At 38.9% G+C, this 72,089-nt stretch overlaps 3 non-coding genes across 3 annotated transcripts; all 3 read left to right on the top strand.

Annotated features, from left to right (window-relative positions):
- Positions 1 to 24,690: 24,690 nt before the first annotated feature.
- Positions 24,691 to 24,854, top strand: LOC128650546 (U1 spliceosomal RNA). Its single transcript, XR_008400840.1, has one exon. It is a non-coding gene; the product is annotated as a U1 spliceosomal RNA (small nuclear RNA).
- Positions 24,855 to 31,836: 6,982 nt separating this feature from the next.
- On the top strand, positions 31,837 to 31,999 carry LOC128650524 (U1 spliceosomal RNA). Its single transcript, XR_008400820.1, has one exon. It is a non-coding gene; the product is annotated as a U1 spliceosomal RNA (small nuclear RNA).
- A 22,459-nt stretch (positions 32,000 to 54,458) lies between these two features.
- On the top strand, positions 54,459 to 54,622 carry LOC128650505 (U1 spliceosomal RNA). Its single transcript, XR_008400802.1, has one exon. It is a non-coding gene; the product is annotated as a U1 spliceosomal RNA (small nuclear RNA).
- The last annotated feature ends 17,467 nt before the right edge of the window (positions 54,623 to 72,089 follow it).

The following is a 72,089-nucleotide window of genomic DNA, read 5'->3' as shown; positions in this document are numbered from 1 at the left end:
CTTATGCATGTGCTTGTCAAATAGCCAACTACCAGTCATGGGAGTCCAAGTTTTATTTATTTACAGATTATATTGATATATATTAGAATCTGCTAAAAAAAAAATATATATTTAATAGAAAATAAATAAATATTCCATGAAGTCATCAGATGCCAATCTGAAATGACAAATAATAAAAATGGAACAAAGTTAATACACACGTTGTAAAATATTCATAAAATACATTTAAAATCATATGGTGTCTATGCTCTAACTTTGATCAACATTTTTTAAAGATAATCATTACATTCATTTTAAATTAATGAAATACATACACCATTATATTGTTGATTAAAAATAATATTTAAATTTCAAAAATTAAATTTATACATAATAATGTATATCACATGTAAACAATATATGTATGCTGAACATAAATGTAATATTTCATGTCCATTCAAATACCTCTATATCAACTATAATATGTATTCCTTTTTCTGATTGTGATCCCTAAATATCTAATTAAGAACTAAATATGACTAATGTATGTAAGCTACTAATATTCTACAGTCTTCACTAGCATGCATTGGTACACCAACCTGGACAATGCATGGTCTTTGAAAGTCAATTCAGGGGTAAACAGTTGATCTTCAATAGGTGTCTTATTCATCAGTTCATTAAATAGAGGACTGGGAAATACCATCTAAAAAAGTAAAATCATCTAAGTGTCTGATTGTGATCCCTAAATATCTAATTAAGAACTAAATATGACTAATGTATGTAAGCTACTAATATTCTACAGTCTTCACTAGCATGCATTGGTACACCAACCTGGACAATGCATGGTCTTTGAAAGTCAATTCAGGGGTAAACAGTTGATCTTAAATAGGTGTCTTATTCATCAGTTCATTAAATAGAGGACTGGGAAATACCATCTAAAAAAGTAAAATCATCTAAGTGTCTGATTGTGATCCCTAAATATCTAATTAAGAACTAAATATGACTAATGTATGTAAGCTACTAATATTCTACAGTCTTCACTAGCATGCATTGGTACACCAACCTGGACAATGCATGGTCTTTGAAAGTCAATTCAGGGGTAAACAGTTGATCTTCAATAGGTGTCTTATTCATCAGTTCATTAAATAGAGGACTGGGAAATACCATCTAAAAAAGTAAAATCATCTAAGTGTCTGATTGTGATCCCTAAATATCTAATTAAGAACTAAATATGACTAATGTATGTAAGCTACTAATATTCTACAGTCTTCACTAGCATGCATTGGTACACCAACCTGGACAATGCATGGTCTTTGAAAGTCAATTCAGGGGTAAACAGTTGATCTTCAATAGGTGTCTTATTCATCAGTTCATTAAATAGAGGACTGGGAAATACCATCTAAAAAAGTAAAATCATCTAAGTGTCTGATTGTGATCCCTAAATATCTAATTAAGAACTAAATATGACTAATGTATGTAAGCTACTAATATTCTACAGTCTTCACTAGCATGCATTGGTACACCAACCTGGACAATGCATGGTCTTTGAATGTCAATTCAGGGGTAAACAGTTGATCTTCAATAGGTGTCTTATTCATCAGTTCATTAAATAGAGGACTGGGAAATACCATCTAAAAAAGTAAAATCATCTAAGTGTCTGATTGTGATCCCTAAATATCTAATTAAGAACTAAATATGACTAATGTATGTAAGCTACTAATATTCTACAGTCTTCACTAGCATGCATTGGTACACCAACCTGGACAATGCATGGTCTTTGAATGTCAATTCAGGGGTAAACAGTTGATCTTCAATAGGTGTCTTATTCATCAGTTCATTAAATAGAGGACTGGGAAATACCATCTACAAAATAGAAAATCATCTAAGTGTCTCCAATAGGATGTCTCCACAGCCTTATTCTATCAAATAGTTTGCACTTACCATGTGAACATGTCTTTGTATGGTTTTCAAGGTCAGCAGAATTTAAATATGCCAGACATGATCCCATTGGTATACTTCAATTTCAATCTTGGCTTTTTCCCCACTGTCAGTCTTGGAAATCTTCACTGTCAGGCTTCAAATTGTTCCCTTTCAGTCTTTATATTAAGTCATCTCCCTAATGTAAGAAATTATATATAAAGATTTCATACAAGTGTGTGAATCAGTTCTGTACCCCTCTCCCACCCCCCATTTCATAATAAATATCTATCACTAGCTTACTAAGCCTGTGTATGAACCTGTGTTATTTTCTATCAAGTGTGAAGATGAGTCATATTGAGCAGAACAAACCTCTGTGTGACATTGAACCATAGTCATTCTAGAGTATCCCTTTCTGATTATGTACATAAGTAATGTGTAAACAAAGTTATATTTTTAAAAATTTATGCCATATTATGTATTTGTGTACAAATCATGCCAGCAACAGTCCATACATTTCTACTTACCATCTGATGTCCTCTATAAAAACCAGGTGGCAAAGACTCGCTATAGGACCCAATGCCCAGAGCATCACCTATATTATGAGAAATAAATATTATTATAACATTTTATCAATACTAACATGTTTGCACAATTCTCTACTTGTCATTTCCCTAGAGTTCACATCTATTGAAAATACTCCAGTGTAACTTCTATTATTTACCGTCTAAAGTGACGGTTGATGACGTCTGCTCTGACATCAAGTCCCTCGTCCTGGAATTCCCCCTCTAGAACAGGATCATCCTCCTCATCTCTGAGGAGGTCTCTGTCCACCGGGACGGCCTGCAGCATCCCAGCCCGCTGTGCAATATTATGCAGGACGCTACAGGCTACAACGATCTTAGCCACCTTCTTTGGGTTGTACTGGAGTGCTCCTCCAGAACGGTCCAGGCACCTGAATCTCATCTTCAGGAGCCCGAACATCCTTTCAACCACCGCCCTGGTTCTCTTATGAGCCCTATTGTAGCGCTCCTCAGACACATCAGTTGGGCTACGCAAGGGGGTAATGAGCCAAGGCCGGCTCATGTACCCAGAATCACCTATAAATTTAGAACAGAACATAATTCAAACAGAATACTTAAACTAGTATATTGTTGTATAAATATATTTTTTAAAAACCATAATCCATATTAAAAGTTGTCAGAAACATAAAAAAAAAACCAACAAATTATATATAAATCTGTATCTAGCCATTTCATCGAAGACATGCTACATATGCGTATTTCTCCTAAACCAAACCTTGTGTAAAATGCTAACTACATGTTTACATTGCATTCTCTATATGAACACTTAAGGTAAGACATGCTACATATCTGCATTTCAATAAAACTAGACATTAGCAGAAATAGACAATGACAGGGTTAAATTGAATGAGATAATATCTTGCCATTTCATCTAAGACATGCTACATATGCGTATTTCTCCTAAACCAAACCTTGTGTAAAATGCTAACTACATGTTTACATTGCATTCTCTATATGAACACTTAAGGTAAGACATGCTACATATCTGCATTTCAATAAAAATAGACATTAGCAGAAAAATACAATGACAGGGTTAAATTGCATGAGATAATATCTTGCCATTTCATCTAAGACATGCTACATATGCGTATTTCTCCTAAACCAAACCTTGTGTAAAATGCTAACTACATGTTTACATTGCATTCTCTATATGAACACTTAAGGTAAGACATGCTACATATCTGCTTTTCAATAAAAATAGACATTAGCAGAAAAATACAATGACAGGGTTAAATTGCATGAGATAATATCTTGCCATTTCATCTAAGACATGCTACATATGCGTATTTCTCCTAAACCAAACCTTGTGTAAAATGCTAACTACATGTTTACATTGCATTCTCTATATGAACACTTAAGGTAAGACATGCTACATATCTGCATTTCAATAAAAATAGACATTAGCAGAAAAAGACAATGACAGGGTTAAATTGCATGAGATAATATCTTGCCATTTCATCTAAGACATGCTACATATGCGTATTTCTCCTAAAACAAACCTTGTGTAAAATGCTAACTACATGTTTACATTGCATTCTCTATCTGAACACTTAAGGTAAGACATGCTACATATCTGCATTTCAATAAAAATAGACATTAGCGTCGGTAAATAACAAATGGTTAAATTTAATCCTATAGCTGAACATGACGCTAACAGTTAAAAAATACAGGGGCAATTGTCAAAATAATTAACCATGTTGTGCACAAATACTCACCAACGAGATAACCAGGGGGCATTTGTCTTTCCTCAAACTGTCTCCACAGGGACGACAGAGAGAGGATGCGGGCATCATGACAAGCACCTCCAAAATTCGCATACACATGCATAATCCTCATCCGTGCGTCACAAACATACTGCACGTTGAGGCTATGAAAATGTTTGCGATTTCTGAAGGGCAAGTCATCAATTGGAGCACGCAGCGCAATGTGGGTACAATCAATGGCTCCCAAGACATTGGGCAATTGAGCAATATCAAAGAATTCCCGCTTCAGGCGCCTCCAATCACCATCATTCTGTGGGAATCCTATGTATTGCTTACTGATACGTACCATGGCGTTCAGAAAGTTATCAAACACCCCAGAGAATGTACCTTGAGCCAGGCCATGCATGTACAGTTCTCCGGATTGAAAACTCCCGGAGGCCAGGACGTATAGACAGCTTAGCATCTTACTCATGGGGGGAACAGCAGTCCTTATTTGTATACGTGGCTCCAAATGAGGTTTAAGAAGCTCGTAAAGGCCAATGAGCTGTTCGCGATCGAGCCGATACTTATCAAAAACCTCAAAGTCACTCATGTTTTCCAAGGTGGGTCTCACCCTGTAGACACGAGGACCTCGAACCAGACGACCCCTTCGTCTCGGTCTGAGCCGCCGAGGCTGCCTGATTCGACCAACAGCTAGTTCGCCAATAGCACCACCAGCAGCGTCTACCATGTCATCGTCATCCATCTTTCAAAACAGCGTAACAAGGTAAGCACTTGATCTGATGTGGATCACAAGTGATGCATTGGCCATGTTGTTTGGGGGATTTATAGTACAATTAGTCCAATGGTAGTGAGTTTGTAATGATTGCTGATTGTATTCACCTGTTTGTATGTGAGCGGCGCGAATGCTTTCACAGTGGGCGTTTATTTGTTGTTTGCTGAAATGTTAGTTTCAAACAATGATTCTCAATGTGAAAGTGTCAAATATCACACATACAGTGCATGTTTGTAATGTTTGATCATATGCGTAATCAATATTTCTTAAACGCGATCTTATAGTAACAAGCACACGTCCAGGCTAACATGAATGAAAGTGCATAGTTGTGTATAATGTGCATCGAATGTGATCGATCAATGTTGCTGCAATATTGTTTGTAAACGATAAAGGAACATCTGCCATCTGTAGGATTGTATATATAAGTTATTGCCGAGCTGTCAATATTGTATGCGTCCCTTTAAAATCGCAATAATAATTCAGAACTTCCCGTCTGCCATCTGTAGTATTATATATATAAGTGATTGCCGAGCTGTCAATATTGTACGCGTCCCTTTAAAATCGCAATAATAATTCCGAACTTCCCGTCTGCCATCTGTAGTATTGTATATATAAGTGATTGCCGAGCTGTAAAATATTGTACGCGTCCCTTTCAAATCGCAATAATAATTCCGAAATTCCCGTCTGCCATCTGTAGTATTGTATATATAAGTGATTGCCGAGCTGTCAATATTGTATGCGTCCCTTTCAAATCGCACTAATACTGAATAACTTCCGGCTGTCATCTGTAGTATTGTATATATAAGTGATTGCCGAGATGTGAATATTGTACGCGTCCCATTCAAATCGCACTAATACTGAATAACTTCCGGCTGTCATCTGTAGTATTGTATATATAAGTGATTGCCGAGATGTGAATATTGTACGCGTCCCTTTAAAATCGCAATAATAATTCCGAACTTCCCGTCTGTCATCTGTAGTATTATATATATAAGTGATTGCCGAGCTGTCAATATTGTATGCGTCCCTTTAAAATCGCAATAATAATTCCGAACTTCCCGTCTGCCATCTGTAGTATTGTATATATAAGTGATTGCCGAGCTGTCAATATTGTATGCGTCCCTTTCAAATCGCACTAATACTGAATAACTTCCGGCTGTCATCTGTAGTATTGTATATATAAGTGATTGCCGAGATGTGAATATTGTACGCGTCCCATTCAAATCGCACTAATACTGAATAACTTCCGGCTGTCATCTGTAGTATTGTATATATAAGTGATTGCCGAGATGTCAATATTGTACGCGTCCCTTTAAAATCGCAATAATAATTCCGAACTTCCCGTCTGTCATCTGTAGTATTATATATATAAGTGATTGCCGAGCTGTCAATATTGTATGCGTCCCTTTAAAATCGCAATAATAATTCCGAACTTCCCGTCTGCCATCTGTAGTATTGTATATATAAGTGATTGCCGAGCTGTAAAATATTGTACGAGTCCCTTTCAAATCGCACTAATACTGAATAACTTCCGGCTGTCATCTGTAGTATTATATATATAAGTGATTTTCGATCTGACGATATTGTATGCGTCCCATAAAAATTGCACGAATACTGAATAACTTCCGGCTGTCATCTGTAGTATTATATATATAATTGATGTGCGATCTGACAATATTTCTGAATTGTCCCATTGAAATCTCCATAATAATGCTGTTCAAAAGTGTGTTTTACGTATATGTTGTATTGTAGTATTGAGTGTTAAAGTTCCTAAAGGGGCGGTACAGTGGTGAATCTGTGATGTGTATGGTTGAATCTTCTAATGACGTCATGATATTATTAACCTGCCTATGTAGTTGTGAAATCCTCATTGTGTTGTTGTATTGTGCTACATTGTTATTGTGTGCTGAATAAAATCTAAATGTGTGCTTTGTGGTTGCGTGATGGGTGATGCGTGTTATGTACATGTACGTATATATTGTGATTGTGTCCCACATATGCTGACTTCTATATAGCGGTCTGGCATTGTTGTTCCTTCCCATAAAGTGACATCTGTAATCTGGTGTAATGATGTTCTTGTTGTACGTAATTCCTAATGGTTTCTGGTGATGGAATCATGATGTTAAAAGTACAGTAAAATCCATATGTTGTGTTTTGTGATTCCTCGAGAGAATGTAATGTGTTTTTCCCCCATCATTTGAATGCACATGTATGATTGAATGTTAAAAGTAATGTATGTGCATCCATGAGTGATCATGTGTTAAGCCTATGTAGATATGCAGTTGCTGCAAGCATATGAGTTGAATAACAGAAATGCAATAATAAAGGTAAATGAGAGATGTTTCCCATTGTGTAGTGTTTGTGAATCCAGAAATGTGTATTGAATTTTATTTTAATTGTAAATGTAATTTTATTGAAATAATAATGTGTTACTAGTGATGGGGATTTGTAGTTGATGTAATCTAAAAGTGTTAAAAATATTTATGGTGTGGTGAATATTTAATATTAAAAAACATAAATCCACCATAGGGAAATAGTCATTTCTTGATCTATTTATCATAGCTGGGTCTAACGCATAAAAGCATGTATTTTCTAGCGCTGGTATTTGGAGTTTTTCAGTCTACGCTATTTGCGTGCGTTAGGGAAATGAGGGTTTCGCGTGCACGAGCACGTCTTCCCAATAGAAGTCAATGGAGGCTCCAAAGATTTCTATATTTTTTTTTCTAAGACTGGTTTTCCTCGTAAAGTGAGTGACGTCATGAGCTTGTGTGAAAAAGTAACTAAATCGTGTTATTTTTGTAATAAATAAATATTTTGTGTATGTAATGTGGTGTATATTGTTTGTATGCATCGATGAGTGTATGTTTGTGATAATGTTATTCGTTAGATGTAGGTATATGAGGGTCTTTTCCCGTATGTCCATGTAAGTCAATGGGAAAATGGATTTGTGTGGATTTTTTTCAAACACCCGAGATCTCGCAACTTTAATCCTTTGTATTTTAAAGAAAAAATAAAAATTCCGAAAAATAAAGATAGTGTTGTGTTTGTATGAGTGTAAGTGTACTTTGTGTAATATTTGTTTTGTGATTCGTGGATGTTTTTTTGTGCGGTATATGTTTACTACTGGGTCTGAGGTGGCGGTAGAAAGTTGAGCGTTAGGTGTATTTTGAGTCGCGGTAAATAAACTCTAAATACCGGAGTGCGTAAAAAACCCGCGTTAGGAGCCTCTAACGCTGGTTTTGACGGCTAACGCCAAACTCTAAATCTAGCCGTCTAAATCTAGCCGTTACTTAGAAGCTCTCAGTTTAGCTCTGTTGAAAAGGTAGCTGGAAAGCCCACTGCAAGTGGGAAATAAGACACTCCCCCCCTCCCCCTTCTTTTCCATATGAAAAGACCCTTTACACAAACAGGAGCAAGCTGGAGTAGGTATCTGATGGTATTCTCATAAAACTTTGGGGCTTGGTTAGGAGTCTGAAAATCAGAGCAATGTTATTTAAAAATAAGCAAAATTATACATTTTTTTTAAAAACAAACAGGGGCGTATTACCGCCTAGGCAGACAAGGCACGTGCCTAGGGCGGCAACTTGGGAGGGTGCGGCACATTTTGGAGCCTCAATAGCTCCTTCAAGAAGACAACCCTGGAAGTATTCTGCCCAGTGGAGTGGCGTAAGTTCTAGCAGTGGTGGATCGAGGGGAAGGACAAACAAAGCCACATACATATATCTGCTGGATAAAAACGCTGCTATTAAAAAATAAATTAAAACCAACTTTTTTATTACATTTGTCTGCTAGTGCTCTATCTAGATTTGAGGCATAATCCGGGAGCCAGCAATTGCCCCTCCCCTATAACAGCATTGCCATAATATGATGAGGGGCTGCCTCTATCTTTACTTATAGAGAGGTGCTATAGTCACAGGCACCATTTCTCCTAGATGCAGCAGCACTCCACAGCCCTCAATAAAAATATAACTATCTTCTGGCTCTAGTCCCAACCGGTATAAAAATCGGATAGAGCACCGGCAGTCAAATGTGTCTAAGTTGAGAGAAACGTCCAAAAGTTGGTCTGAATTCGTTATATAATATTAATTATTTTTAAGCGTTTCCCCCCCCTTAAATTCTGTGCTAAAGAGCCACCATGCTCAGGTCTCTTAGCTGACAGTGGCTATCGCTTGGCACTGGCAGTTTGTGACACCTTACTCTGTCGCCATATCCATGGTTACCTGTTGTGGTCACTTCAGTTCTGTGCTAATATAAGGTACCGTAAAATATAACTTAACATGTCTGACATCCTGAGCGCATTATTGTTACCATGTACTTATAAAAGATGTAATGTTTGTGGAAATTTATGTTACTGATGTTTGAAATATACATGCAATATACCAATGATTGTCATATTTATCAAACATTTCAGAACATGCAGAAACTTTGTGGAACCAGCATAACAAATCTGCAACAAAAGTGTTCATTTATTTCTTTGTTTAAAACTGTTCCATTATTGTGTAAAATAGTAAAATAAGAGAAAAGAAAACACTTTTCCTGGTGTGTGTGTATATATATATATTTAAATATATATGTTATTCCCTGAACAAAAAAAATATATTATGGCTAAAAACTAGGGCAGCACAAAATCTAAATATGCCACTGATATATATATATATATATATATATATATACACAAACACATTTTACTTAAAGGGCCATAATACCCAAATGTTGAAACACTTGAAAGTGAGCAGCATAGCTGTAAAAAGCTGACTAGAAAATATCACCTGAACATCCCATTGTAAAGGACTTCTAAGCAGCAAATCAGTATGTCTGTCCCGGAACAGCAGAAGGAGCGAGCATTCGTGCACACTCATCTTATTTCCCTATTCAGTGTAAGGAAATTTACTATGAAATCTCATGAGAATTAAAGGGATATGAAACCTCATTTTTTTCTTTCATGATTCAGATAGAGCAGGAAATTTTAAGCAACTTTTTAATTTACCCCTATTAGCAATTTTTCTCTGTTCGCTTGGTATGCTTTGTTGAATGAGCAGCAATGCACTTCTGGTTACTGACTGTCATTCAATCTGTATATATATATGCATCCACCAATCAGCAACTAGAACCTAGGTTCTTTGCTACTCCTGATCTTTTATAGATAAACCTTTCAGCAAAGGATAACAAGAGAAGAAAGCAAATTAAATAATAGAAGTAAATTGGAAAGTTGTTTAAAATTGTATTCTCTATCAGAATCATGAGATAATTTTTTGGGGTTTCATGTCCCTTTAAGTGAAATTTCATAAGATCACAGTAAAAATGTTCATGACCTCAGCACTGCTGATGCTGATTGGCTGCTGTTCATTTCTTTATTTTTTTTTTTACCTACAGCTGGGCTGCACCTGAGTGTAACTTTTTACACAGAACTTGCTGAGCTGAGGAAATTGTGAGGTAAAACATCTTCCTTTTTTATATAGAGATTCTCAGGTGATATTTTCCTGTCAGCTTTTTACAGTTATACTGCATCAGTTTCAAGGGATTTAGCATATGAGTATTATGTCCCTTTAAGACAATTATTTTTCTTCAGTACTTTTCCATTGTATTCTGGTTGTTCTGACTCCTACGATTTCTCTGCATAATTTGTGGTCTTGTTTTTCCACAGATTACTACTGTAAAATGAATAAATAGTGTCAGGATGTTTATCACCTTTTCTATACAGCTGTACTCCCCCTCTTATAAAAAGTAAAGTATTACAGATACAGGGATCTTTCAAGGTGTTACACATTACTGACAGGATGTTGTTCTTTTACAGTGTTTAGCATCTTAGACTTGGGCTGTAGACAAGATATTACTTGTGAAGTGCCTGATAGCGAATGCTAAAGTGCTGAACTTGATGATATGATGGCAGTGATGATGTGGGGACAGTCGGCCCCTTCCCTATGTCCTGCGCTTTGTGGGGCCAGCACTGTAGTTCTATCATGCTGCTACAGACTGCAGCTAATGCAATGTCAAGCTGGTGCACAATACAACCACACCCTTATCATTTACTTTATTGTGCTTCAGCACGAAGCTCACTGTTACATTATTCAGTCTCCTTTCCATGTGGTTTCCTCAAAGCCAGTCCCTAAAAGAATAGCTGAAGAGCATTATGACTGACTTCTCCCGAGTCCTCCACACTCAAATGAGACGGGGGCGGAGCTTGTGCCTGGTTAGTGTCCTGACAGAGTTGTGGTCTGAAGCAGATCTGCTGAGTGGAGCCTAAGGGTAAGAACACTGGTTTTGTTTATTCTTTTACCCCTCAAATCTGCTTAAGTGCTGGTGATGTCATTTGTAAACATATTTACTGAATATGAAAAGTCATTTTTAAACTAAAGTTCCTTGACTGAGTTATATGCAGGAAATAGAAGTAAAGTCCGTGTTTGTATCTGGTTTATGTTATATAAAACTTCACTAGGAGCATTTTTATCACAATAAATGTGCTGTGTTTTGTGTTGTGTCTTTCAAAATCAGTGAGAGTAAATGCAGCTTGAGATGATAATGCACAAATAAAGTAATATTATTATAACACTTCTGCTTTTATTTTAATGCCCTGTGCATATGTTTCATGAACATACTTGGCTGACTATTTCTTGTCAAATGTTGTGATTACTTTTTACAATTACTGTAAAGCTTGCAAAAAGCAAAACATTGTCACATAACATTTATATGATTTTATCCCACTGAGTTGTTTACTTGTTAATCCTAAATTAGTCAAACCAGTGCCCCCCCAGGTTTTTTTTAGTGGGTGCACCAACCTGCTGATGTTACTGACCATCCAGCTAGCATTAGTTTATAGGAAACATTTTCAATGTTTGTTGCTCAAATTTAAGTTAAATCATGCAATTAATAATTGCATTGGATAGCTTAAAGGGACAGTCAACACCAGATTTTTTGTTATTTAAAAATATAGATAATACCTTTACTACCTATTCTCCAGCTTTGCACAACCAACATTGATATATTAAAGGGACAGTATACACCAATTTTCATGTAACTGCATGTAATAGACACTACTATAAAGAAGAATAAGCACAGATACTGATATAAAAACCAAGTTTAAAACCTTTTAAAAACTTACTTAGAAGCTCCCAGTTTAGCACTGTTAATGAGATTAGACTGGGACACCCACTGAAAGGGGCTGATAGCAGAACCGCCCCCTCTCCTGCTTATGAAAAGACCCATTACACAAACAGAATCAGTCTGAAGGCAGTATACATCAGTATACCTCTATAACTTTGGGGCTTGGTTAGGAGTATAAAAATCAGCACAATGTTATTTAAAAATAAGCAAAACTATACATTTTTACATAAAACATACCCAGGGCTACATAAATGGATCATCTACAAAACATTTATGCAAAGAAAAATCTAGTGTATAATGTCCCTTTAATGACAGATTTTTTTTTTTTTAAAGATTGCAAATTATTACACTGCCCCCCTCGGCTACTTCATATAATGCCACCTGGCTGGCAACATTTCATTTATCTAGATAGTAAGTTCCCACTGGAATAGGGCCCTCAATTCCCCCTGTATTTGTCTGTAAAATGTTGTCTTTTATTTTATTGTTTCTCCGTTGTACTTTTATCCTTGTACCCATGGGCAGCGCTGCGGAATCTGTTGGTGCTATATAAAGAATAATAATACTAATTTCATTTGGAGAACACTGCATACTATGGTAGACAAATGTGACGCTATGCATGATCATGAATATCTAAATGAAAATTAAAGGCATAGTCTATGGTGATCATACAGTTAGGTTAGTCCTATAAATTTTCATTCAACAGAGTAAAACACTATCATTTTATAAATTACACTTTTTATGGTTAAATTAAAATGAACAATTAACACCTTAAAGGGACATTATACACTCATTTTTTTCTTTGCATACATGTTTTGTAGATTATCTATTTATATAGCCCATAAAGTTTTTATTTTTTTAAAGGAATACCCCACCCCTGATATTGTTCTATATGCTTATGGCTGGTGATCGTTGTTAATACAGTGGTCAGTGGATAACCACCTGAGCATGTGAACCCTTCTTTGAAAGAACAGCCTTGTCTATTTAAAAAGAGGTGTCACTTTACTTATGGTAGTGCATGTTTTGGGGTACAAGGGTCCCTTGTATAGCTCAGATGATTGTAAAAGGCACCAAGTATACAGGAGATTGCTATTTCTATGGCAGCACCTTCTATTTAAAGGTAAATGAGACCACTCATTTTATTATGGGCAATCTTCTCTTTCATGTGAGGGGTATTAGGTGTATGTGTATTGTATGCTGTCTTTAGGGGATAAGGGCACTTTTATTGCCACTTTCCCCTATACAGTAAATACATTAGGTTGGTGATTTGCATAAAAATGGCAATAACCTACTAATAAGACCCCATACTGGAAAGATAGGCTCCCCTCTTTTAAACTGGGGTCTTATACACCTTTGTGCTTTAGTGGGGAATGGGGCCTCTAAAAGTGCCCCCCCCCCCTCAAACACAGAACAGCTGTCTGCCATGGTGATCACCTGAAAGTTAGAGGGGGGTGAGGGGAGTAGGGTGACCACATATCCAAACTGCCATTCAGGGACGCCCCCCCCCCCAAAAAAAAAGGTCACCACTTTAGACAGGTTTACACAATGTGTACCTAATAATTATCTTAAATGATATACTTGTTTATCGTCATTTGCTATTGATGTAATAATTTATTTTATTTTATTTTAATAATACATTTTTTTTAACACTCTAATCATTCTACAACCACTGAAACAAAAGGAAGCAATGTTAGTGTTAACAAAAATATACATCATTTGATCAGATATTTACTGTCAAATTGTATTTTCTGCTTTTATTTAAGATGTATTTTGTTACAACAAAATATATAGCAAAACATTATAGGATTTGATCATTAGAGTCTAATGATCAAATCCTATAATGTTTTGCTATATATTGACTCCAATCATTGCAGTATAATTATGATTAATATTTGTTACAACATATGAGATAACTGCAATAAAACAAAGGCTGCTAAGTAAACACCTTCCTAAAAACCAAATCGTAAACGTTTAATTTGTTTTGACAAAATACATCTTAAATAAAAGCAGAAAATACAATTTGACAGTAAATATCCGATCAAATGATGTATATTTTTGTTAACACTAACATTGCTTCCTTTTGTTTCAGCGGTTGTAGAATGATGCAATATAGTAAACTATTTACCACAATTAATAATGAAAGTAATTGAATAAATAAAAGAAAGTAATAATTAGAATGTTATTTGTAAACCTAAAAAAAATCAGAATTGCAGATTTAGATAATAAACATCGTTACCAGAGTACAGGTTAATTTTATTTATATATACAGGGAGTGCAGAATTATTAGGCAAATGAGTATTTTGACCACATCATCCTCTTTATGCATGTTGTCTTACTCCAAGCTGTATAGGCTCGAAAGCCTACTACCAATTAAGCATATTAGGTGATGTGCATCTCTGTAATGAGAAGGGGTGTGGTCTAATGACATCAACACCCTATATCAGGTGTGCATAATTATTAGGCAACTTCCTTTCCTTTGGCAAAATGGGTCAAAAGAAGGACTTGACAGGCTCAGAAAAGTCAAAAATAGTGAGATATCTTGCAGAGGGATGCAGCACTCTTAAAATTGCAAAGCTTCTGAAGCGTGATCATCGAACAATCAAGCGTTTCATTCAAAATAGTCAACAGGGTCGCAAGAAGCGTGTGGAAAAACCAAGGCGCAAAATAACTGCCCATGAACTGAGAAAAGTCAAGCGTGCAGCTGCCAAGATGCCACTTGCCACCAGTTTGGCCATATTTCAGAGCTGCAACATCACTGGAGTGCCCAAAAGCACAAGGTGTGCAATACTCAGAGACATGGCCAAGGTAAGAAAGGCTGAAAGACGACCACCACTGAACAAGACACACAAGCTGAAACGTCAAGACTGGGCCAAGAAATATCTCAAGACTGATTTTTCTAAGGTTTTATGGACTGATGAAATGAGAGTGAGTCTTGATGGGCCAGATGGATGGGCCCGTGGCTGGATTGGTAAAGGGCAGAGAGCTCCAGTCCGACTCAGACGCCAGCAAGGTGGAGGTGGAGTACTGATTTGGGCTGGTATCATCAAAGATGAGCTTGTGGGGCCTTTTCGGGTTGAGGATGGAGTCAAGCTCAATTCCCAGTCCTACTGCCAGTTTCTGGAAGACACCTTCTTCAAGCAGTGGTACAGGAAGAAGTCTGCATCCTTCAAGAAAAACATGATTTTCATGCAGGACAATGCTCCATCACACGCGTCCAAGTACTCCACAGCGTGGCTGGCAAGAAAGGGTATAAAAGAAGAAAATCTAATGACATGGCCTCCTTGTTCACCTGATCTGAACCCCATTGAGAACCTGTGGTCCATCATCAAATGTGAGATTTACAAGGAGGGAAAACAGTACACCTCTCTGAACAGTGTCTGGGAGGCTGTGGTTGCTGCTGCACGCAGTGTTGATGGTGAACAGATCAAAACACTGACAGAATCCATGGATGGCAGGCTTTTGAGTGTCCTTGCAAAGAAAGGTGGCTATATTGGTCACTGATTTGTTTTTGTTTTGTTTTTGAATGTCAGAAATGTATATTTGTGAATGTTGAGATGTTATTTTGGTTTCACTGGTAAAAATAAATAATTGAAATGGGTATATATATTTGTTTTTTGTTAAGTTGCCTAATAATTATGCACAGTAATAGTCACCTGCACACACAGATATCCCCCTAAAATAGCTATAACTAAAAACAAACTAAAAACTACTTCCAAAACTATTCAGCTTTGATATTAATTAGTTTTTTGGGTTCATTGAGAACATGGTTGTTGTTCAATAATAAAATTAATCCTCAAAAATACAACTTGCCTAATAATTCTGCACTCCCTGTGTATATAAATCAGTACAGAAGAAGGGCACTCTCAGGATTTGTAGAAAGCAGAATATTTTCTTTATTCTTAGAACATTAATACATGGTCGACGTTTCGGCCCTCAGTTGGGCCTTCATCAGGACAAGTATAATCTGAAAGACAAACAAGTGGACATATACTAGAAACATAAAACGATAGGAACAACACACAACATGACACAGACTACCTATATCACCATCACCAAAAAATAAAAACAGACTACACAGTCTGAAAAGGGAATCTCCCAACCTTCAACAAAGGATACCCAAAGAACAAACCAAGAATATATAAGGCAAAAATGCAAAGGCAAATAATATGATGTAATAGAGATAACAACAATAATAGCAACTGAAAGCTGTAAAGACAGTACTGACTGAGACCATGCAGCTTTCAACAAAGGATATCAAAGAACAAACTGAGGGCAAATACAGCAAACAAACAAAATCTCGGTATGTATACCTGATCAATGTGGCATATATAGCACATAAGCCCAAAGCTGTAAAATTAGCAACTAAACAAAACAATTGCAGACAGCAACAATTGTTGGTTCATTATTTTATCTACACCCTGTCCACTTTTGCCTAGGCCTTGCCTGGTTTCTATTTCACGTTGCTGTCTGCAATTGTTTTGTTTAGTTGCTAATTTAACAGCTTTGGGCTTATGTGCTATATATGCCACATTGATCAGGTATACATACCGAGATTTTGTTTGTTTAGGTTTGGCATTTCCCTTACTTTGATGTACCTATGCCATCGATGTTATTGATGTGTTCTCTTTTTCAGTATATTATTTCTTTTTTACATTTCTGCTGTATATGCCCTCAGTTTGTTCTTTGATATCCTTTGTTGAAAGCTGCAGGGTCTCAGTCAGTACTGTCTTTACAGCTTTCAGTTGCTATTATTGTTGTTATCTCTATTACATCATATTATTTGCCTTTGCATTTTTGCCTTATATATTCTTGGTTTGTTCTTTGGGTATCCTTTGTTGAAGGTTGGGAGATTCCCTTTTCAGACTGTGTAGTCTGTTTTTATTTTTTGGTGATGGTGATATAGGTAGTCTGTGTCATGTTGTGTGTTGTTCCTATCGTTTTATGTTTCTAGTATATGTCCACTTGTTTGTCTTTCAGATTATACTTGTCCTGATGAAGGCCCAACTGAGGGCCGAAACGTCGACCATGTATTAATGTTCTAAGAATAAAGAAAATATTCTGCTTTCTACAAATCCTGAGAGTGCCCTTCTTCTGTACTGATTTCTATAATTATTCCTCATAAGGATTGCACCCAGGTCGTGACTGCTCCACCTGGTTGGAGTGCTGGGCTACAAGCTATTTGACTTTTTGAGATATATATATATATATATATATATATATATATATATATATATATATATATATATATATAAGTATCCACAAAGGTGCACTCACTGTGACTCAAGGCATCCGCCGGGGTGCTGCGTAGAAAACATATGGCAATATCAATCAACCCCAGAAGGCAGAGAAAACGCTTCACTCTCCGGTCTTGTCAAGACCGGAGAGTGAAGCGTTTTCTCTGCCTTCTGGGGTTGATTGATATTGATATATATATATATATATATATATATATATACACACACGCAACATAAACATAGTTACATTCACACTGGCGAAAGCCCCGAATGGCGATAAATGTCTCTGACAGTCTGACTGCACTGCACGCTCCCCTGCTGCTCTTCGTCGGCTTGGCTCCAGTCCAACTGTAAGGCACAGCAACAGCACTCCACCGGTCTCGACTCCACTAACGTCCACGGGCCAGGTCCAGTCCACGCAGCGATCGCATTATATAGTAGAGGCTAGAACTAAACTAGAGGGGGTGGCGGGTGGGCCGGGGGAATCGTGCATATATTAAATTAATTCATATCCGGATTCCGGAAGCGGCTCCCTCAGTTTACTGGCCAGTTGACCACTGGCGACGCCTCTGTTCTAGAGTCTGGGCCCCTGCCCCCTGGGATGATGTCTAGAGTCTAGGAGGAGTCTCACCAGTTTCACTATCTGCGCTGCAGGAAGCCGGCAACAAGCCACCCTAGAGTCTTAGTCAGTGAGAGTGAGTCAATCCGCGTCATGTCAGTGCTGTCAGTTTCAGTCAGTCAGTCCGGGACAATGAATGGATGTACCCGGGACAGACCTTTAAAATGCGGGACTGTCCCGGGCAATACGGGACACGTGGTCACCTTAGAGGGGAGTACCCTGTTTCATTTGAAGGGTCTCATACCCGTTCAGTTAAAACAGACAGGGAGATAGGGGTCTCTATAGTATCCCCCTCTCCTACCACTAGACCGTAAACCTCTTTTATATATAATGTTTAGTTATGCATAATGGAACAACATTGCAATACACTTTCGTAGCTTATATTGCCCCTTGTCATATAATTTAGCTTTGAAAATTGAGCAATTTCTAATTCTCTGAACTTGAAGGGCAACCTAATGACTTTTCAGGCTAACTCTGCCACATATCTGCCCCTAAGTGACTTTACCAGAAACAAACTGCCAAATAATCTAGTTTATGCAAATTTTATGACAGTGGCTAGCAATGTTCCCTCTAATTTTTTTGAGCACTGGGTTCAATTTTTTTTACCTGTGCAAATTTTGGGCAAGTGACCAAAAAGTGTGTGCACCTGAAAACATAGGTCAGGTTAAATTAAAGGACTAGAAGATGGTAAGGTTTTAATGCCGCATATACACACACACATATATATATATATATAATTTTAAATGGAACATACATGTAAAATAATGGTTTACAATGATATGCTCTTTTAAACTAAAGAATACAAATACGAGCAGACTTACTCCTACAAGAGATACGCTTCAATGATTAAAGGGCCATTAACAAGTGAAACACGGAGCTACAGCCCCTCCCACATAACCTTCTGCCCTCATAGCTAACATTTGGGGACTAGTTTTTTTGTTGTTGTTGCTCCAGTGGACTGAGCCTGATGATAAGCAGCAGACAGAAGAGGGGGAGGAATCGTCCATGTCGGCTGCTAGAGAAGTGCAGCTTTTGTAAGGTCTTAAAGTACTCTGACAGGCAGACACCGCAATAAAACAACACTGACACAAGGTTCAATAAAAAATACAGAGCACAGGGGGTCTCCAGGCAGACTAAATCTGGGGACCCAGAAAACAATGTAAGACTTTAATTACCGTCTCCTCTCTAGCTGCACTGTGTTAATTAAATCTTAACACGGTGCAGATCTCTTTGAAGAGTCCTGCCCATCCTGAAGGTAATGCTGCACTTTGTGCGATAACCTCGCAGATCGCAGCATCTTCTGCCTTGGGGCATTACACTGTTCTCTATGGCAATTTTTTAGTCCCCAAACTTACAGTTTAGAAGCTCCTCTGGAATCATCAAAATGCACATTTCCCACCTACAGCTGATGCCACCATCACTATTACTTACACAGTTAAAATTTGCTTAGAGGCTTTTGACGAGCTAAGAGCTCCAAGATTACAAGCGCCTGCCTATGATGCGCGGGCTTGAGTGACATATGCGTGGGGCATACCAAAGCACTGTGCGACCGCGCTGCCTTGCTCGTTAGCAAGGCTAGCCACCAATGTTCCAGCTGTCTGTGGAGTAAAGCCCAGAATTGCTCCTCAAAAAAGGCAAATGGTGGGTGCAGTTTGGCTATTGAAAAGTATTTGCAGTAAAAAGGATGTTAATTTGTTTTAAAAAGACTTGGCTGCTATGTTATTCTACAGCAACACAACAGAAATATCTTGTAATTACAAGGTGTTTACTGTACCTTTAACATAATCATTCCATGCTGATCATTACTAAATATACATTTTATGCAATTATTTAACCAGATGTCTGCACAAGATCGGCACAAATTTAGACAGGGGGCGCAAATTTAGAGCATTAAAAAAATAAAAAAATAAATCAACTATGCTCAATTATGGGGGTGGTTGGGAGCAAGGACCCCTCCTACATAATGACTGAACCCCCCCATTTGCCCCCAAAATGTGTCTGTCCCTCCAAATACTCGGTCCCCATGAATTGATCCCGGAGTGCAGAGCTTGTCTAATACTATGGGGTAGATTTATCAAAGGCTAGGCAAACTCTGTATGTGCTTTGCCTGTAACTGCGCCCCAGCTCGCCTCTAGAGAAGCGCACATGTGCGCCTGAATTTATAAAAAAAAATAGATGTAATTTTGCGCGTTTTGTAAAAGGCGAGCTGGGGCGTAATAATGATAACTTTCGCCTGTCGGAAAAAGCATTTACTCCCTATTTATCACAGTACATCCCCATAAATATTTATGTCGCCATGTCTTGATGAATAAAAAAGTGTTTTTTAGGTATCTATTTTGCACATATTTATATTATATAATGTTTCCGTGCTGTTTTTGCCATATGTTGGTAATTTAAGATTGCATAAATCAATATATCAATATATATAAAACTCTTGGTACCCGTATGCGCCTGTGGAAGCGCAAATTTCTGGCAATAACAGTCTCTTCTTGGCGCCGAGCCTTTAATAAAAGAAGATGTAAAAGCATGTATGATAATGGTGTTCGCCTCAGTCTGTATGGCGAAATATAGAACACGCAATTTAAGGAGAAATTTCAGTTCCCTGTCGGCACAAGCAATGATAAATAAGAAACTGGACGTATTTGTAGGTCGGGCTGTGAAATTACGCCTATTACTAATGTATATTGGTGCACTCGGGAGCGTGCCCGTGTGCCTAGGCGAATGCAAGCGGAGTGCAAAGAAGTTTCTTTCAGATTTGCACAATTATAGGCGCAGATTGCTTTCATAAATATGGCCATTGGTGCGTATGCTTATTTTGCCTGCAATTACAGGCAAATTGCTTTGATAAATCTACCCCTATGTGTGCCTGTGATAGCCTGCTGCTCTCTGACACACCCTGTTCAGGCTAAGCAATAAGAACGCAGCCAGGCTGAGACAAACACACCGGCCCCAGAGCTATAGGGCTCGATTTATTAAGCCATTCGCTCGTCTACCACTGCAGGTTCTTACAAGAGAACCTGCAGGCAGTATTTATCAATCAGTGGTCATCAGACCTCTTCTTCCTAGCCTCTTCTCCACCTCTTAGGTGGAGAATTTCAATCTCCCCAATCTCGTCCAAACAGGGAGATTGACAGCTCCTGCCTGTGCGTGATTGGCTGTGTGCGGGCAGGGAGCTGTGTTGCATAAGAGAAAAAAATAGCGCTCTTGTGCAATACTGAATTCAGGCAGCGGATTGCTGCCCTCCAGAGGAGAGCTGGGGCGACAGGTGCGCATATGTACGCTTTAGCATCAAAATTTACATTCAAAGCCAGTAGAAGAAATTACACTTCCAGTGGGGTATAGGAGACATAAGGTAATAAAATGCTAATTGGCACAAAAATGCTGGTTTGGGGATAAAAAACATGTTAAAGCTAGAGTTTATTTAAATAACTTTCGGCTAGATTACGAGTTTTGCATTATGAGGGGTGCGGTGCTAACTTTTACGTTATTGTCACTGCTCACTTACCTACAGCGCTGGTATTACAGGTTTTCAGAAACCCGCGTTAAAAGGCAAGAAGTGAGCGTAGAGCAAAATTGTGCTCCATACTGCACTCCAATACCATCGCTGCTTAAGGCAGCGGTGAGCTGGTTTTACGTGCTTGTGCACGATTTCCCCATAGACCTCAAAGGGGACAGCCGGCTGAAAAAGCCTAACACCTGCAATAAAGCAGCGTAAAGCTCCATAACACAGCCCCATTGATTCCTATGGGAAAACGAAATTTATGTTTACACCTAACACCCTATCATGAACCCTGAGTCTAAACACCCCTAATCTTACACTTATTAACCCCTAATCTGCTGCCCCGACATCGCCGACATCTACATTATATTTATTAACCCCTAATCTGCCGCCCCTAACATCTTCGCCACCTACCTACATTTATTAACCTCTTATCTGCCGCCCCCAACATCGCCGCAACTATAATAAACATATTAACCCCTAAACCTAAGTCTAACCCTAACACCCCCTAACTTAAATATAATTAAAATAAATCTAAATAAAACCTACTATTAATAACTAAATAATTCCTATTTAAAACTAAATACTTACCTGTAAAATAAACCCTAACGGCTAGATTACGAGTTTTACGTTATGAGTAAAAAAGCAGCGTTAAGCCTCATAACGCTGCTTTTTTTACTACCGCTGCTATTACGAGGCTTGTAGGTACAGCTGTCCCGCACACTTTTTTGGCCGTACCACAAATTAACATACGGAATTTTCTTAAAGTCTTTTTTCAATGGGACTTCCATTGCGCCGGTACTATAAGCTTTTTTTTTTAGGCCAAAAAGTGAGCGGTACAGCCTATCCCGCAAAATTCTTAACGCATTCTAAAGTCAGTAGTTATGAGTTTTACACTACAAAGCCGTAGCATAAAACTCATAACTAAAGTGCTAAAAAGTACACTAACACCTATAAACTACCTATTAACCCCTAAACCGAGGCCCTCCCGCATTGCAAACACTAAAATAAAAATATTAACCCCTAATCTGCCGCTCCGGACATCACCACCACTAGAATAAACATATTAACCCCATAAACTGCCGCACTCCCGCATCGTAAACACTAGTTAAATATTATTAACCCCTAATCTGCTTTCCCTAACATCGCCGCCACCTACCTACATTTATTAACCCCTAATCTGTCGCCCCTAACGTCGCCGCCAAGTCTAACCCTAACACCCCCTAACTTAAATATAATTAAAATAAATCTAAAGAAAACCTACTATCATTACCTAAATAATTCCTATTTAAAACTAAATACTTACCTGTAAAATAAACCCTAAGATAGCTACAATATAACTAATAGTTACATTGTATCTAGCTTAGGGTTTATTTTTATTTTACAGGCAAGTTTGTATTTATTTTAACTAGGTAGAATAGTTACTAAATAGTTATTAACTATTTAATAACTACCTAGCTAAAATAATTACAAATTTACCTGTAAAATAAAACCTAACCTGTCTTACACTAACACCTAACCTTACACTACATTTAAATAAATTACCTAAATTAAATACAATTACCTAAATTACAAAAAACAAATAAACACTAAATTACCCAAAATAAAAAATAAATTACAAGATATTTAAACTAATTACACCTAATCTAATAGCCCTATCAAAATAAAAAAGCCCCCCAAAATAAATAAAATCCCTATCCTAAACTACCAATAGCCCTTAAAAAGGGCCTTTTGCGGGTCATTGCCCCAAAGAAATCAGCTCTTTTACCTGTAAAGAAATACAAACAACCCCCCTACAGTAAAACCCACCACCCACACAACCAACCCCCCAAATAAAAACCTAACTAAAAAAACCTAATCTCCCCATTACCCTGAAAAGGGCATTTGGATGGGCATTGCACTTAAAAGAGCATTTTGCTCTATTGCAGCCCAAAGCCCTAACCTAAAAATAAAACCCACCCAATAAACCCTTAAAAAAAGCTAACACTAACCCCTGAAGATCCACTTACAGTTTGGAAGAGCCGACATCCATCCTCAACGAAGCCGGGAGAAGTCCTCAGTGAAGCGGCAAGAAGTCCTCAACGAACCCGGGAGAAGTCTTCATTCAAGCCAGGAGAAGTGGTCCTTCAGACAGGCAGAAGTCTTCATCCAGACGGCATCTTCTATCTTTATCCATCCGGTGTGGAACGGGTCCATCTTCAAGACATCCGACGCAGAGCATCCTCTTCCGACGACTACCCGACGAATGAAGGTTCCTTTAAGTGACGTCATCCAAGATGGCGTCCCTTAGATTCCGATTGGCTGATAGAATTCTATCAGCCAATCGGAATTAAGGTTGAAAAAATCCTATTGGCTGATGCAATCAGCCAATAGGATTGAGCTTCAATCCTATTGGCTGATCCAATCAGCCAATAGGATTGAGCTCACATTCTATTGGCTGTTCCAATCAGCCAATAGAATGCAAGCTGTTTGTATTTATTTTTTTACAGGTAAAAGAGCTGATTTCTTTGGGGCAATGCCCCGCAAAAGGCCCTTTAAAGGGCTATTGGTAGTTTATTGTAGGCTAGGGTTTTTATTTTATTTGGGGGGGGGCTTTTTTTATTTTGATAGGGCTATTAGATTAGGTGTAATTAGTTTAAATATCTGATAATTTCTTTTTTATTTTGTGTAATTTTGTGTTTATTTGTTTTTTGTAATTTAGGTAATTGTATTTAATGTAATTAATTTAATTGTAGTGTAAGGTTAGGTGTTAGTGTAACTCAGGTTAGGTTTTATTTTACAGTAGTACTGTATTTATATCAATTCTATCTAGCATTTGTGCTTTTTGTAATAAAATCCTAATCAGAAGGTTTGTGTCTTTGCAAATTAGGAAATTAATATATTATTATTTAGTTTTCTACTTTGTTTTGTTGTTGTCTTGCCCATGGCCCAGCAAATGCCAAGGGTGGCTCTGGTCTCTTAGGCTCAGCTGCTTTCACATGAAAAAAGACGGGTGTAAATGCTTGAGAAGAAACAGCAGGCGGATCGGCTGCCTTTGTGATATCATCACATGCAAATACGTTTGCAGCAAAGTATTCTGGGATTTTTTCTTTTCTTGTGGGCATAGATTAACGAAAGGATTTTATTTCATAATAAAAGATTCTGAGGGCTTGCCTGACACTTAACCAAGGAGGCTTTTGAATGTATTTATCCCTCGGTCAGCTGTGCGTGGAAGAAAATAAGCTCCCTTATGTTTAGCAAGTAGCGCTGGAGAAGCAGTCTGCTCGATTGTCATTACAACTCATACTTACCTGGCAGGGGAGATACCATGATCATGAAGGTGGTTCTCCCAGGGCGAGGCCCATCCATTGCACACCGGTTGGGTTGACCCTTGCGATCTCCCCAAATGCGGGAGACTCGACTGCATAATTTGTGGTAGTGGGGGACTGCGTTCGCGCTTTCCCCTGATTATACTTTGTAAATGATAGATTTCTTAACCTATTTCTGTAGACAACATTGTTTCATTTTCTGCATCTTTCAGGTCCTGGCCACGTGCTTTCAAGTCTTATATGTGTAAATTGTTGGACTGAGGATCGCTCTTTCACCCTGTTCAGATGCAGAAAATAAATGATTTGGTGCTTGATAACAAATGCTAAGTTGCTTAAAGTGAATGTCAATTTTCAGCAATGAGTGCCCGGTTTTTAAAAATACTTTTAAAAACAGGGGCACTTTCATTGATGAAAGTTTACATTGCACCGGATTTGTAGATATACTTACCTTTTACTTCTCCAAAACCGGATCGCCGATCTCCCGCCGTCTTCCTGCTGTACAAACACAGCAATGACGAAACCGGCTTCCTCCAATCACAGCCGGGCATCACGAGATGGACGCTCTGGGGGTAAAGCCATGATTGGAGAAAGCCGGTTTTGTCATTTCTGACGTCAGTACAGAGGAACTGAGGCTGGGATCGGAGATCCGGTTTTGGAGAAGTAAAAGGTAAGTATTTCTACATATCCGGTGCAATGTAATCTTTCATCAATGAAAGTTCCCCTGTTTTTAAAAGTATTTGCTCCAACATTGGTGTGTCCGGTCCACGGCGTCATCCATAACTTGTGGGAAATATTCTCCCCCACAGGGAAAGGCAAGGAGAGCACACAGCAAGAGCTGTCCATATAGCTCCCCCTCTTGCTCCGCCCCCCAGTCATTCTCCTTGCCGCTCTGAACAAGTAGCATCTACCACGGGGATGGCGTTAGTTGTAGTTTTTTATTCTTCTATCAAGAGTTTGTTATTTTAAAATAGTGCTGGCTTGTACTATTTACTCTATAACAGAAAAGTGATGAAGATTTCTGTTTAAGAGGGCTATGATTTTAGCAGACAGTAACTAAAATCCATTACTGTTATCACGCAGGACTGTTGAAACAAGAGAACTTCAGTTGGGGGTAACAGTTTACAGACTCATCTGCTTCAGGTATGACTGGTCTCCTTCTAACAACACAGGCTAATGCTAGATGACAGTCAAATTTCCCCTCAGGGGAAAAGGTAAGCCATTTTTCTTTCACCTCAGCAAAAAAGATAACAGGCTTCCCCTTTTTGTTTTTTATGCTGGTAGACACTGTTAGGGGCAAAATCGATTGGTTTTTATTACAATATGATTCCATTTGAAATATTTTATAAGCTCACATACACTGGGGAACATTTTTTATTGATCTGGCTTGTTTTAGACACCTAAATCTAGTCAGGAAGGCCCCTTCACTCTAGTGTGCTGAGGGAGGAAGCCTCATTTTGGTGCTTCAGCTGCACAGTTGATTTACAAGGCAGTGCATGCAGATAGGGTCCTGTGGCTCAGAAAGTGACTCCAAAAGGCTTTTTTCTGTGAATGGTGACCCCTAAGGAAGGTAAAAAGCTGCAACAAGGCTGTAGCAGGGATTGTAGTGTATACAAACGGTTAAATCCAACAATTAGCTCCGGTTTGCTTGTTTTAAGAGCTAGAATCTCCATATTTGCTGTGCAATACTTTCTAAGCATTAAGACACTGGGGTCCAAATTTCAGAAAAATCGGATATTGCCTTCATAGTTTTTTGAACATTCAGAAATAAATGTGTCATTTTATTATTTAAAGAGACAGTAACGTTTTTGTTTAAAATCGTTTTTATTGCATTGTTTGCCTGCCTAAATCTGTTTAACATGTCTGTTCCATCAGATAACCTATGTTCTGTGTGTATAGAGACAAATGTGGTTCCCCCTTCGAGTGTTTGTGATAATTGCGCCATAGCGTCCAAACAAAATCAGGACAGCTCTGTTATTTTTCATAATGTTGCCCAAGATGATTTATCTAATGAAGGTAGTGGGGATAGCTCTACATCCTCTCCTTCTGTGTCTACACCAGCTTTGCCCGCGCAGGCGACACCTAGCGCGCCAGTGCTTATTTCTATGCAACAATTATCAGTAGTAGTGGATAATTCTATAGCAAATCTTTTATCCAAACTGCCAGCTTTTCAGAGAAAGCGTGATTGTTCAGTTTTAAATACAGATAAAAAGGATGAACAATCAGACGCTGACGATGCCTTATCTATTTTACCCTCGCATCAATCGGAATTGGCTGTAAGGGAAGGGCTGTCTGAGGGTGAAATTTCAGATTCAGGAAAAATTTCTCAACAGGCAGAACCTGATCTAGTGGCATTTAAGTTTAAACTAGGACATCTCCGCGCTTTGCTTAAGGAGGTATTAGCTACTCTGGATGACTGTGATTCCATGGTAGTACCAGAGAAGTTGTGCAAATTGGACAAATTTTTAGAGGTCCCAGTGCACGACGACGCTTTTCCAATACCTAAGAGGGTAGCGAACATAGTGGAAAAGGAGTGGGAGAAGCCAGGTGTACCCTTTGCCCCACCTCCTATATTTAAGAAAATGTTTCCCATAGTAGACCCTAGAAGGGACGCATGGCAAACGGTCCCGAAGGTTGAGGGAGCTGTTTCAACACTAGCGAAGTGCACAACTATTCCTATAGAGGACAGCTGCGCTTTCAAAGATCCTATGGATAAAAAATTGGAAGGATTGCTTAAAAAGATTTTTGTTCAGCAAGGGTTCATCCTTCAACCAGCTACGTGTGTTATTACTGTCACTTCAGCGGCGTCCTTTTGGTTCGAAGAACTAGAAAGGTCGCTCCAGAAAGAGACTTCCTATGAAGAAGTCATGGACAGAATTCACGCATTAAAGTTAGCTAATTCCTTTATATTGGATGCCGCCTTTCAAATAACAAAATTGGCGGCGAAAAACTCAGGTTTTGCTATAGTAGCGCGGAGGGCGCTTTGGCTAAAATCCTGGTCGGCAGATGTGTCGTCCAAGACTAAGTTACTGAATATTCCTTTCAATGGTAAGACCCTTTTTGGGCCGGAATTGAAGGAAATTATTTCAGACATCACTGGGGGTAAGGGCCATGCCCTCCCACAGGATAGGCCTTTTAAGGCTAAGAACAAGTCTAATTTTCGTTCCTTTCGCAATTTCAGGAACGGACCGGCTAATAACTCCACTGCCGCTAGACAAGAAGGTAACGCGGCCCAGCCCAAACCCGCTTGGAAGCCCATGCAAGGCTGGAACAAGGGAAAACAAACCAAGAAACCTGCTGCTGCTACCAAGACAGCATGAAGGGGTAGCCCCCGATCCGGAACCGGATCTGGTAGGGGGCAGACTATCTCTCTTCGCTCAGGCTTGGGCAAGAGATGTTCTGGATCCCTGGGCACTAGAGATAGTTTCCAAGGGATACCTTTTAGAATTCAAGGGACTTCCTTCAAAGGGAAGGTTCCACCTGTCTCGCTTATCTTCAGACCAGATAAAGAAACAGGCATTCTTACATTGTGTAAGAGACCTATCAAAGATGGGAGTGATAAACCCAGTCCCCTCCGGGGAACAAGGTCTAGGTTTTTACTCAAACCTGTTTGTGGTTCCCAAAAAAGAGGGAACTTTCAGGCCAATTCTGGATTTAAAGATATTAAACAAGTTCCTCAGAGTTCCATCCTTCAAGATGGAAACCATTCGGACAATCTTACCGACAATCCAGCAGGGTCAATTTTTGACTACCGTGGATCTAAAGGATGCGTATCTGCATATCCCAATCCACAAATCTCATCATCAGTTCCTGAGGTTCGCCTTTCTGGACAAACATTACCAGTTTGTGGCTCTTCCATTCGGTTTAGCCACCGCTCCCAGAATTTTCACAAAGGTGCTAGGGTCCCTTCTAGCGGTCCTAAGGCCGAGGGGCATCGCTGTAGCACCTTATCTAGACGACATCCTAATCCAAGCGTCGTCCCTTTCCAAAGCGAGGGCTCATACAGACATTGTGTTGGCCTTTCTCAGATCTCACGGGTGGAAGGTGAACATAGAAAAAAGTTCACTGTCACCGTCCACAAGGGTTCCTTTTCTGGGAACAATAATAGATTCTGTGGAAATGAAGATCTTTCTCACAGAAGTCAGAAAGGCAAAGCTTCTAAAAGCTTGTCGAGTTCTTCATTCTATTCCTCAACCCTCCATAGCTCAATGCATGGAAGTAATAGGACTAATGGTCGCAGCAATGGATGTGGTTCCTTTTGCTCGAATTCATCTAAGACCATTACAGCTATGCATGCTCAATCAGTGGAATGGGGACTATACAGACTTGTCTCCCCAAATTCAAGTAGATCAGGTAACCAGGGATTCAATTCTCTGGTGGTTGACCCAGGATCACCTGTCTCAGGGAATGAGTTTCCGCAGACCGGAGTGGGTCATCGTCACGACAGACGCCAGCCTCTTGGGGTGGGGCGCGGTCTGGGACTCCCTGAAAGCTCAGGGCCTATGGTCGCGGGAAGAGTCGCTTCTCCCGATAAACATTTTGGAACTAAGAGCTATATTCAATGCGCTCCTGGCTTGGCCTCAGCTAGCGGAAGCCAGGTTCATAAGATTTCAGTCGGACAACATAACGACTGTTGCGTACATCAATCATCAGGGGGGAACAAAGAGTTCCCTAGCGATGAAGGAAGTAACCAAGATAATCCAATGGGCAGAGAATCACTCCTGCCATCTATCTGATATTCACATCCCAGGAGTAGACAACTGGGAGGCGGACTATTTGAGTCGTCAGACTTTCCATCCGGGGGAGTGGGAACTCCATCCGGAGGTCTTTGCTCAGTTAACCCAATTATGGGGCATTCCAGACATGGATCTAATGGCGTCCCGTCAAAACTTCAAGATACCTTGCTATGGGTCCAGATCCAGGGATCCCAAGGCGACTCTAGTGGATGCATTAGTGGCGCCTTGGTCGTTCAACCTAGCATATGTGTTTCCACCGTTTCCTCTCCTTCCCAGGCTCATAGCCAGGATCAAACAGGAGAAGGCCTCGGTGATTCTGATAGCTCCTGCGTGGCCACGCAGGACTTGGTATGCAGACCTGGTGAATATGTCATCGGCTCCACCATGGAAGCTACCTTTGAGACAGGATCTTCTAGTACAAGGTCCATTCGAACATCCAAATCTAGTTTCTCTGCAGCTGACTGCTTGGAAATTGAACGCTTGATTTTATCCAAGCGTGGGTTTTCAAATTCTGTGATAGATACTCTGGTCCAAGCCAGAAAACCTGTGACTAGAAAGATTTACCATAAAATATGGAAAAGATATATCTGTTGGTGTGAATCCAAAGGATTCTCCTGGAGTAAGATTAAAATTCCAAAGATTCTCTCCTTTCTCCAAGAAGGTTTGGATAAAGGGTTGTCAGCTAGTTCTCTAAAAGGACAGATTTCTTCATTATCCGTCTTGTTGCACAAACGACTGGCAGCTTTGCCAGATGTACAAGCTTTTGTTCAGGCTTTGGTTAGAATCAAGCCTGTTTACAGACCCATGACTCCTCCTTGGAGTCTAAATTTAGTTCTTTCAGTTCTTCAAGGGGTTCCGTTTGAACCTTTACATTCCATAGATATTAAGTTATTATCTTGGAAAGTTCTGTTTTTGGTTGCTATTTCTTCTGCTAGAAGAGTTTCTGAATTATCTGCTTTGCAGTGTAATCCATCATATCTGGTTTTTCATTCAGATAAGGTTGTTTTGCGTACTAAGCCTGGTTTTCTTCCAAAAGTTGTTTCCAACAAGAACATCAACCAGGAAATAGTTGTTCCTTCTTTGTGTCCGAATCCAGTTTCAAAGAAGGAACGTTTATTACACAATTTAGATGTTGTTCGTGCTTTAAAGTTCTATTTAGAAGCAACAAAAGATTTTAGACAAACCTCATCTTTGTTTGTCGTTTACTCTGGTAAGAGGAGAGGTCAAAAAGCTACTGCTACCTCTCTCTCTTTCTGGCTGAAAAGCATTATCCGCTTGGCTTATGAGACTGCCGGACGGCAGCCTCCTGACCGTATCACAGCTCACTCTACTAGGGCTGTGGCTTCCACATGGGCCTACAAGAACGAGGCTTCTGTTGACCAGATATGTAAGGCAGCAACTTGGTCTTCTCTGCACACTTTTGCCAAATTCTACAAATTTGATACTTTTGCTTCTTCGGAGGCTATTTTTGGGAGAAAGGTTTTGCAAGCCGTGGTGCCTTCCGTTTAGGTAACCTGATTTGTTCCCTCCCTTCATCCGTGTCCTAAAGCTTTGGTATTGGTTCCCACAAGTAATGGATGACGCCGTGGACCGGACACACCAATGTTGGAGAAAACAGAATTTATGCTTACCTGATAAATTACTTTCTCCAACGGTGTGTCCGGTCCACGGCCCGCCCTGGTTTTTTAATCAGGTTGAAAAAAATTTCTTTATACACTACAGTCACCACGGCACCCTATAGTTTCTCCTTTTTCTCCTAACCGTCGGTCGAATGACTGGGGGGCGGAGCCAGAGGGGGAGCTATATGGACAGCTCTTGCTGTGTGCTCTCCTTGCCTTTCCCTGTGGGGGAGAATATTTCCCACAAGTAATGGATGACGCCGTGGACCGGACACACACCGTTGGAGAAAGTAATTTATCAGGTAAGCATAAATTCTGTTTTTAAAAACCGGGCACTGATTGTTGAAAATTTACCTTCACTTTAAATGCCATCTGTACCACCAGAGTGTTGAAGCTGATGTTGTGCAGCTATAATGGCAGTGATACTCTGTGAGATGTCTGTTCGGCTCAGTTCTTTTGCAGCAATAAGACGGGTGATGATGCTTGTGAAGAAACAGCAGGCTGCCTTTGTGACTTCATCACATGCAAATATGTTTGATGCAGTGTATCCTGGGAGTGCTAATTCTTGAATGCTCTGCTGAATGAAAGTTTTTTTCTTTTTTTTTTTCATAGTGAAAGATTCAAAGGGTTTGTTTGTGCCAATTTAGACTGGAGGAAGCATTGGAATGTACTTATCCCTCTGGTTAACTGTATGCGGAAGAAAATGAGCTCCCTTATGTTTAGCAAGTAGCGCTGGAGCAGTGGTCTGCTCGATTGACTCTACAACTCATACTTACCTGGCAGGGGAGATACCATGATCATGAAGGTGGTTCTCCCAGGGTGAGGCTCATCCATTGCACTCCGGGTGTGCTGACCCCTGTAATTTCCCCAAATGTGGGAACTTGACTGCATAATTTGTGGTAGTGGGGGACTGCGTTCGCGCTTTCCCCTGATTATTCTTTGTAAATGATAGATTTCTTAGCCTGCTACTGTGCACAACACCATTTCATTCTTTGCAACTCTCTTGTCTTGTCAGTGTGAATTCTCAGCCTGTAATTTGCACCTTAACAGTGACTGTGCATATTGTTTTGCCAGCTTTTTTCACAAGGCACAGCCAATAGGTCACTGGCAGCGCAGCCTATTGTCTTATAAACCCGTTGTCTGATTAAAGGGACAGTATACACCAATTTTCATTTAACTGCATATAATAGACACTACTATAAAGAAGAATATGCTACGGAAGCCCAGAGAGGCCATTGCATTTTTATTTATTCATGTAGTCTTTCCCTGGCTTAGTTTCCTTTTATCTCTGCTTTTTTTTTCTCTTCTCATGAGTGTCTCCCTCTGTCTAGTTACATCTGTGTGTGTTTTACTCCCTCTTTCTATATGGCCTTACTCTTCAACCCACTGTGTTTCAGCATCTCCTGCCTCTCTCAAATGTTCTTCTTTTTTATATATATCCTTCCATGTGTCTTTCTGTTTAACAAGTTGTTTTTTCAAAATAACAAGTTGTTTGCCAATATTTTTTTTTACTCTCAGATTGATACATTTGCCTGGCTAGATTTCAGTCAGGAAGTGTTGAGGGAGCATAAAGATTGCAAGGGAAAGCAGCTTTCCAAGCTGTCACAGGAGCCACTAGACAGAGGGAGTAAAACACACACAGATGTAACTAGACAGAGGGAGTAAAACACACACAGATGTAACTAGACAGAGGGAGTAAAACACACACAGATGTAACTAGACAGAGGGAGTAAAACACACACAGATGTAACTAGACAGAGGGAGTAAAACACACACAGATGTAACTAGACAGAGGGAGTAAAACACACACAGATGTAACTAGACAGAGGGAGACACTCATGAGAAGAGAAAAAAAAAGCAGAGAAAAAAGGAAACAAAGCCAGGGAAAGACTACATGAAGTACAGATTCTCATAGATAGGTATAGATAAACACATTAGTAAAAGAGAGAGAGAGGAGCCCTGTCAGACAGCAACTTCAGTGAAGTGAGAGGATTAGGAGAAACCAAGGCAATAAAAAAATATCCCTCATGATCTAACTAGTAGCAGGTCCTGAATGAGAATAAAAGTACTTACTCTGGCTGCTGGTGAGCACACTACACTGCTAGGAAGATTAGGTAGAAGGTTGCAGGCTCCTGTGACAGCTTGGAAAGCTGCTTTCCCTTGCAATCTTTATGCTCCCTCAACACTTCCTGACTGAAATCTAGCCAGACAAATGTATCACTCTGAGAGTAACAAAAATATTGGCAAACAACTTGTTATTTTGAAAAAACAACTTGTTATAGAGAAAAAAACAACTTGTTATAGAGAAAAAACAACTTGTTATAGAGAAATAACTTGTTATGTTGAGATGCCGAAGACTTCCGGTGGGAGGAGCGTCCTGTACGCAGAGCGCGCTCTAGCTCTCGATGGTGTAGAGCCGAATACCTTCTGACCCCCCGCCATAAAGCCCTATTGCCGGGAAACACTTCCTCGGTTTGGGGGAAAAAAGGACACAATACGGAAGTCTACTTTTCCTGTACAGGCTGGATAGGCCTAGCCACAAACACAAGCAAGGTAACAGAGGCAGGCAAAAACAGCGTGTAAATTGGACTACTACTTGAGGATAACACCACAGAGGCAACTAGCAGTACGCTAACAAGCTTGCCTAACACCAAGTGACCATCCGGTGGTAACAAGCGTCATCCGCAAGTGTGGACGGAGAGTCTAAATTGGGTAAAAGGCATCCAGAGAAAAGCAACAGTCACACTGAGTTCAGCGACGACGGTGATAGAGAACGCATCTCTACCTACCTACCCCCCCCCCCCCCGCAAGCCGGCATATGACAGAGCAGATATACCCGGGAGCCAGAAAATATACATGTAAGCGTGCTACAGGAGTAGCGCAAGGAATTACAGAAACGAGGAGGCTCAGTGCAAAGTACACGGGTGGAAATCGGCTTAAAATACTATCTTTTGGAAAAAGCACATCTATAATCAGCAATCTCAAAGTAAGTCACTACAAGCCATGAAGAAGTAGGGAGGTAAGCACCTTAACCACTCTAAGTTCCTCTGTCTTTAAAAGCAAAAATACCAACAAGACATGTTTGCACTACTGTACTTCGGTACAGCAAAGCATTTAATATTATAAGTAACATACATAATTGCAACATCGTGGGCTCTTCTAAACTTTCTGTGCAGGCGCACAGCAACCCAGTACCTCTGTATTATTGACTGTTTATGTCTCTGTGGTGTCTCATCTTTGTTATTTTGCTGCCAGAAGGTGGATACATAAGACAAGAGAAAGATAAAAGTTTTGATCTATCTAAAAACCTGACGATAGATGTATTTACTTCAAGTGTTTGTATATTATCCCTTATAACATCTTGGGACACGAAGCTATCTTTGCTACAGATAGCTATAATTCAAGATAAATGAACACTGACTAAATCTAAAAAAGCCAATTAATAAGCGTGGAACACTTTAAAGATTGTTACCTGATCTGGTCTTTTCAAGAGACAATTTAATTAACTCGAAACTGAAGGGAACATTTAAAAATTCCCAGACCTACAGCCAACCATAAAGATCTGGTTCAATATACCCTTTGATCTGAAGGAAGGGGCGATACTAAATCTGCTTAATAATTTAAATTTCCATAAGATATGACTTATGCATTTTTTGTAAAAAGGTTTTGATGCATTATGACTGAAGAGCATTTGGGTAATAGGTCTAGCTAAAGGGGTAAAAGGGAAAGTACTAGCTATTTGTTGATTTTGTCTAGTAAGCTAAATTACCTTAGACCTCAAAAAAGCAGTATACGGTCAAGAGCTATATAGTAGCTTTTGCTATATGGGAACAGAAACCAATATCATATAGACATATTATTTTATTTTCTTTTTTCTACTGACTACATACTATACTTTTTAAAAAAAGGTGATTTAGGCTTAATTTATGGTTTATGAGCAAGAGTTCTGGAGTATAGTTACCATAAGTTAAAACCTCTCGCATAGAAAGGGGTCTTAAGCACTACTACACTACATCTTTTTTTTTTTTTTCTCTTTTTTCTCCTTTTTCTCCTCCCTTCAGCAAGGGATAAAAGGTATTACACTAAGAATCACATTATTTTTTTATTCACTTGGCTTTACTCACCCTACACCAACACTTACAAGTTTAAGTTTTTCCTTTTTTCTTCCTTTTTTTTTTTTTTGCTTTGCACCTTGGTATATTTGTATTTACACTTATAGTTTGTATCACTGTACACTAACCTAGAGATTAATATAGAATTTATGGAAAGATATATCACAACCACTAAATCCAGATCCCCAGTAATGCCACTTAAAAAAGATAAAAAAAGAAAAATGGTAACTGACATAAGTCTAGACAATTCATCAGAAAAATCAGCACCTACAGCAAATAGCCCTGAAAAACAAATGACGCTTAATCAGCTAGCGGAATTATTGCTCCCACAGTTTGACTCTGTAAAGAAAGAGATAGCGGGACTCTCATTCGAGATCAAGCAATTTTCAAAGAGATTAATAGAAGCAGAATCTAGAATTTCTGATTTAGAAGATAAATCTAATATACAAGAGGAGACCATTATACCATTATAAATTATACGAGTAAAATTAATAGCCTCCAATCTAAAATTGATGATCTCGAAGACAGATCCCGCCGTAGTAACATCAGAATAGTTGGTCTACCAGAAAGCACTGAATTTTCAGACTTATTAACATTCGGAGCAACAACGTTGCCCCAATTACTAGGGCTACATGCACCACTAGATAGACTATCCGTTGAGAGAGCACACAGAACAGGAACTAGAAGGAAATACCCAGATGGCAACATAAGACCAAGAATGGTCATAATAAAATATTTAAACTTTCAGGACTGTCAGAGTATATGAATATTATGATGAATATTACATATGTGTACATATATATATATATATATGTATATTTTATACACTGTATATGTTAGATGAGAACTCAGGATTAATTAAACATGAGTTTGTTGAACACAGCTTCTAATACACGTCTATCAGGATTGACGATCAGTAGAGCCTTTTTGAAACACAAACATTTCTTTTCTAAAGGAAATAGCTCAGTGACCCTATTCATTTGACTATATATGCAGATTTTTATAACCTCAGAACATTTGGTGAGGTGAGAAAAGAATGTGTTCAAGGACCCCTTTGGAATTTGACACGTGTGATACAACAGTTCTATCTCACTGAATCTCTATTTGAAGACTTACTGCAAAAACCCCTCTTGGGGGAAGGTGACACAAATAAAATCAAATACTCATCTGCACTGCTGGCTAAACAGGAAATATGCTGTTTTAAAGACTCTTACAACTCCTCATGGATTGACCCCATGTGGAGCAATAAAGGCCTTGGAAAACAAAGACAGATGCTGAGGTATGACTCTGGAAGTCACGTAAGCAGACAGCAAATAAACATTTTTTTTCTCTCTCTGTTTAAATACATGCCCCAGAATGTATTAAATATAGAAATTTGGGAAATTGTCTAATTCTATATTATTATTACATGGGTATTTGCTAAGCTTGGGAGGTAACTGTTTTAATCAGTCAAAAATGTGTAATAAATTCTGTTTTGTTTATATTTTTCAGACAGATAATCTCAAATCTACATAGAAGTGAATGTGCATGTATGTGTGTATATATATATATATATATATATGTGTGTATATATATATGTGTGTATATATATTTATATGTTTTGAAAACACAAAAGATCTTACTTAGCCTCTGTGTGTTTAAAAACATGAATAGATGTTTATGGACCTGAAGAGAAGTGATTATTAACATTTATTTTCTTATTTCAGATCTACATAGACAGGATTCACTTGGAATACAGTACAATACTGAATTAAAAATAAGCTGTTATTTGCAAAGAAATGCCAGAATACTGATAAAATTATAATGCATTTTAAGCTAATAATTAGCAGTGTTAAATTACCTTAATATAATAAAATGTTAATAATATAACATATTTGGTATCAGAATAATCAGAAAAAATAACCTAATATTAACCATCTGTAATTGGGGTTATATATGATTAATGCAGAGAGTGTGATCTGATTAAATAACCATTTTATAAAAAAAAAATTAACTTGCTTAAAAATGTCAGAAATGCTGTATTGTATTGCTATGTTGTACTGTATGCTGCCACCTGGTGTTATGTTGCGAGAACTACAGCCAGAAGATTCTTTCTGGCTGTTAAAAATGAAATTTCCAAGGGCCAATCCGATTTAGACTTCCCAGATAACCAATGGGAAGGTCAGCTCCCGTAGTGCCACCCACATGATGTCATCAATGATTATATAATGGGAGTGTTGAATGCACAAGAGAGAGTTGTCTGTAACTTGTTGAAAATTAGTGATCTGATTTTGGCTGCGATATACCTGAAAAAAAAAAAAGTTCACTTCAGCAAGGAGCTTAAAACTTATCCTTGATTTGTGCAAAAACCTTCTTTCAAATGAGATGACCTAAAGACCGCTACGAATTGGTTCAAAATTGGTGAAGTATATTGTATTTTAAATTGGTAGTTATAAGCCTAGGTATTGTTCAAATCTGTGTCTGAATTGGCTAAGTAACTCATCTATACAAGTTCTGATATTGTCGGTTAATTTTGTATTAGGATAAATTGCAGTTAAATAGCAGAATATATATTTTATCCTATTGTTTTATAAACACTGTTTAGAATTGTATTGCTTGGATGTTAAAGGTTTTTAGTCCCATTGTGTTAAATAAATAAGGCTGAATTGTGAAGGTATATTGTTCTGGGTTTTGTAAGAAGAATAGCATATCTTAAGAGTTGGTTTAAACGCATATACATTTTGTTTCATTTCCTTTTATTGCAAATATACTTCAATATGTTTATGGATATTAACTAAATAAAAGAATTCAGATATTTATATTAATTGTATGGTCTAGTAGGTGCATGGTTGATAAGGGTTTCTACTTCTTTGTATTGTGTTTATAACCCTGCCATAAACTTATATATATTATTTGGATAGCACTACTAAGACTTTCATAAATATACTGACATAATAATTGGAGGCACTTTTTCTGAGATTTATTAATATTCCATCATAATTGATATAATATATTTGTAAGTAAATAGAAATTATTATAAAAGAGGAAAAAAAAAAAAAAAATTCATATTTCGATATTAATATTTTGAAGATATAATTTTTTTTTTGAAAAGTTGAAATATTAATTTTCATATTTCGAGATTGACATTAATATCTTGAAATATTATTAAAGATTAATTTTGAAAAATTAATAAAAATATTAATTTTTCATATTTCAAAATTAATCAAAAATATTGATTTTTCATATTTTCAAAGTTAATCAAAAATATTAATTTCTCATATTTTGGAATATTAATTTTTCATATTTCAAAATTAATAATATTTTTTTTTTTTTTTTGAAATATAAAAATTTTCCTTCTCTCTTTTTATTGGCAAAAATTGTATTAGCGTTTTAGTTTAACTAAGTACTAAACCAATATAATAATGTCCGTAGCCAGAAGTGACTCATTTAATTCTATACATAGCAATGAAAATGGTCCCATAACCATACCTATTACTAAAGGTCAGGTCCTTAAGAAAGATATCTTAAGTTACCTTAAAGGGAAGTTTAATATTGCGGGTGAATTAAATGATTTTATGGATACGCTTGAAACTAGGGCTAAAAATATTACCGTTAATAATAATATGTGGAATGAAGAGAATGAATTCTTCCAGGAATTATTAATGATTAATCAATGCAAAGATCCCAAAAAGCGAGAAGAACTAATACTAAAATCTTGGCCCCTTTTAATATGCATAATTGACGAAATGTCGTTTTGTGTCACAGACAAACGATTGCAAATACAGGAGCTAGAAAATAGTATTCGTTCCTCATGCAGACGCGAAGAGGGTTTAAAAATAGCCAAAAATAAAATGGATGAATTTGCCCAAAACCTAGCCACCTTAGATAAGCACAATATGGACTTAATCGCGCAGATACAAGATTTAAATAAACAGCTTGCGCAAAGCCAGAGAGAATTAAGCGATTTAAAAAGGTCATATCGCCATAATGAAAACCCCTATATTAGCAGTGAGAATAATACAGATAATGCTAACTCCTTTAGCGAACGCGTCAGGGACGAGGTACGAAAATATATAGAACAACATAGACAAATGACCCCTAACGGGTCAGAAGTAGATTTCCCAAATAGACAATCCCCTCAGGATGTAAATCCAGAGGACAGCTGTAGCGCAGCTGATGCGGGGGAGGGAAACTCTAACAGAGAATCCCAAAATAAGTCTGATAAAGTCTATGATTCCCATAAAATAATCACCTTCGTACAACGCGCAGTACCCATATTCTCCAATAAGGGAACAACATCTGTAATTGATCATTTACAGGCTTTTGAAAATGCGTTAGCTATAATGAATGTTACAAGTGAGAAATTGAAAATTGAATTTCTGCCTTGGGTATTTGACAGTAAGCATCACAAATTCTTTGTTTCACTAAAGGATATGAATATTCATTCCTGGAATGGGGTAAAACAACAATGCAGAAAAGAATTTGGGCAATATCGCACTAAAACTGCCGCGAAAATAGCGGTATATGGTTTAAAGTGTCGTGCAAATCAGAGTCCAGTCGAATTCCTTTCTGTATTGAAAAATGCGTACAGTATGGCTGAAGATAATCCCAAATTTGACGGCTCAGAATTTGTAAATTTATTTTTTGAAGCACTGCCTACACCCATCAAAATTAACTTAGCTAGAGATTTTGATGAGGACTGCTCATTGGAATGGCTGATCAAAGAGAGTACAAAATTATACTCTATTCAGCAGTCCAGTGAGCAGGGGGTTAAAAAGAAATCAAAACCCAAAATTGTAGCAGAAACTAGGGTGTCACCTAAACCCCTCAATTTGGAGTCTAACAAGAGAACTTATGCAGAGGTGGCCAGTCAAAACAGGCCATCTCCACAGAGGTTTAATTCTGCCCCTCCCCCTACACAGGTTGAGGCGCAGGGAGACTATAACCAAAGTGGGGGACATAATCAGGTGAATAATTACTCACAAAGAGAATACTCACCAAATAATTGGTATCCGCGCAAGGGTAGATACAATAGACGGCGAAGATATTCTCAGGGTAACCAGACACCCCAGGTATATAATGCTCCCCAAAGTACTAATGCTGAACAAGCTGAACCCCAGGGGCAACCACGCCAGAATAGAAATAGTGGCCCTGATTCTGAGGGAACCCAATGGTCCAGGAATCAGTACAATGGGGCACCAAGAGATAGGCCCAGGGGTAGAGGTAACTTGTACAATCAGGTAGATATGCTGTTTACCCAATTAAATCGGTTGAGCGAACAAATCGCTAATATGAGTCAAAAATCTACGGCTCAGCAACCGAACAATACTTTTTTAGGGGTACAGCCAGTGGTCAGCAGTGGACCACAGGCACAGTCATAAATACTGCAGTATCACCTGAAGGGGAGGGGAGAGATATACAAAATGTAGTAATAAATATCAATGATACTAATCATGTTATCTCCCCACAGACCGGAAACGGACAAATTAGCTGTGACAATGAGCGATATCAGCCGGGAAAAATTAACCAAACTTTTCCTCTGCAGTGTTCTCTTAACATTATTTCCACAGATGCAGTACACAAGAACCCAGCTGACCTTGTCATAGGGGAAACAGGTAGGTATGAAATTTCCTCTGCATCGAATGACACAGCGGATCCAGGTAAAACGTGGCGAAGCCCACAGATGTACAAGAATGCAAATTTTATGTGTGAAATGATAGAAACTGCAGGAAGATATTATGTACTAGTTGAGCTGCAAGATTCAGTCTCCAACCCTATCAGGGGATTAATTGACACTGGGTCACAGGCAACTATCTTATCCCACAGGTACTACACACAGCTAAATGAGCTAACACCCCACAAACCCAAAATAAGAGAATTTGACGGTTCTCTAATAGGTGTTGGGGGTGACTCCCTAAAAGTCTACGGTACTGCCTGGTTAAAATTTAAATTGGGGAACAGGGTCATAAGACACCCTGTCATTATAGTGGATCTGCCAACTGATCGTTTAATTATTGGTAGTGATCTCCTGAAGCGATTAAGCACCATAATTGATTGCATAAATAATGTAATTTGGTCACAAGTTAAACGGCCTATCAATTATGAAAAATCTGGTATATCTCGCACCCGACATAGCTGTCACGTGGTGGAAGAGAAACCAGATGCTGTGGAGATTCATTTCAGGAATAACTCTGTACCTGAAATCACTATCCTACAAATAGATGATCAGACTCCTTTTAGTGGCTCTGATGGTAATACTTTTAAAATTTCGCCTGGAAAGATAGCGAATATTTCCCTAGATGGCGATGTATTAACCATATCACTCCACAAGGGGGATCATAAAATCCCTAAGGGGGGAGGCCACACTCAATACCTCACAGGGATTGAGAGAGTTAAAGAGGATCTATTTATCCCTATACAAGTGCATGACCTTGGTAAAACCGAGTATGCTAAAATAAACTTAAAACAGGAAGCTAGCTATATAAGCGAAGGTTTATTAGCGCAAATAGCTGAACCTAAAGTGATTAAATATCTTTCTCCCCAAGACCACTGTGTCAACGGCCTGGATGACAGGTCTGAAAGCTATAACATCACAGCTAAGTGCTTATTATCTATCTCTATTGGTAATAAGTCAGTGAAGCACCTGTTTTTAGTTTTAAATACTCCCCATAATCAAATATACATTGGCAATGATATCTTACATAGATATGCCATACAAATAGATTTGATTAATTCTTGCCTCTGGAGCAGGTTAAAGGGGGACCCTGAAGTATTTCAGGATGAAAATGCAGCCCTGAAATCAAACCAGCAATTGCCATATGCTGTGAATATGCAGGTATCTAGCGATGTTATAATTCCTGCTGGGGCTGATAAATTTCTTTTACCCTTACAGGTAAAGAGAGGTCAGAAATTAAAAACTTCTGAAACACTGATTTGCCTCTCCCATAGAATACAAAATCTGGGTGTCTCAGTAACCTACACTCCTATGGTGAATATTGGAACTGTTCCAATAAATATTATTGTTGCATAACATGACCCCACAGGATATAACATTATCCAAGGGAACTACCATAGGATATGCACTGGAATCAAGTTATTACACTTTTGGATTCCAGAATAATGTAATTGGGCTAATACCTGAAGGATACCTAACTGAAGAACAATTAATAGAACAATCCTTTGCATCTATGCCAGAGGGTCTATTTAATATTCAGTCTATTTATCCCTTCAGCTCAGAGGAAGGCATCTGTAAAATTGAAGAAGCCTCTCTGGTGTTTGATCAGCCAATCAAACAGCAAGATTACCCCAATACCCAGAGTCATGGGAGCAATGTAAATTATAATCAAGGGGATCTCACCTCTAGACTGGAAGAAGCCTATGAAATAGGACAGCCTGAAATCTTTCCAGGATTTCAGCAAATAGTCGAAGAGCAAATATCCTTAGCTAATGGCTGTTCTAGCGATGATGAACGCCAACAGCTGCGAGAACTCCTGATGGAGTACAAGGATATTTTCGCTAAGGATTCTTATGACTGTGGTACCACAGACTTACACATTGCAAGAATACAAACAGATCCTAATGCGCCACCTGTATTTGTCAAACAATACAGACTTCCCTTAGCCTCATATGATTCTCTTGCAGAGATCATAAGGAATTTGGAAGAAAGAGGTATTATCAGACAGGTGCACAGCTCTTATAATAATCCTATTCTAGGTGTCCTTAAGCCCAATGGACAATGGCGTTTGTGTGCTGACTTAAGACAGCTAAACAAACGAGTATACATGTCTGGCTGGCCTGTACCATACATTGACCAGTGCCTAGCACAAATGCAGGGATCCAAAATATTCACTGCCATTGATTGTGCACAGGGATATTGGACCATAAAGGTACATGAAGAGGACCAATATAAGCTAGCATTCTCCTTCCAAAAGATTCAGTATGCATTCCAGAGACTTCCATTTGGATACATAAATTCTGGACATGAATTTGCTGTATTCATGCATAAGGCTATGCCTGACGCACTGGAAAGGGGGACCTTATCTTATGTGGATGATGTTTTAATCAAAAGCACAGACTTTGAAAAACACATTGCAGAGCTTAAACACGTCCTCAGCCAACTTAAAAGGGCAGGTGTCAAATTATCCCTGCAAAAAGCTCAATGGTGCCGCACTCGTGTAAACTTCTTGGGACATGAAGTTACCTCTGATGGATTAAATCCCCAGAAGAAAAAGGTGGAAGCTATAGTGAATTCTAAAAACCCAACTAACTTAAAGGAATTGAGATCATTCCTGGGTATGACGAATTATTCTCGCAAATTCATTGATAATTATGCGGAATTAGCTAAACCACTACTACTTCTTCTAAAGAAGGATGTGAAATGGCACTGGAGTGAGTCTCAAGAGACAGCCATCAGAGAGCTGAAGAGAAAACTCACTCAAGCACCTTGCTTAGCGTACCCTGAAGGTGGTAAACCTTTCTACTTAGAAACAGGGTACACAGATGTAAGCATGAGTGCTGTGTTATACCAAAAGCATGATAATTTGAACAAAGCCATTGCTTATGCGAGCAAAAATCTATCCCCAGTAGAAATAAAGTTTAACGATTGCGAAAAAGCCCTCTTATCTACTGTATGGGCTCTACAAAATTTCCGCGGCTATATACAGGGCGAGAAAATTATTGTAGAAACGGCCCACCAGCCTTTGCTATATTTGCAAAGTGAGAGAATAAGAGATGGGAATTTGTCTACTAGCCGCATAACAGCGTGGACTCTTTCCTTGCAAGGCTGGCCATTAGAAATTCGCTACAAGCAGAATAAAAAGAATCCAGTCGCACAAGGGCTTGCTGAGCTCCACGACTGTACTGCTAGAAATCCTGGGGAAGAATTATCAGAAGATGATTTTTTGGAAGAACAATTGCTTTCCCCATATAAAATGTACAATGAGGACCATTGTCAAACATTACCTTGGGTATATGTTGATGGTTGTTCTTACCATGCCACTATTGATAATGAGCGCAGATTAGTCGCTGGCATTGGTATAACGGGGGCAAATGGATTCCCAAATATATCTATAGGTTTCAACATTGGACCAAGATCCAGTCAAGTTGCTGAACTAACTGCTGTTTTCAAAACCATTGGAATGGCTATTGAACATGGTATTCATGAATTTGTGATCATAACTGACTCAAATTATGTGCGTGACAGTTTTGTTGAATACCTGCCAACTTGGAAAAGAAATGGCATGCAGAAAAGCAATAACAAACCAGTCAAGCATGGCAAATTGTTCTGCGAGATTGATAATCTGGTAGTATCCAATGATTTAACCATACACTGGAAAAAGACCAAGGGTCATTCCAGAATTCTAGGTCCGGATAAGGAAGGCAATGACCTTGCGGATTCATTAGCCAAACAAGGAGCCATAACTGGAGAACTCCTTAATATTGACCACTTAATGGGTGCAATTCAGGTAGAAGCCATTACCAGAAACCAGGCAAAACAACAGAGTGAGCCTAATTTGGTACAATGGAGTCAGGATTCTCCTAGTGAGGACCTGATCACTAGTCAAAAAGAAGACCACATTGTAGGCATCTTCTATAAACACATAGAAGATCCTGAAAGCAACCCCATCTCAAAAGATGATTGCATTGGCAAAGAAGATCTTAGAATCTTAATGAAATCTAGATCACAATTCAAGTTACAGGATGGTTTGTTAATTAGAACCTCCAAAACTGGCATCCAGCAGTGGGTAGTACCCACCAAGTTCAGAGGTCTAATGCTTCAACATGCCCATGATGCTCCCACATCTGGTCATCGGGGTGCCAAACTCACGTATGAAATATTGCGTGATTATGCTTTTTGGCCACACATGTTGAAAGATGTTCAAACCTACTGTCAAGGGTGTTTAATCTGTCCACAGTTCCAACCCACTGCACCAACGCATAGAGCGCCATTGCAGAAAAGGGGGATGGTAATGCCATGGTCAGATATACAAATTGATTTTATTGGCCCAGTAACAAGATCATCAAGAGGTAACAAATACATGTTAACCGTGACATGCCTGTTCACTAAATGGGTAGAGTGCATTAGTGCACCTAACAATAGTGCTGAAACATGTGCAGCATTGCTCATCAACCATGTATTTTCCAGATTTGGTCTGCCCCAAAGAATCGAGTCAGATCGGGGGACCCACTTCACTAGCGAAGTGATGACAAAAATGTGGAAAATACTAGGGGTTAAAAGAAAGCTCCATATTGCTTATAGAGCTGCCTCAAGTGGTGGTGTAGAGCGTTACAACCAGTCCATTGTTAAAATCCTCAAAAAGTTTGTGAGTGAAACAGGTAAAGACTGGGATGTAAAACTACCTCTAGTCTTAATGGCATTAAGAGCAACTCCAAGTAGTGCTACCAAAATGTCACCTTTTGAACTGATGACTGGTAGAAGAATGGTTCTACCTCAGCATCTGCTGTACCGTACATCAGATCAAAACTTGATAAATGCTGCCAATACACATCAATATGTGGAGAACCTAAGAAAGCACCTGCAATATGCATTTGCATTTGCTCAAAGGAATTTAGAAAGAGCCGCAACTGCCACTAAAACCTATTATGATCTCAAAACATCCAAAAAGGAATATGAAATAAATGATAAAGTTTATCTTTATAACTTTGGAAGAGATCAGGTTAGGGAGAAGAAATTTCTTCCCTCATGGAAAGGTCCTTTCGTCATTACTGACAAAATATCTCCAGTGGCCTATAAAATAAGAATTCCCAAAAATGAAGGTTTCATAGATAAATGGGTCCATATCAATCAATTGCGAGCATGTCATCCCAGGTCCCAACTACAAGTCATAGAGGGAGAATGAAGTGTCATATCCCCAAATGCACTAAAGACATACTGTAATTTAAAGATGCCTAACTGATAAACATGAAAGCTCAAAATAACAAACTTTCTTCATAAGAGACTGTCTATGAGGTATACGGTTGATCCTCATCAAATACCACTGACTTTAAGCCAATTCAAATACATGTGTCCTACATCTATTTGAAGTTGGAAGGGGGATTTATGTCAGAGTATATGAATATTATGATGAATATTACATATGTGTACATATATATATATATATATGTATATTTTATACACTGTATATGTTAGATGAGAACTCAGGATTAATTAAACATGAGTTTGTTGAACACAGCTTCTAATACACGTCTATCAGGATTGACGATCAGTAGAGCCTTTTTGAAACACAAACATTTCTTTTCTAAAGGAAATAGCTCAGTGACCCTATTCATTTGACTATATATGCAGATTTTTATAACCTCAGAACATTTGGTGAGGTGAGAAAAGAATGTGTTCAAGGACCCCTTTGGAATTTGACACGTGTGATACAACAGTTCTATCTCACTGAATCTCTATTTGAAGACTTACTGCAAAAACCCCTCTTGGGGGAAGGTGACACAAATAAAATCAAATACTCATCTGCACTGCTGGCTAAACAGGAAATATGCTGTTTTAAAGACTCTTACAACTCCTCATGGATTGACCCCATGTGGAGCAATAAAGGCCTTGGAAAACAAAGACAGATGCTGAGGTATGACTCTGGAAGTCACGTAAGCAGACAGCAAATAAACATTTTTTTTCTCTCTCTGTTTAAATACATGCCCCAGAATGTATTAAATATAGAAATTTGGGAAATTGTCTAATTCTATATTATTATTACATGGGTATTTGCTAAGCTTGGGAGGTAACTGTTTTAATCAGTCAAAAATGTGTAATAAATTCTGTTTTGTTTATATTTTTCAGACAGATAATCTCAAATCTACATAGAAGTGAATGTGCATGTATGTGTGTATATATATATATATATATATATGTGTGTATATATATATGTGTGTATATATATTTATATGTTTTGAAAACACAAAAGATCTTACTTAGCCTCTGTGTGTTTAAAAACATGAATAGATGTTTATGGACCTGAAGAGAAGTGATTATTAACATTTATTTTCTTATTTCAGATCTACATAGACAGGATTCACTTGGAATACAGTACAATACTGAATTAAAAATAAGCTGTTATTTGCAAAGAAATGCCAGAATACTGATAAAATTATAATGCATTTTAAGCTAATAATTAGCAGTGTTAAATTACCTTAATATAATAAAATGTTAATAATATAACATATTTGGTATCAGAATAATCAGAAAAAATAACCTAATATTAACCATCTGTAATTGGGGTTATATATGATTAATGCAGAGAGTGTGATCTGATTAAATAACCATTTTATAAAAAAAAAATTAACTTGCTTAAAAATGTCAGAAATGCTGTATTGTATTGCTATGTTGTACTGTATGCTGCCACCTGGTGTTATGTTGCGAGAACTACAGCCAGAAGATTCTTTCTGGCTGTTAAAAATGAAATTTCCAAGGGCCAATCCGATTTAGACTTCCCAGATAACCAATGGGAAGGTCAGCTCCCGTAGTGCCACCCACATGATGTCATCAATGATTATATAATGGGAGTGTTGAATGCACAAGAGAGAGTTGTCTGTAACTTGTTGAAAATTAGTGATCTGATTTTGGCTGCGATATACCTGAAAAAAAAAAAAGTTCACTTCAGCAAGGAGCTTAAAACTTATCCTTGATTTGTGCAAAAACCTTCTTTCAAATGAGATGACCTAAAGACCGCTACGAATTGGTTCAAAATTGGTGAAGTATATTGTATTTTAAATTGGTAGTTATAAGCCTAGGTATTGTTCAAATCTGTGTCTGAATTGGCTAAGTAACTCATCTATACAAGTTCTGATATTGTCGGTTAATTTTGTATTAGGATAAATTGCAGTTAAATAGCAGAATATATATTTTATCCTATTGTTTTATAAACACTGTTTAGAATTGTATTGCTTGGATGTTAAAGGTTTTTAGTCCCATTGTGTTAAATAAATAAGGCTGAATTGTGAAGGTATATTGTTCTGGGTTTTGTAAGAAGAATAGCATATCTTAAGAGTTGGTTCTAACGCATATAAACTTTTATTTAGTTTCCTTTTATTGCAAATATAGTTCAATATGTTTATGGATATTAACTAAATAAAAGAATTCAGATATTTATATTAATTGTATGGTCTAGTAGGTGCATGGTTGATAAGGGTTTCTATTTCTTTGTATTGTGTTTATAACCCTGCCATAAACTTATATATATTATTTGGATAGCACTGCTAAGATTTTCATAAATATACTGACAGGACAAATTAAACATAATGAAACAGTACAAAAAAATACAACCTTTAATGTTAGGCCCAAGACAAATACACATATTCCAAGATTTTTCTGTAGAAACCACATCAAAAAGGAAGGTGATGGCACCACATTGTACAAATTTATTAAATGCAGGTTGTAAAGCCACCCTAAGATACCCAGCTAAAATAATAATCACTGAGTTAGAGGGCCTGACTATTTTAAACTCTACAGAAGAGGTCTTGGATTATTGTGCTAAAAGAAACATTAAACTTCAAACAAAATAAGGGTCAAGGTTCGCAAGAAGGTTCATTGATGAAAAAGGCTTACCACAATGGAATTGATAATATTTTACACTATGTGCTTTTTTAAGACGGTTGTTTTTATTATTTTAAGACACTCAAATAGCTATAAGAGCAATGAGTTGGAAAGGCAAACTCCTCTCGGTGACACAGGTATACCTAGGTTTTGGCCCTCCACTCCTCTCCCTTATGACTCTATATGGCCTTGAATGCTACCTTTCCTTTATCTATTGGTTGATAATCTGACTGTCTTGACTATAGAAAACCAGAAAATAAAATACTATACTATTTTTGATAATAAAAAACAAATAAAATGCAGGAAGCTCTGAATATAGTCTCTTGGAATGTGGGAGGTATATCTTCCCCCATTAAGCGTAAACATATCCTAAAAAGATTAAAATACCACAGACCAGATATTATTCTCTTACAGGAATTACATCTGAAAGAGTTAGAGATCCCTAAATTAAAAGCTAATTGGGTCTCAGAAATCATTGCGACACCATGTAAGAAAAGGAAATGTGGAGTGGCAGTAATGTTCAGTAATAAAATCTCCTATAAGATAATAAGTCAAGAATTAGATATGGCGGGAAGATATATCATTATCCAAGTTGAAATTGATAAAAAGAAATGGTCAATATGTAACATCTATGGTCCAAATATATTAGATACACAGTTTTGGGACAAAATTAAGAACAAATTGGTTCCTCTGATGGGGGAAAATCTAATCGTGGCTGGGGATTTTAACTTAGTAATGGACCCCGAGACAGATAGATTTCGCTTAAAAAATAAAAGTGCTTACCAAAGGGAGTCAAAATTATTGAGAGAATTTGCTAAAACTTTGAACTTAAAAGATATATGGCGACTACATAACCCAGATACACGTAGCTTTTCATGTGAATCTAAGTCGTATAAAAACTTTTCTAGAATAGATATGTTCCTGATAGAGGACAATTTGCTGGCTTTAGATATCGAAACACAGATTGCAGAGATAATACTATCTGATCATGCAATTATTACCATGCAAATTAAGACATTACAAACATCAGGAAAGAGTATCAATACATTCCGATTCCCCAGTTATATGATAAACAATAAGAAATTTACAAATTGGTTAAGCGGAAAATGGAAGGAATACTATTTATTAAATAAATCATATACTAATAAGATAGAAACTTTTTGGGAGGCAGGAAAAGCTGTTCTCAGAGGAGAAATTAAATCTTACATGATAAAAAATAAAAGTAAAAATAGGGAACTTCAACTCGCTAATCAACTGAAAAATATGTATAGTAGATATTTAAGTCATCCAGATACATTAACATGGCAGAGATATACTAATGCTAAACTAGAAAGGGAATTATTCCTAAAAGACAAGTGGGCCAATGAAGACCTAAAGACGAGAGACTTCTTCCAGGGGTATCAGGGGATTGCTGCTAAACATCTTGCAAAAATCATTAAAAATAGAAAAAGTAAAAACTTGATCACACTAATTAAAATAGGCACTAAAGCATATACAAAAAACTCCGAAATTTGTAACGAATTCTATAAATTTTATAAACAACTTTACGCAGGAGTACCCCTAAATACAGAAGACAAAACAGAATTTTGGAAATCAATTAAATTACCACAATTATCATCCGATATTCTACAACAGATCAACGCCCCTATCACAGAAATAGAAGTTAAATTAGCAATTAATAAAACCAAAACAAATAAGGCACCAGGGCCCGATGGATTAACAGCGGAGTTCTACAAAATTATAAAAGATGATATTTCACCGACTCTTACAAAACTGTACAACACTTATTACACTCGTAATGAAATGAAATCTTTATATTTTACTGATTCAATAATAACGCTAATCCATAAAAAAGGGAAACCCCCTGAAGATGCGGGATCATATAGACCTATATCATTGTTGAACAACGATTATAAGTTTTGTATGTCAATCATTGCAGACAGATTGAAGAAAGCGGTAGGAGACATAATTCACGAAGATCAATCAGGTTTTATGCCTGGAAGGAACGTAGTACGCAACACCCGTAGAGTACTATTAACCCTAGAACATTACTTTCACACACTACAGCAGCCTAACAAAAATAGAAAACCAGATCTAGCTTTACTAACATTAGACGCTGAAAAAGCTTTTGATTCCGTCGTATGGGATCACATGTTTACTACACTCAGTAATTTTGGACTCACAGGGAATCTGATTAATTTTCTTAAGTTAATTTATGACAAACCACGTTCACAATTATTAATTAATGGAGAGCTAACACCATATCTTACGTTATTTAGGGGAACAAGACAAGGTTGCCCTCTTTCACCCCTGCTTTTTAATTTAGCTTTAGAACCACTGGCCGTCAAATTGAGAAATGAAATAAAAGGGATCAAGCTAGGTAAACAAAATTTAGTCACCTCACTATATGCAGACGATATAATTTTATTCTTACAAAATACCAATTCTAGCATCCCAAAAATTATGGAAATAATCAGAGTTTACAGTCAATTCTCCGGATACAAAATCAACTCTAATAAATCAGAAATATTGTGGATAAACAAAACCTCAAAGAGCTATTTAAACCACGCCTTTAAAGAAGTAGATTACATAAATTATTTGGGAATTAGTTTGGGTAGAGACCCCAAAGATTGGTATTGTCTTAATTACAACAAATTATTCGACAAACTATCCACTGATATGAAAAGATGGAATATTCAATATCTCTCACTCTCTGCAAAAATAATGATTCTAAAAATATTTTTCTTCCCCCGGTTGCTTTTTCTACTGCAAAACTTACCCTTACTTATTACAAACAAGGACATAAGTAGATATAATAATCTATGTGCAAGATTTATATGGGGAAAAAAAAGACATGGTTTGTCGATTGAGAAGCTCACTCAACTTAAAAAATATGGGGGACTTTCACTCCCTAACATACAATTATATAACTGGGTAACACTAAGCAAGTTTGGTGTAGATTGGATAACAGAAGCTAATTATGTAACATACTATGGATTAGAGTCAGAACTATCAAAACCTTTTGACTTAAAAGCCATCCTACACTATCCCTATAATAAGTTACCGAGTAATATTATTCAGAAGAGCACTTTTGCGAATATAGTAAAGGCGTGGCAGAAATACCACAAGATAATGGGCTACTCTTATCAGACATCTAAACATCTCCCAATTATAGGTACTGTGGATTTTAGCCCAGGAATAGAAAATGCGGTATTCAAAAAATGGAGAGATAACGGTCTGGTCTATATTGTTCAGTTAAAAAAAGAGGGAGCACAAATAATATCTTCTTTCCAGGAATTGTCTAATTCATATAGTCTACCACCAAGAGATTTCTATGCATATCTCCAAATACGGAACTATTTTAATCAAATAACATCCCCAGAAGACTCTGACTGGAATAAACCAGAAATAGATTCAGGGATTAAACTGTATAAAGCAGGTAAACGGTCAATTTCATATTGGTACAAAACAGTATTAATTAAAACAGGAATAAACCACGTGCACAAACTCAAAGATAATTTTATTCAAAATTTTCCAACAATTCTGGAGACAGAAATACAAAATAGTATAGAGCAGGCTGAAAAAGCCACTTCATTTATTAGCTGGAGAGAAACTCAAGCAAAAATAATCAATAATTTCTATTTGACCCCATACAGAATAAGTAAATGGACAAAAGGGGAGAAAGCGGGTAACTGCCCTAAATGTAACAAGGAGAGAGCAGATCTACTACATTGTCTATGGCTATGTCCAAAAATTAACCAATACTGGGCCAAAATAAACTTCTGGTTAAATAAATTTTTAAATATAAAACTCCAACTGACACCACATCACATTTTTTTCTTAGTGCAGAATAGAACAGAATCAGGACAACAGTGCCTGATAAATATAGCAATCCTCACTGCACGAGCACTAATTTTCAAGAGATGGAAATCCCCTGATGCCCCTGGATTATCGGAATTCTCTAACTCTATGAAACTACAAATGCTAATTGAATTACAAGATTTGAAACCAACTTCAGATAAACAATTCAGGCGTTTCTTTGCTAAATGGAAAACAGTCATTCTATCATGGCCCCCTCCTCTTCAAATACAGTTCATTTCTCCATTGGTTAATGCACTCCCCTTTATGACTTTGATAGTAAACGGTTCTCTGCCCAATTATTGGCTTAATACTTGTCCTGAGGGGGAGGAGTGGAGGCTCCAAAACAACCTGGGACAAAGTGTCCAGCATTGACAGATAAGAGGAGACAAAAGGATATTTAGTCATGACTCATCTATACTTTGTAGCATTAACACAACACTACGTTGGAACTGATACACAGACTTTTATAAGATATATCATGATAAGAAAGGAGGAAGTTAAGGGAAAGATAGATAGATGAGTTACAGATTGATAGAAGGCAGTTGGTTAAGTCTTTGGCAACTCAACATATAAGTCCAAGAGACATATTATTTGAAATACTGTCAGGAGTAGAGGAGACACAATTATCGTCTGGAATAGGTTTATTTTTAAAATATCTACAGCTATAGGATGATACTATGAAGATAATAGTAAATATTTCAAAAGCACACAGTCTATATTGTTTTGTGTAATTTGGCCTATAAATGCGGTCAGAATGTGAGGGGATATAATTTGTTGATATGAACGGATTTAATATTAACATACCTGTAGTTATATGATGATTGAAGACAATAGTAAAATATAATAATGATATATAGTTTATATTGTTTTGTTTAATACAAGGATAAAGTGTAATATTGCCCAGAGATTTACTTATGATATTTGTTTGTACCCATGTTGTCATTTATCTTTTTTGAAAATCAATAAAAAGAGAATTTAAAAAAAAAAAAAAACTTGTTATGTTGAGATAACAAGTTAAAAAATAAATAAAAATGCATGGCCTCTCTGGGCTTCCGTATTAAAGGGACATTATACACTCATTTTTTTCTTTGCATAAATGTTTTGTAGATCTATTTATATAGCCCATACATTTTTTTTTTTTTTTTTTAAATTTATAGTTTTGCTTATTTTTAAATAACATTGCTCTGATTTTCAGACTCCTAACCAATCCCCAAAGTTTTATGTGAATACCGTCAGCTACCTGCTCCAGCTTGCTCCTGTTTGTGTAAAGGGTCTTTTCATATGCAAAAGAAGGGGGAGGGGGGAGTGTCTTATTTCCCACTTGCAGTGGGCTTTCCAGCTACCTTTTCAACATAGCTAAACTGGGAGCTTCTAAGTAGGTTTTTGAACAGTTTTATACTGGATTTTTATATCAGTATTTGTGCATATTATTCTTTATAATAGTGTCTATTACATGCAGTTATATGAATATTAGTGTATACTGTCCCTTTAAGAGGTTAATTGCCATCTGTACCAACAGAGTGCTGAAGCTGATTTTGTGCACTGATACTCTGTGAAAAGTCTGTTTGGCTTAGTTCCTTTGCAGCAATGAGGTGGGTGATAATGCTTGTGAACTGACAGCAGACTGGCAGGCTGCCTTTGTGACATCATCACATGCAAATATGTGTGCTGCAATGTATCCTGGGAGTGCAGCTTCTTAAATGCACAGTTCAATTTAATGGTTTCTTTTTTTCATATTAAAGGATTCACAGGGCTAGCCTGATCTATTTTAGCCAGTATTTGAATGTATTTATCTCTCTGGTCAGCTGTGACTGAAAGTATAGAAGCTCCCTTATGTTTAGTAAGTAGCACTGGAACAGCTGTCTGCTCTATTGACGCTACAACTCATACTTACCTGGCAGGGGAGATACCATGATCATGAAGGTGGTTCTCCCAGGGTGAGATCCATCCATTGCACTGCGGTTGGGTTGACCCCTGCGATTTCCCCAAATGTGGGAGACTCGACTGCATAATTTGTGGTAGTGGGGGACTGCGTTCGCGCTTTCCCCTGATTATTCTTAGTTAATTATAGATTTCGTAGCCTGCTACTGTACACAAGACTATTTAATCATCCACTGTTCTGTAATCCTGCCTGTGTGCTTTCGCAACTTGTAATATGCTTTGTTTTACATATATAAATCACCTTGTGCATATTGCTTTGCCAGCTTTTCTCATGACTGTTTTTAGCAGGCACAGCCAATAGATCACTGGCAGTGCAGCATCATCCAAGATAAATCCGTTGCCTGATTAACGGGACAATTACACACACCTTGTAATTACAAGACATTTCTATTGAGTTGCTATATACACGTTTTTTAAAATTTGTTAAAAGTAGAAGTAACCCAATTTGTTTCTTTCATGATTCAGATAGAGCATTACATTTTAGGCAACTTTCTAATTTACTCCTCTTATCAATTTTTCTTCATTCTCTTGGTATCCTTATTTGAAAATCAGGAATGTAAGCTAAAAAGCTGGCCCATTTTTGGTTTAGCACCTGGGTAGCACTTGCTGATTGGTGGCTAAATGTATCACTCTTTCATTACATAGGGCTTTCCATATTTTACAGCTTCTATTTTGCATGGATATACTTAGTATAGCATTGAAACTTTTACATTTTCTCTTAAACCAAACATAAACACACTGTGTGGTTGCAAACAAGGAAGAGTTCATATGGTTTTAGAGCAAATGTTTTGGAGGAATGGGAGTTACGGAGCTTTGCATTTAAACTACAGCTAAAAATAAATGAAAGGGACATGAAACTCAATATTTCTCTGTCATGATTCAGATAGATCATATTGTTTTAAACCACTTTCGAAATTACTTCTATTAGCAAATTTGGTTCATTCTGGTGAGCCAATGACAAGAGGCATATATGTGCAGCCACCAGTCAGGCTCCTGAGCCTACCTAGGTATGTTTTTGAACAAAGTATATCAAGAGAGCAAAGCAAATTAGATAATAAAAGAAAATTGGAAAGTTGTGTAAATTGTTCTATCTTAATTATGAAAGACATTTTTGTTTATTGTCCCTTTGATTGACGAAAAGTTCTGTGTTTTGAAATTTGGAAAACAAAAATAAATCCCCTCTGCGGATCAATGTATTAGACGTAGGATGATCTTTCAATGTGTCCAAACTATTGGACTGAAAATCGTTCTTTCACCCTGTTCAGATGCTTGGAAAATAGAAAATGTGTTACTTGCAGAGGGCTTGATAACAAATGCTTAGTTTCCTAAATGCCATCTGTGCGGACAGCAACGACTATCGATGGTCGCATGCTTTCAGAGCTCCGGGTCTAATTGCTTTAAAATCGCATTAGGACATCGCATTAGGACATCAATCGGAGGAAAATTAAATCCTTAAATTAAGGGGTTACTTCCTTAACTCATAATTAGCACCAGGTTAATGCTAATCTTCTTCGCCGATGCAATAACTTAAAGTTGAGACCGGAGGACTGTTTTTAGCTACATAGACGGCAGCCATACTTTCGCCCAAGTGGAATATCGGTTATTCACAATAACTAAGCCTATACTCTTTTATATGATTGGAAACATACCTATTTTTTAGGAAGCTCTGCTTTTTCTTGCCAGCTATAACTGTTATGGAGAGCGCTCGCCAAATTTTGATTGGACTTAGCAGACTCCTGGATTCTTACCAGCTTATGTTCACTGCAGCTTTGAATGGAGCATTTGGTCCTGTGGACAGCATCGGACCCTCAACAGAGGTCTGCTTGAGCTCAGCTGATGGCGGTGATGTTAGTGGTGATGCACTGAGGCCCGGCCTCTACTACTTGTCAGGGGACTGAGCAGCTTATAGAAGAGTTCTTGGTAACGAGCGTTGCAAAAGAATATCCTACCCAAATGGATTATTCAGATAAGCTTAAAGGTTCCGGTCTCCATGCACTCATGGAGGAGACAAGAGATTCTATCACTAATCATGAGTGTTCTACTCTTAGACCTTAAGAAAAAAATTACAACACCAACAAGAAATTCCTTACGACGATAGCAGTACCTATTCGTTGAAACCTGGCACAGGACATACAAGGCATTCTCTTCACCTGTAGGGTTACTCCTATCCGGACACCTAATTTTGAAATGGGACCCTGGAGGTATACTTTTGGTGGACATGCTAGGGAGTTTGCATGATTTCTCACAAATAGAACCGGGATAACAAACCAATCTGTAAAACCCTATACACTTTTACTCCTCCATATGCAAGTTATTGAGTGGACCTGGGCAAATAAGGTGTCAGGTAGTGATGTCGCGAATTGTTCGCCGGCGAATAGTTCCCGGCGAACATAGCTTGTTCGCGTTTGCCGCAGCAGGCGAACATATGCAATGTTCAATCCGCCCCCTATTCGTCATCATTGAGTAAACTCTGACCCTGTATCTCACAGTCTGCAGACACATTACAGCCAATCAGCAGCAGACACTCCCTCCCAGACCCTCCCAGCTCCTGGACAGCAGCCATTTTAGATTCATTCGGAAGCTGCATTGTTAGTGAGAGGAGGGACAGTGTAGCTGCTGCTGATTTAGTAGGGAAATCTATAGCTAGGCTAGTGTATTCAGTGTCCACTACAGTCCTGAAGGACTCATCTGATCTGTGCTGTAAGGACAGCACCCCAAAAAGCCCTTTTTATGGCTGCTTTTTTTTTTTTTTCCCTGTGTAATCTAATTGCAGTTGCCTGCCTGCCAGCGTGTGTGTCAGGCTCACAGCATATACTGTGCCCACTTGCCCAGTGCCACCACTCATATCTGGTGTAACAGTAGTGTAAATAATTGGAAATAAACAAAACTTTTTTGACTGTGAAACATCACTCTGCTATTGTAATCTAATTGCAGTTGCCTGCCAGCGTATGTGCCAGGCCCACTTGCCCAGTGCCACCACTCATATCTGGTGTAACAGTAGTGTAAATAATAAAAAAAACAAAAAAAACTTTTTTGACTGTGAAACATCAGTCTGCTAGTGTAATCTAATTGCAGTTGCCTGCCTGCTAGCGTGTGTGCCAGGCCCACTTGCCCAGTGCCACCACTCATATCTGGTGTAACAGTAGTGTAAATAATTAAAAAAAAAAAAAAAAACTTTTTTTGACTGTGAAACAGTCTGCTAGTGTAATCTAATTGCAGTTGCCTGATAGCGTGTGTGCCAGGCCCACTTGCCCAGTGCCACCACTCATATCTGGTGTAACAGTAGTGTAAATAATTGGAAAAAAAAAACTTTTTTGACTTTGAAACATAAGTCTGCTAGTGTAATCTAATTGCAGTTGCCTGCTAGCGTGTGTGCCAGGCCCACTTGCCCAGTGCCACCACTCATATCTGGTGTAACAGTAGTGTAAATAATAAAAAAAAAAATTTGACTGAAACATCAGTCTGCTAGTGTAATCTAATTGCAGTTGCCTGCCTGCTAGCGTGTGTGCCAGGCCCACTTGCCCAGTGCCACCACTCATATCTGGTGTAACAGTAGTGTAAATAATAAAAAATAAAAAAACTTTTTTGACTGTGAAACATCAGTCTGCTAGTGTAATCTAATTGCAGTTGCCTGCCTGCTAGCGTGTGTGCCAGCCAGGCCCACTTGCCCAGTGCCACCACTCATATCTGGTGTAACAGTATTGTAAATAATTTAAAAAAAAATAAAACTTTTTTGACTGTGAAACATCAGTCTGCTAGTGTAATCTAATTGCAGTTGCCTGCGTGCCAGCGTGTGTGCCAGGCCCACTTGCCCAGTGCCACCACTCATATCTGGTGTTACAGTAGTGTAAATAATTAAAAAAAAAAAAACTTTTTTGACTGTGAAACATCAGTCTGCTAGTGTAATCTGATTGTAGTTGCCTGCCTGCCAGCGTGTGTGCCAGGCCCACTTGCCCAGTGCCACCACTCATATCTGGTGTAACAGTAGTGTAAATAATTTTAAAAAAAAATACTTTTTTGACTGTGAAACATCAGTCTGCTAGTGTAATCTAATTGCAGTTGCCTGATAGCGTGTGTGCCAGGCCCACTTGCCCAGTGCCACCACTCATATCTGGTGTAACAGTAGTGTAAATAATTAAAAAAAAAAAAACTTTTTTGACTGCGAAACATCAGTCTGCTTGTGTAATCTAATTGCAGTTGCCTGCCTGCCTGCCAGCATGTGTGCCAGGCCCACTTGCCCAGTGCCACCACTCATATCTGGTGTAACAGTAGTGTAAATAATTAAAAAAACAACAACTTTTTTGACTGTGAAACATCAGTCTGCTAGTGTAATCTAATTGCAGTTGCCTGCCTGCCTGCTAGCGTGTGTGCCAGGCCCACTTGCCCAGTGCCACCACTCATATCTGGTGTAACAGTAGTGTAAATAATTGAAAAAAAAAACTTTTTTGACTTTGAAACATTAGTCTGCTAGTGTAATCTAATTGCAGTTGCCTGCCTGCTAGCGTGTGTGCCAGGCCCACTTGCCCAGTGCCACCACTCATATCTGGTGTAACAGTACTGTAAATAATTTAAAAAAAAAAAACTTTTTTGACTGTGAAACATCAGTCTGCTAGTGTAATCTAATTGCAGTTGCTTGCCTGCCAGCGTGTGTGCCAGGCCCACTTGCCCAGTGCTACCACTCATATCTGGTGTAACAGTACTGTAAATAATAATAAAAAAAAAATTTTTTGACTGTGAAACATCAGTCTGCTAGTGTAATCTAATTGCAGTTGCTTGCTTGCCTGCCAGCATGTGTGCCAGGCCCACTTGCCCAGTGCCACCACTCATATCTGGTGTAACAGTAGTGTAAATAATTAAAAAAAAAAAATTTGACTGTGAAACATCAGTCTGCTAGTGTAATCTAATTGCAGTTGCCTGATAGCGTGTGTGCCAGGCCCACTTGCCCAGTGCCACCACTCATATCTGGTGTAACAGTAGTGTAAATAATTGGGAAAAAAAAAACTTTTTTGACTTTGAAACATAAGTCTGCTAGTGTAATCTAATTGCAGTTGCCTGCCTGCCTGCCTGCCTGCTAGCGTGTGTGCAGGCCCACTTGCCCAGTGCCACCACTCATATCTGGTGTAACAGTAGTGTAAATAATAAAAAAAAAAATTTGACTGAAACATCAGTCTGCTAGTGTAATCTAATTGCAGTTGCCTGCCTGCTAGCGTGTGTGCCAGGCCCACTTGCCCAGTGCCACCACTCATATCTGGTGTAACAGTAGTGTAAATAATTTAAAAAAAAAAACTTTTTTGACTGTGAAACATCAGTCTGCTAGTGTAATCTAATTGCAGTTGCCTGCCTGCCTGCCAGTGTGTGTGCCAGGCCCACTTGCCCACTGCCACCACTCATATCTGGTTTAACAGTAGTGTAAATAATAAAAAAAACAAAAACTTTTTTGACTGTGAAACATCAGTCTGCTAGTGTAATCTAATTGCAGTTGCCTGCCTGCTAGCGTGTGTGCCAGGCCCACTTGCCCAGTGCCACCACTCATATCTGGTGTAACAGTAGTGTAAATAATTGGAAAAAAAAAACTTTTTTGACTTTGAAACATCAGTCTGCTAGTGTAATCTAATTGCAGTTGCCTGCCTGCTAGCGTGTGTGCCAGGCCCACTTGCCCAGTGCCACCACTCATATATGGTGTAACAGTACTGTAAATAATTTAAAAAAAAAACTTTTTTGACTGTGAAACATCAGTCTGCTAGTGTAATCTAATTGCAGTTGCCTGCCTGCTAGCGTGTGTGCCAGGCCCACTTGCCCAGTGCCACCACTCATATCTGGTGTAACAGTACTGTAAATAATTAAAAAAAAAAAACTTTTTTGACTGTGAAACATCAGTCTGCTAGTGTAATCTAATTGCAGTTGCCTGCCTGCCTGCCAGCGTGTGTGCCAGGCCCACTTCCAAGTGCCACCACTCATATCTGGTGTAACAGTAGTGTAAATAATTTAAAAAAAAACAACTTTTTTGACTGTGAAACATCAGTCTGCTAGTGTAATCTAATTGCAGTTGCCTGCCTGCCAGCGTGTGTGCCAGGCCCACTTGCCCAGTGCCACCACTCATATCTGGTGTAACAGTAGTGTAAATAATTTAAAAAAAAAAAACTTTTTTGACTGTGAAACATCAGTCTGCTAGTGTAATCTAATTGCAGTTGCCTGCCTGCTAGCGTGTGTGCCAGGCCCACTTGCCCAGTGCCACCACTCATATCTGGTGTAACAGTACTGTAAATAATTAAAAAAAAAACTTTTTTGACTGTGAAACATCAGTCTGCTAGTGTAATCTAATTGCAGTTGCTTGCCTGCCAGTGTGTGTGCCAGGCCCACTTGCCCAGTGCCACCACTCATATCTGGTGTAACAGTAGTGTAAATAATTTAAAAAAAAAAAAACTTTTTTGACTGTGAAACATCAGTCTGCTAGTGTAATCTAATTGCAGTGTCCTGCCTGCTAGCGTGTGTGCCAGGCCCACTTGCCCAGTGCCACCACTCATATCTGGTGTAACAGTAGTGTAAATAATTGGAAAAAAAAACTTTTTTGACTTTGAAACATCAGTCTGCTAGTGTAATCTAATTGCAGTTGCCTGCCTGCCTGCTAGCCTGTGTGCCAGGCCACTTGCCCAGTGCCACCACTCATATCTGGTGTAACAGTAGTGTAAATAATTGGAAAAAAAAACTTTTTTGACTTTGAAACATCAGTCTGCTAGTGTAATCTAATTGCAGTTGCCTGCCTGCTAGCGTGTGTGCCAGGCCCACTTGCCCAGTGCCACCACTCATATCTGGTGTAACAGTACTGTAAATAATTTAAAAAAAAAAACTTTTTTGACTGTGAAACATCATTCTGCTAGTGTAATCTAATTGCAGTTGCTTGCCTGCCAGCGTGTGTGCCAGGCCCACTTGCCCAGTGCCACCACTCATATCTGGTGTAACAGTAGTGTAAATAATTGGAAAAAAAAACTTTTTTGACTTTGAAACATCAGTCTGCTAGTGTAATCTAATTGCAGTTGCCTGCCTGCTAGCGTGTGTGCCAGGCCCACTTGCCCAGTGCCACCACTCATATCTGGTGTAACAGTACTGTAAATAATTAAAAAAAAAAAACTTTTTTGACTGTGAAACATCAGTCTGCTAGTGTAATCTAATTGCAGTTGCCTGCCTGCCTGCCAGCGTGTGTGCCAGGCCCACTTCCAAGTGCCACCACTCATATCTGGTGTAACAGTAGTGTAAATAATTTAAAAAAAAAACAACTTTTTTGACTGTGAAACATCAGTCTGCTAGTGTAATCTAATTGCAGTTGCCTGATAGCGTGTGTGCCAGGCCCACTTGCCCAGTGCCACCACTAATATCTGGTGTAACAGAAGTGTAAATAATTAAAAAAAAAAAACTTTTTTGACTGTGAAACATCAGTCTGCTAGTGTAATCTAATTGCAGTTGCCTGCCTGCCAGCGTGTGTGCCAGGCCCACTTGCCCAGTGCCACCACTCATATCTGGTGTAACAGTAGTGTAAATAATTTAAAAAAAAAAAACTTTTTTGACTGTGAAACATCAGTCTGCTAGTGTAATCTAATTGCAGTTGCCTGCCTGCTAGCGTGTGTGCCAGGCCCACTTGCCCAGTGCCACCACTCATATCTGGTGTAACAGTAGTGTAAATAATTGGAAAAAAAAACTTTTTTGACTTTGAAACATCAGTCTGCTAGTGTAATCTAATTGCAGTTGCCTGCCTGCCTGCTAGCCTGTGTGCCAGGCCACTTGCCCAGTGCCACCACTCATATCTGGTGTAACAGTAGTGTAAATAATTAAAAAAAAAAAAATTTGACTGTGAAACATCAGTCTGCTAGTGTAATCTAATTGCAGTTGCCTGCCTGCTAGCGTGTGTGCCAGGCCCACTTGCCCAGTGCCACCACTCATATCTGGTGTAACAGTAGTGTAAATAATTAAAAAAAAAAAAACTTTTTTAACTGTGAAACATCAGTCTGCTAGTGTAATCTAATTGCAGTTGCCTGCCAGCGTGTGTGCCAGGCCCACTTCCCAGTGCCACCACTCATATCTGGTTTAACAGTAGTGTAAATAATTAAAAAAAAACTTTTTTGACTGTGAAACATCAGTCTGCTAGTGTAATCTAATTGCAGTTGCCTGCCTGCCTGCTAGCGTGTGTGCCAGCCAGGCTCACTTGCCCAGTGCCACCACTCATATCTGGTGTAACAGTAGTGTAAATAATTAAAAAAACAAAAACTTTTTTGACTGTGAAACATCAGTCTGCTAGTGTAATCTAATTGCAGTTGCCTGCCTGCTAGGGTGTGTGCCCGGCCCACTTACCCAGTGCCACCACTCATATCTGGTGTAACAGTACTGTAAATAATTTAAAAAAAAACTTTTTTGACTGTGAAACATCAGTCTGCTAGTGTAATCTAATTGCAGTTGCTTGCCTGCCAGTGTGTGTGCCAGGCCCACTTGCCCAGTGCCACCACTCATATCTGGTGTAACAGTAGTGTAAATAATTAAAAAAACAAAAACTTTTTTGACTGTGAAACATCAGTCTGCTAGTGTAATCTAATTGCAGTTGCCTGCCTGCCAGCGTGTGTGCCAGGCCCAGTTCCCAGTGCCACCACTCATATCTGGTGTAACAGTAGTGTAAATAATAAAAAAAAAAAACTTTTTTGACTGTGAAACACCAGTCTGCTTGTGTAATCTAATTGCAGTTGCCTGCCAGTGTGTGTGCCAGGCCCACTTGCCCAGTGCCACCACTCATATCTGGTGTAACAGTAGTGTAAATAATTTAAAAAAAAAAACTTTTTTGACTGTGAAACATCAGTCTGCTAGTGTAATCTAATTGCAGTTGCCTGCCTGCCTGCCAGCGTGTGTGCCAGGCCCACTTCCCAGTGCCACCACTCATATCTGGTGTAACAGTAGTGTAAATAATTTAAAAAAAAAAAACTTTTTTGACTGTGAAACATCAGTCTGCTAGTGTAATCTAATTGCAGTTGCCTGCCTGCTAGCGTGTGTGCCAGGCCCACTTGCCCAGTGCCACCACTCATATCTGGTGTAACAGTAGTGTAAATAATTGGAAAAAAAAACTTTTTTGACTTTGAAACATCAGTCTGCTAGTGTAATCTAATTGCAGTTGCCTGCCTGCCTGCCTGCTAGCCTGTGTGCCAGGCCACTTGCCCAGTGCCACCACTCATATCTGGTGTAACAGTAGTGTAAATAATTAAAAAAAAAAAATTTTGACTGTGAAACATCAGTCTGCTAGTGTAATCTAATTGCAGTTGCCTGCCAGCGTGTGTGCCAGGCCCACTTCCCAGTGCCACCACTCATATCTGGTGTAACAGTAGTGTAAATAATTAAAAAAAAAAAAACTTTTTTAACTGTGAAACATCAGTCTGCTAGTGTAATCTAATTGCAGTTGCCTGCCTGCCTGCCAGCGTGTGTGCCAGGCCCACTTCCCAGTGCCACCACTCATATCTGGTTTAACAGTAGTGTAAATAATAAAAAAAAAAACTTTTTTGACTGTGAAACATCAGTCTGCTAGTGTAATCTAATTGCAGTTGCCTGCCTGCTAGCGTGTGTGCCAGGCCCACTTACCCAGTGCCACCACTCATATCTGGTGTAACAGTAGTGTAAATAATTAAAAAAACAAAAACTTTTTTGACTGTGAAACATCAGTCTGCTAGTGTAATCTAATTGCAGTTGCTTGCCTGCCAGTGTGTGTGCTAGGCCCACTTGCCCAGTGCCACCACTCATATCTGGTGTAACAGTAGTGTAAATAATTAAAAAAACAAAAACTTTTTTGACTGTGAAACATCAGTCTGCTAGTGTAATCTAATTGCAGTTGCCTGCCTGCCTGCTAGCGTGTGTGCCAGGCCCACTTGCCCAGTGCCATCACTCATATCTGGTGTAACAGTAGTGTAAATAATTAAAAAAAAAAAAACTTTTTTAACTGTGAAACATCAGTCTGCTAGTGTAATCTAATTGCAGTTGCCTGCCTGCCAGCGTGTGTGCCAGGCCCACTTCCCAGTGCCACCACTCATATCTGGTGTAACAGTAGTGTAAATAATAAAAAAAAAAAAACTTTTTTGACTGTGAAACATCAGTCTGCTAGTGTAATCTAATTGCAGTTGCCTGATAGCGTGTGTGCCAGGCCCACTTGCCCAGTGCCACCACTCATATCTGGTGTAACAGTAGTGTAAATAATTAAAAAAAAAAACTTTTTTGACTGCGAAACATCAGTCTGCTTGTGTAATCTAATTGCAGTTGCCTGCCAGCGTGTGTGCCAGGCCCACTTGCCCAGTGCCACCACTCATATCTGGTGTAACAGTAGTGTAAATAATTTAAAAAAAAAAAAAACTTTTTTGACTGTGAAACATCAGTCTGCTAGTGTAATCTAATTGCAGTTGCCTGCCTGCTAGCGTGTGTGCCAGGCCCACTTGCCCAGTGCCACCACTCATATCTGTTGTAACAGTAGTGTAAATAATTGGAAAAAAAAACTTTTTTGACTTTGAAACATCAGTCTGCTAGTGAAATCTAATTGCAATTGCCTGCCTGCTAGCGTGTGTGCCAGGCCCACTTGCCCAGTGCCACCACTCATATCTGGTGTAACAGTACTGTAAATAATTTAAAAAAAAAACTTTTTTGACTGTGAAACATCAGTCTGCTAGTGTAATCTAATTGCAGTTGCTTGCCTGCCAGCGTGTGTGCCAGGCCCACTTGCCCAGTGCCACCACTCATATCTGGTGTAACAGTAGTGTAAATAATAAAAAAAAAAGAAACTTTTTTAACTGTGAAACATCAGTCTGCTAGTGTAATCTAATTGCAGTTGCCAGCGTGTGTGCCAGGCCCACTTCCCAGTGCCACCACTCATATCTGGTGTAACAGTAGTGTAAATAATTTAAAAAAAAAAACTTTTTTAACTGTGAAACATCAGTCTGCTAGTGTAATCTAATTGCAGTTGCCTGCCTGCCTTCCAGCGTGTGTGCCAGGCCCACTTCCCAGTGCCACCACTCATATCTGGTGTAACAGTAGTGTAAATAATTAAAAAACAAAAACTTTTTTGACTGCGAAACATCAGTCTGCTTGTGTAATCTAATTGCAGTTGCCTGCCTGCCAGCGTGTGTGCCAGGCCCACTTGCCCAGTGCCACCACTCATATCTGGTGTAACAGTAGTGTAAATAATTTAAAAAAAAAAAACTTTTTTAACTGTGAAACATCAGTCTGCTAGTGTAATCTAATTGCAGCTGCCTGCCTGCCTGCTAGCGTGTGTGCCAGGCCCACTTGCCCAGTGCCACCACTCATATCTGGTGTAACAGTAGTGTAAATAATTGGAAAAAAAAACTTTTTTGACTTTGAAACATCAGTCTGCTATTGTAATCTAATTGCAGTTGCCTGCCTGCTAGCGTGTGTGCCAGGCCCACTTGCCCAGTGCCACCACTCATATCTGGTGTAACAGTAGTGTAAATAATTAAAAAAAAAAAAAAACTTTTTTAAATGTGAAACATCAGTCTGTTAGTGTAATCTAATTGCAGTTGCCTGCCTGCCAGCGTGTGTGCCAGGCCCACTTCCCAGTGCCACCACTCATATCTGGTGTAACAGTAGTGTAAATAATTTAAAAAAAAACTTTTTTAACTGTGAAACATCAGTCTGCTAGTGTAATCTAATTGCAGTTGCCTGCCTGCCAGCGTGTGTGCCAGGCCCACTTCCCAGTGCCACCACTCATATCTGGTGTAACAGTAGTGTAAATAATAAAAAAAAAAAAAAACTTTTTTGACTGTGAAACATCAGTGTGCTAGTGTAATCTAATTGCAGTTGCCTGCCTGCCAGTGTGTGTGCCAGGCCCACTTGCCCAGTGCCACCACTCATATCTGGTTTAACAGTAGTGTAAATAATAAAAAAAACACTTTTTTGACTGTGAAACATCAGTCTGCTAGTGTAATCTAATTGCAGTTGCCTGCCTGCTAGCATGTGTGCCAGGCCCACTTGCCCAGTGCCACCACTCATATCTGGTGTAACAGTAGTGTAAATAATTAAAAAAAAAAAACTTTTTTGACTGGGAAACATCAGTCTGCTAGTGTAATCTAATTGCAGTTGCCTGCCTGCCAGCATGTGTGCAAAGCCCACTTGCCCAGTGCCACCACTCATATCTGGTGTAACAGTAGTGTAAATAATTTAAAAAAAAACAACTTTTCTCTTGTTAAGTGTATCCACGGATCATCCATTACTTGTGGGATATTCTCCTTCCCAACAGGAAGTTGCAAGAGGATCACCCACAGCAGAGCTGCTATATAGCTCCTCCCCTCACTGCCATATTTAGTCATTCTCTTGCAACTCTCAACTAAGATGGAGGTCGTAAGAGGACTGTGGTGTTTTATACTTAGTTTATTTCTTCAATCAAAAGTTTGTTATTTTTAAATGGTACCGGAGTGTACTGTTTATCTCAGGCAGTATTTAGAAGAAGAATCTGCCTGCGTTTTCTATGATCTTAGCAGAAATAACTAAGATCCTTTGCTGTTCTCACATATTCTGAGGAGTGAGGTAACTTCAGAGGGGGAATAGCGTGCAGGTTTTCCTGTAATAAGGTATGTGCAGTTAAAATATTTTTCTAGGGATGGAATTTGCTAGAAAATGCTGCTGATACCGAAGTAATGTAAGTAAAGCCTTAAATGCAGTGATAGCGACTGGTATCAAGCTTATTAATAGAGATACATACTCTTATAAAAGTGTATTTTAAAACGTTTGCTGGCATGTTTAATCGTTTTTTACATATGTTTGGTGATAAAACTTATTGGGGCCTAGTTTTTTCCACATGGCTGGCTTGAATTTTGCCTAGAAACAGTTCCCTGAGGCTTCCCACTGTTGTAATATGAGTGGGAGGAGCCTATTTTGGCGTTTTTTTTGCACAGCAAAAATTACAGACACAGACATCCAGCTTCTTCCTGCATGATCCAGGACTTCTTTGAAGGGCTCAAAAGGCTTCAAAAGTTGTATTGAGGGAGGTAAAAAGCCACAGTAGAGCTGTGGCAGTTGTTGTGACTGTTTAAAAAACGTTTTTGTCATTTGTTATTCCGTTTTTGGTATTAAGGGGTTAATCATCCATTTGCAAGTGGGTGCAATGCTCTGCTAACTTATTACATACACTGTAAAAATTTCGTTAGTGTAACTGCATTTTTTCACTGTTATTTCAAAATTTGGGAAAATTTGTGTTTCTTAAAGGCGCAGTAACGTTTATTATATTGCTTGTAAACTTGTTTTAAAGTGTTTTCCAAGCTTGCTAGTCTCATTGCTAGTCTGTTTAAACATGTCTGACACAGAGGAACCTACTTGTTCATTATGTTTGAAAGCCATGGTGGAGCCCCATAGGAGAATGTGTACTAAATGTATTGATTTCACCTTAAACAGTAAAGATCAGTCTTTATCTATAAAAGAATTATCACCAGAGGGTTCTGTCGAGGGGGAAGTTATGCCGACTAACTCTCCCCACGTGTCAGACCCTTCGCCTCCCACTCAGGGGACGCACGCTAATATGGCGCCAATTACATCAGGGACGCCCATAGCGATTACCTTGCAGGACATGGCTGCAATCATGAATAATACCCTGTCAGAGGTATTATCTAGATTGCCTGAATTAAGAGGCAAGCGCGATAGCTCTGGGGTTAGGAGAGATACAGAGCGCGCAAATGCTGTTAGAGCCATGTCTGATACTGCGTCACAGTATGCAGAACATGAGGACGGAGAGCTTCAGTCTGTGGGTGACATCTCTGACTCGGGGAAACCTGATTCAGAGATTTCTAATTTTAAATTTAAGCTTGAGAACCTCCGTGTATTGCTTGGGGAGGTATTAGCTGCTCTGAATGACTGTAACACAGTTGCAATTCCAGAGAAATTGTGTAGGCTGGATAGATACTATGCGGTGCCGGTGTGTACTGACGTTTTTCCTATACCTAAAAGGCTTACAGAAATTATTAGCAATATTATTCCAATAGACGCCACTACACGGGACTTATGGCAGACGGTCCCTAAGGTGGAGGGAGCAGATTCTACTTTAGCAAAGCGTACCACTATCCCGGTTGAGGACAGTTGTGCTTTTTCAGATCCAATGGATAAAAAATTGGAGGGTTACCTTAAGAAAATGTTTATTCAACAAGGTTTTATTTTACAGCCCCTTGCATGCATTGCGCCTGTCACTGCTGCGGCGGCATTCTGGTTTGAGGCCCTGGAAGAGGCCATCCAGAAAGCTCCATTGAATGAAATTATTGACAAGCTTAGAACGCTTAAGCTAGCTAACTCATTTGTTTCTGATGCCATTGTTCATTTGACTAAACTAACGGCTAAGAATTCCGGATTCGCCATCCAGGCGCGTAGGGCGCTATGGCTTAAATCCTGGTCAGCTGACGTGACTTCAAAGTCTAAATTACTCAACATTCCTTTCAAGGGGCAGACCTTATTCGGGCCTGGCTTGAAGGAAATTATTGCTGACATTACTGGAGGCAAGGGTCCTCAGGACAGGGCCAAATCAAAGGCCAAACAGTCTAATTTTCGTGCCTTTCGAAATTTCAAGGCAGGAGCAGCATCAACTTCCTCCGCTTCAAAACAAGAGGGAACTGTTGCTCATTCCAGACAGGCCTGGAAACCTAACCAGTCCTGGAACAAGGGCAAGCAGGCCAGAAAGCCTGCTGCTGCCCCCAAGACAGCATGAAGGAACGGCCCCCTATCCGGAAACGGATCTAGTGGGGGGCAGACTTTCTCTCTTCGCCCAGGCGTGGGCAAGAGATGTTCAGGATCCCTGGGCGTTGGAGATCATATCTCAGGGATATCTTCTGGACTTCAAAGCTTCTCCTACACAAGGGAGATTTCATCTTTCAAGGTTATTAGCAAACCAGATAAAGAAAGAGGCATTCCTAAGCTGTGTGCAAGACCTCCTAGTAATGGGAGTGATCCATCCAGTTCCGCGGACGGAACAAGGACAGGGATTTTATTCAAATCTGTTTGTGGTTCCCAAGAAAGAGGGAACCTTCAGACCAATCTTGGATCTAAAGATCTTAAACAAATTCCTCAGAGTTCCATCATTCAAAATGGAAACTATTCGGACCATCCTACCCATGATCCAAGAGGGTCAGTACATGACCACAGTGGACTTAAAGGATGCCTACCTTCACATACCAATTCACAAAGATCATCATCGGTTCCTAAGGTTTGCCTTTCTAGACAGGCATTACCAATTTGTAGCTCTTCCCTTCGGGTTGGCCACTGCCCCGAGAATTTTTACAAAGGTTCTGGGCTCACTTCTGGCGGTTCTAAGACCGCGAGGCATAGCGGTGGCTCCGTATCTAGACGACATCCTGATACAGGCGTCAAGCTTTCAAATTGCCAAGTCTCATACAGAGATAGTTCTGGCATTTCTGAGGTCGCATGGGTGGAAAGTGAACGTGGAAAAGAGTTCTCTATCACCACTCACAAGAGTCTCCTTCCTAGGGACTCTTATAGATTCTGTAGAGATGAAAATGTACCTGACAGAGTCCAGGTTATCAAAACTTCTAAATGCTTGCCTTGTCCTTCATTCCATTCCACGCCCGTCAGTGGCTCAGTGCATGGAAGTAATCGGCTTAATGGTAGCGGCAATGGACATAGTGCCATTTTGCGCGCCTGCATCTCAGACCGCTGCAATTATGCATGCTAGGTCAGTGGAATGGGGATTACTCAGATTTGTCCCCTCTACTAAATCTGGATCAAGAGACCAGAGATTCTCTTCTCTGGTGGCTTTCTCGGGTCCATCTGTCCAAGGGTATGACCTTTCGCAGGCCAGATTGGACGATTGTAACAACAGATGCCAGCCTTCTAGGTTGGGGCGCAGTCTGGAACTCCCTGAAGGCTCAGGGATCGTGGACTCAGGAGGAGAAACTCCTCCCAATAAATATTCTGGATTTAAGAGCAATATTCAATGCTCTTCTAGCTTGGCCTCAGTTAGCAACACTGAGGTTCATCAGATTTCAGTCGGACAACATCACGACTGTGGCTTACATCAACCATCAAGGGGGAACCAGGAGTTCCCTAGCGATGTTAGAAGTCTCAAAGATAATTCGCTGGGCAGAGTCTCACTCTTGCCACCTGTCAGCAATCCACATCCCAGGCGTAGAGAACTGGAAGGCGGATTTTCTAAGTCGTCAGACTTTTCATCCGGGGGAGTGGGAACTCCATCCGGAGGTGTTTGCTCAACTGGTCCATCGTTGGGGCAAACCAGAACTGGATCTCATGGCGTCTCGCCAGAACGCCAAGCTTCCTTGTTACGGATCCAGGTCCAGGGACCCGGGAGCAACGCTGATAGATGCTCTAGCAGCTCCTTGGTTCTTCAACCTGGCCTATGTGTTTCCACCGTTTCCTCTGCTCCCTCGACTGATTGCCAAAATCAAAGAGGAGAGAGCATCGGTGATTCTGATAGCGCCTGCGTGGCCACGCAGGACCTGGTATGCAGACCTAGTGGACATGTCATCTCTTCCACCATGGACTCTGCCTCTGAGGCAGGACCTTCTAATACAAGGTCCTTTCAATCATCCAAATCTAATTTCTCTGAGACTGACTGCATGGAGATTGAACGCTTGATTCTATCAAGGCGTGGCTTCTCCGAGTCAGTCATTGATACCTTAATACAGGCTCGGAAGCCTGTCACCAGGAAAATCTAGCATAAGATATGGCGTAAATATCTTTATTGGTGTGAATCCAAGAGTTACTCATGGAGTAAGGTTAGGATTCCTAGGATATTGTCCTTTCTCCAAGAGGGTTTGGACAAAGGCTTATCAGCTAGTTCTTTAAAAGGACAGATCTCTGCTCTGTCTATTCTTTTGCACAAGCGTCTGGCAGAAGTTCCAGACGTCCAGGCATTTTGTCAGGCTTTGGTTAGGATTAAGCCTGTGTTTAAAACTGTTGCTCCCCCGTGGAGCTTAAACTTGGTTCTTAAAGTTCTTCAGGGAGTTCCGTTTGAACCCCTTCATTCCATTGATATTAAACTTTTATCTTGGAAAGTTCTGTTTTTGATGGCTATTTCCTCGGCTCGAAGAGTCTCTGAGTTATCTGCCTTACATTGTGATTCTCCTTATCTGATTTTTCATTCAGACAAGGTAGTTCTGCGTACCAAACCTGGGTTTTTACCTATGGTGGTTTCTAACAGGAATATCAATCAAGAGATTGTTGTTCCATCATTGTGTCCTAATCCTTCTTCAAAGAAGGAACGTCTTTTGCATAATCTGGACGTAGTCCGTGCCTTGAAGTTTTACTTACAGGCTACTAAAGATTTTCGTCAAACATCTGCCCTGTTTGTCGTTAACTCTGGACAGAGGAGAGGTCAAAAAGCTTTGACAACTTCTCTCTCCTTTTGGCTTCGGAGCATAATACGCTTAGCCTATGAGACTGCTGGACAGCAGCCCCCTGAAAGGATTACAGCTCATTCTACTAGAGCTGTGGCTTCCACCTGGGCCATTAAAAATGAGGCCTCTGTTGAACAGATTTGCAAGGCTGCGACTTGGTCTTCGCTTCACACCTTTTCAAAATTTTCAAAATTTTACACT

Source organism: Bombina bombina, chromosome 2 (genome assembly GCF_027579735.1).
Source record: "Bombina bombina isolate aBomBom1 chromosome 2, aBomBom1.pri, whole genome shotgun sequence".
Lineage (NCBI taxonomy): Eukaryota > Metazoa > Chordata > Amphibia > Anura > Bombinatoridae > Bombina > Bombina bombina.
This window is presented reverse-complemented; position numbering and strand designations above follow the sequence as displayed.